Genomic DNA, 72089 nt, shown 5'->3' on the forward strand with positions numbered 1-72089 from the left:
CAGGTTAGCAGGAGGCAGGAAGGCACATCAGTTCAGCAGCCAGGACGGCAGCATGGAGTAAGGGCTAGTGGCAGTATGCCCCAATAATCTTTATAAAGATAGTTATGCTATGAATATGGCATAACTAAAGTATGTTTTATGCAAGATGGATTATGTAAGGTGTCATTAGAAATGTTACGATGTACTGGCTAGGATTATCCAATTTGTATGCATGTATCATTTCTGTATTTGAAGTTTGGAATATTGACTATGTATCAATTACAGAAGTGTTTGCACCTGGAAAATGCCTAACAAACAAAATACAACCTGCCTGGCTGACTGATCAATGGGCCATTAGGGGGAACAATAGAACTTTGAAAGTGCTAATGTCTCACCTTCCTGAGAAGTTTCCTGGGATAACTTTGGTTCAAGTCTGCTTTAACACTGCAGGGTCATGTGGTCATGTCACCTGGTACTAAACCCCATCTTGGACTACTTGTATTTTTCCCCACAAATAGGGAGTGGGGATAAGGCTGGGGAGTGAAGTAATCAAAGTCAGTCCATCCTTGCTTCTTAGGAGGAGATCCATGCCCAAGATGCCCGCTGTGAACACTGAAACTAGGCTCAGGTGAAAGGATTGGGCCCAGGCTGGAAAGGGGTCTCACCTGCGAATAAAATGCTTGAAGAAATATTAGGGTGAGGAAATTACTATCTGTAGCCAGTTTCTGTAGTGTATCAAGCTTAGTTTGCAGGTTTGTTTTTTTGCTAAGTAATCTGCTTTGATCTGTTTGCTATCCCTTTTTATCACTTAAAAATCTATCTTTATAGTTAATAAACTCATTTTGTTTACCTTAAACCCAGTTTGTGGAATCCATAACTGGGGGGGGAGGGGGGCAAGAATCTGTGCATATCTTCCTCCACATTGAGGGAGGGGGCAACCAATGAGCTTATGTTGCACAGTTCACTGTGCAGCGCAAGACACAGCACTCCTTGGGTTTGCACTCCTATGGTGGTGTGCACATGAGTGCTGGGCACTTCCCAAGCTGGGTGTACCCATGCAGGCCCAATCTCAGTGTCTGTGTCTTTCTGCAGCAGGATGTGGCCCTACCTGTGTGTTTTCCAGAGTAGGCTAGAGAGCTTGGCTTGTCAGGACAGGGTGAGGGGGCCCTCGCTGGTGGAACGGGCAGGTTCAGTGGAACCCCAGTACATCATGTGGCATCCCTGGATCCGGCGGGGGGGAAACAACCCGTCACAGGGCTGATGGGACTTCTCCTCCTCTGGCTACGGTTAGCTGAGACAAGGCAAAGCCAGACAGTCAATGATCAGCTCAGGGTCAGCAACTGCTGGAACCTGCCCCCAGAGATGGCAGCTAGATAACTGTGTATGGGATTATAAGGAAATGGAGTTTTTACAAAGGCCAGTCCTAGTCCAGGCACTGAGGGAATTTCTCTCCTGTGTGGAGGAGTCTCTGAGGTCCAATGTGGTGTTAGCTCTGAACAAAGCATGTTTCATGCTAAGAACATCTAAGAGGGCTCTTCTCTGTGTGGATTTGCTGATGCTTGATGCTGTGTGAGCACCAAATAAAGCTTCCTCCGCATTCAAGCTCTTTCTTCTGTGAATTATGTGATGAGAAATAATGTATGAGCTCAGACGGAATCTTTTCCTGCAGTTATTGAAGCTTTTCCCACAATCCAAACATTTATAAGGTTTTTCTCCCGTGTGGGTTCTCTGATGTACAATAAGGGCTGATAGCCTAATGAAAGTTTTCCCACACTCAATGCATTTATAAGGTCCCTCTCCATTCCTATTTGAATTTTTAAGTTTTGACATTTTTAAAATGTTGTTTCAACCTGATTGAACCCAAGGATCCCAGCTTTCCAGTTTGAAATGTCTTTTTGTTTCCAAGTTTTAGCTAATTAGACAGAAAAGTGCTTGAGGCTAAACAGAAAGGTGTGAGAGAATCCACAAGGTATAGTCAAATTTCCAAAATGTTAGGGTTTGCAAAGAAATTCTACACACCTACACACTCAGCACTCCATGAAAGGACTCCAGCTCCCTCCATATCCTTGACCAGCCCTTTCCCTATTTTTTTTTCCTTTTTACTGAAACAAACACAAACCAAGAGGCAGAAGACTGTGTCTTGAGGTACAAGAGCAACTCCTGCTGGCCAAGATAGACAAGCAGATTCTGAAGATCCAGAATGAAAATAAATCACTAAACTCTCTGAGGAGATTTCCTGTCTCAGGGAGCTGCAGGGAACTAGAGGGGAAGTATCAGAAGTCACTGAGTAAATTCCTGCAGATGAGACTGTTAGAAACATCCCAGATCTCAACCACAGGGAGAGGACAGTGTCTGAATTGTGGACACTGGAGTCTAGCAGTCAGAGATCACAGTGTAACTCAGTGTGTGCATGCCTGATATGTGAATGAGTATTGATCTTTGAAGGGTTACAGACACATAGATATTGGAAATGGAAATACCTCCATTCAGCAAGGCCTTTCCCACCACATTAGCAAAATCCTTTCCAGGATCCCCATGTGTGTGAGTGTCAGGTGGGACTGAGATTCCTTTACTTCATTTCATCCAGTTTTGCACATCATTGTCTCTTACCCTCATTTTTCGTCCATTTATTTTTCTGTCTCCTGTTAAATCCCCTTTACTCCCTATCACAGATCATTCCAACTTGTGTTTCCAGTTCTTGTCCCTGAGTTTATCCCTTCCCCTTGTGCTTCCCCCTTAGTTTTTCCCTTCTCAGGATTGCTTTGTTTTCATTCTTTTCATCAGTTCCCCACCACCATACTCCTTTCCCCAGGCTTCTCTGTTTACTTTTGTTTTACTTCATTATTGCCTGGGATTTTTTCCTTTCTTATCTCCCTGGTTTGGATCTTGCCCAAAATACCACGCAGCCAGCCAACCTTCAGTATCTAAAACTGAAGATTTTATTATGGATGAAAAGAAAAGAAGAATGTTATTAAATGTCAAAGAAGTCAGATACATACGTTAGACTTCAGAGTCCATAAATCAGATTCTTAGCAGTGAGTTTGCTGGCTAGTAAAGTCCCTCTGGAACGCATCCACAGCTTGGATGGGTCATTCGGTCCTGGGGCTGGTTTTGTTCAACATCTTTATTAATGATCCGGATGATGGGATGGATTGCACCCTCAGCAAGTTCGCAGATGACACTAAGATGAGGGGAGAGGTACATATGCTGGAGGGTAGGGTTAGGGTCCAGAGACAAATTGGAAGATTGGGCCAAAAGAAATCTGATGAGGTTCAACAAGGACAAGTGCAAGATTCTTCCTGCACTTAGGAAGGAAGAATCCCATGTGCCACTACAGGCTGGGGCCCGACTGACTAAGCAGCAGTTCTGCAGAAAAGGACCTGGGGATTAGAGTGGATGAGAAGCTGGATATGAGTCAGCAGTGTGCCCTTGTTGCCAAGAAGGCTAGCGGCATATTGGGCTGCATTAGTAGGAGCATTGCCAGCAGATCGAGGGAAGTGATTATTCCCCTCTATTCGGCACTGGTGAGGCCACATCTGGAGTACTGTGTCCAGTTTGGGGCCCCCCCACTACAGAAAGGATGTGGACAAATTGGAGAGAGTCCAGCGGAGGGCAACAAAAATGATCAGGGGGCTGGGGCACATGACTTACAAGGAGAGGCTGAGGGAAATGGGCTTGTTTAGTCTGCAGAAGAGAAGAGTGAGGGGGGATTTGATAGCAGCCATCAACTACCTGAAGGGGGGTTCCAAAGAGGATGGAGCTCAGCTGTTCTCAGTGATGGCAGATGACAGAACAAGGAGCAATGGTCTCAAGTTGCAGTGGGGGAGGTCTAGGTTGGATATTAGGAAACACTATTTCACTAGGAGGGTGGTGAAACACTGGAATGGGTTACCTAGGGAGGTGGTGGAATCTCCATCCTTAGAGGTTTTTAAGGCCCGGCTTGACAAAGCCCTGGCTGGGATGATTTAGTTGGTGTTGGTCCTGCTTTGAGCAGGGGTTTGGACTAGATGACCTCCTGATCTATAATTCTATGATTCAGTCCTTTTTTCAGAGCTTCAGTTCGTTGAGCAGTTATTCCAGAGGTATTGAGAAGCAGGATTGAAGACAAAATTGGGAAGATGCAACTGTCTTTAATATCCTTTCCCATGTGGCTTGTACATCCTTTGTCCCAAACATAGCCACAGCACATGGGCATAGAAAAGTCTTAGAGTTCCCTATTAATTGGCCTGCCCCTACATGTCCTGCTGACACATAAGGTGAAGCCTCTGGCTTCTTTCAATGGGTTCATTGTACAGCTGATCGCTCTTGATGGGGCTTTGAACAGGCTTGATGATTTAACTGGGAATTGGTCCTGCTTCGAGCAGGGGGTTGGACTAGATGACCTTCTGGGGTCCCTTCCAACCCTTATATTCTATGATTCTATGATTCTAGATAGTGCTGATGCAAATCTATCTAGGGGTGTCATCCAGAAACACAGCACAAATTTGAAATACAGATATATCACACACATTTGTAATTCACAGTACAATGATGATACAAATATATAAACAAGATTATCATACTTGGCAAATCATAACATTTTCATTGATACCTTATACGGCATATCTGGTAAGATTCATTTTAAATTTATAACACTGGTATCAATAATATCATAAAGTGTCAGAACATTCCTCCCCCACCCCCACCCCCCCAGCAGCTCCTCCTCACCATAGCATCCCTTCCCTGGTGGCCTGGAGGTCACACTTGCCAGTCCCTGGGTTTCCAGCTTCTCCCCAAACCTCCCAATTAATTAGTTCAGTGTCCCTGCCACCCCCCACATCTGCCTGTCCCCCAGCCCAACTGGTAATTAGAGCCCCAGCCCCCACGTCACTCCTGACCCTCCATCAGTTCTGATCCTGCAGCCCCCACGTCTGCCCCTCAGGGTCCCTCTGCTCCTCCTGCTGCTCCAGAGGTTCTTCAACCCCTCCCCCTTCCCATCCCTAGGGCTACACAGGGGGAGGAGGCAGGAGTGTCATAGAGATGAGGTATTAGTGGTTGGGTGGACAGATGTTCTCCAGGGTCAAAGAGATGAGCCAGGGGGTAGGTAGATGAGAGTCCTCCAGGATCACAGACACTAAGATGACTTAGGCTAGAGAAGCCCATATTTTATTCCCAGTGGGCTGTTCCCACCATGTCTCAGTGCCACAGTCTGACTTCCTGCACCAGAGAGGACAGTGACAAACAGGCTGCAAAATCCTTGGGTCAATGAGATTGTCTTCTCTACCTCAATCACCCCCTGCTCGCTATGGTTTGACAGGTCAGGCACCCCACAGAGCCTCCAGGGCACTAGAGACTGCAGGGTAGAAAGTCTGCAGGAAGACAGGAGACTTCCAGGGTCATAGAAAAAACAAAATGATCAGGGGGCTGGAGCACATGGCTTATGAGGAGAGGCTGAGGGAACTGGGATTGTTTGGTCTGCGGAAGAGAAGAATGAGGGGGGATTTGATAGCTGCTTTCAACTACCTGAAAGGGGGTTCCAAAGGGGCTGGATCTAGGCAGTTCTCAGTGGTAGAAGAGGACAGGACAAGGAGTAATGGTCTCAAGTTGCAGTGGGGGCAGTTTAGGTTGGATATTAGGAAAAACTTTTTCACTAGGAGGATGGTGAAACACTGGAATGCGTTGCCTAGGGAGGTGGTGGAATCTCCTTCCTTAGAAGTTTTTAAGGTCAGGCTTGACAAAGTGCTGGCTGGGATAATTTAATTGGGGATTGGTCCTGCTTTGAGCAGGGGGTTGGACTAGATGACCTCCTGAGGTCCCTTCCAACCCTGATATTCTATGATTCTAAGTGTGAGGCCAGAGATGCTAATTTCACATCCCCAGGGTATATCTCCTCCCCAACCCCTCTCAGGGACACAGTCTGAGCTGGGATCCCCCCACGCAGAGCCAGGGTCGGATTCTCTCCCCAGGGACCAAGGCCAGTGGGAAAGTGAACAGTGGGGACTCGTCACCAGCATCGAAAAATGTCACCTGCCCCCGTTTACAGTCCAGACAAACCCGGATCCTGCTGGGGACCCAGCTCACAGATAGAGGAGTGCGAGGGGAAGTGAGAGCCTGGAACTGATCCCAGCACTGCTCCACTGCCCAGATTCCCTTCTCAGGGGTAGGGCTGATCCCTCCTCACAGATTCTCTGGCCACTCCCACAGCCCAGTATCCCCTATTGCCCACCTCCACCCCCCAGCAATGTCTCCCCGAGGTGAATCCCTCAAACCCCAGCACACAAATGTCAGAGACAAATCTCTCAGGATTTTTGGGCAGATCCTGTCGTGTGTCTTCCCATCTCACACTTTTCCGATCCTCAGACAGGACGAGCTGGGGATGAGCCGTGTCTGGATCCAGAGTCACATTCACTGGGGAGAGAGAGAATCAGAGCGTTAGGGGCAAAGCTCAGCCATGGGGGAGGATGGGACCTTTTCTCAAACTCCCCAGCAGCCCTGTTCTGGCTGGGAGAGTCCTGGATCCCAGGGAGCTGCCTCTGCCCTAGGCACCTGAGACTGAGCAGAGGTATCACTGCAGTTCCTCAGCCTTGACAACAGGAGCCACTTTTGCATCTTCTTATTTGGCTATAGAGGCTGCAACTCCCTGTTCTGTAGCTGGGACTGCTTCATTCCCAGTGGCAGAGACACAGCAAAAAAGGTACAAAAAGCTTTGAATTAGGAGGGTTAGAGATGCAGTTACCAGCTTTGAACGCCAAAGGGAAGTTCCCTCCCAAAATTGTATCCCAGGAGAGGGAGCAGAGATGAAGATGCAGCACTGGGGAAGAGCCAATGATTCCAGGCCAGTGAGCAGGAAGCAGGAGGTGACATTGGGCAGCCCCTTTCCCAGTCCAGAGAGAAGGGAGGGCTGCAGGTGGCAGCACTAGAGAGACACCATCTCCCCAATCCACAAAGCAGATCCAATGGCAGAGCCCAGCCTTGTCCAAAGGAAAGGTAGAATGCTGGAGAAGATTCGGGGGCAGGGTCTCCCCCCAGGTGAAAGGGAGAGAATGTGACAGCCATGAGGAGAGAGATCTCTCCACTGATTACCCTGGATTGAATATTGGAAAGGCTTGTCAATGACAATATAAATTCTTAGATCACAATTAAGGGGCTCTGGAGCTGGGCAGGGAGAATGTGTCTGGTTACTGGTGTGGGGGAGAGTTGTTTTCATGGGAATTTTCTGTTAGTTGAAGAAAAATCTCCCTCAGAGCTCACCCTGGGTGTGTGATCCCAGAGATCCCCCCTTCCCTGCTCTAGCTCAGGTGGCAAAGAGTCTGGAGGGGAAAAGAGTCACAGATATTAGAGCACATGTTCTCTGATTTACGACGCCAGCCTGGGGAGCTGCTTCTCTGCCCCAAGTGCCTGAGCCCAAGCAGAGATGCCCTGGCAGTTCCTCCCCTCGGCTGCTGGGAGCTGCTGTGGGGCTGCAGAAACTGCCTCTCTCCCACTTTCCCAGCTGCATCTCCCTGCTGAGGCTGCTCCTCCGAGGGTTAGAGAGGAAGGTCTGAACCTGAAGTTGCAAGGAGGGGGGTGGGAGGAGGGAGGCAACGGATGTAAACCCAGGATGTAGCTGTACACTGAGACCATGCTTCTCTCCCTAGCCTGGGAGAAGAAAACTGCGTGGGGCATTGGGGAAGAACCACTGAAGACCAGAGTGTGGTTACCAGGAGGTGGCATTGGGAGGAGTAGCCCCTTCCCCAGCCCAGAGAGAAGGGAGGAGGTGGCAGCATCAGAGAGGGACAGTATCTCTAACACAGGAAGAAGGAACCAGCTCAAATGGGAGATCTCAGCCCAGCCCAGCTGAAGAGAAAGATGGGATGCTGGTGAAGAGCAATGGGAGAGAGCCTCTCACATGGGGGAATGCAGAGGAATGTGGCAACCCTCTCCAGGGCTGGATTAAATTTTTGTAGGCCTGGCACCAAACATATTTGTGGGCCCCCATTGGGGAAATAGGGAATTTGATGGGGTGTGGTCCGCAGAGCGAGGGGCCGGTTGGGGGTAATGGGGCACAGCGAGAGCATTCCCATTCAGCCCAGCACAAGGGCACTGTTTACAAACCCACAACTGCTAGACACACAATGGCCCGCCCAGCCCTGCGCTGCCAGGGTCCCCCTTCCACACTGCCCCCCTACCCAGTGCCCTGCCTTTATGCCCAGCACCTCCTCACCCAGAGACTTCCCCCACAGATCCCTATGCCCAATCCCCCCAGACCTGCTATGCCCAGCACCCCTGCCCAGAGACCCCTCCCGCTGAGCTCCCACCACAACTGCACAGCACCCTGCCCACCATACACCCTACCCAGATCCCCCACCCACAGATCTCCTAGAATCATAGAATATCAGAGTTGGAAGGCACCTCAGGAGGTCATCTAGTTCAACCCCCTGCTCAAAGCAGGACCAATCCCCAACTAAATCATCCCAGCCAGGGCCTTGTCAAGCGGGGCCTTAAAAACCTCTAAGGAAGAAGATTCCACCACCTCCTTAGGTAACCCATTCCAGTGCTTCACCACCCTCCTAGTGAAAAAGTTTTTCCTAATATCCAACCTAAACCTCCCCCACTGCAACTTGAAACCATTGCTCCTTGTTCTGTCATCTGCTACCACTGAGAATAGTCTAGATCCATCCTCTTTGGAACCCCCTTTCAGGTAGTTGAAAGCAGCTATCAAATCCCCCCTCATTCCTCTCTTCTGCAGACTAAACAATCCCAGTTCCCTCAGCCTCTGCTCATAAGTCATGTGCTCCAGCCCCCTAATCATTTCTGTTGCCCTCCGCTGGACTCTTTCCAATTTTTCCACATCCTTCTTGTGGTGTGGGGCCCAAAACTGGACACAGTACTCCAGATGAGGCCTCACCAATGCCTAAGAGAGGGGAATGATCACACCCCTCTATCTGCTGGCAATGCTCCTACTTATACAATGCTCCCTACTGTCCAGCACCCCCTTCACAGCCCCACCATCACAACTGTACAGCACCCCATATTCCTGAGGAAATTCTGCATCAAATTCTGAGCATAATACTTTAAAATTCTGCAATTTTTTTTTTTTACAATAAATGAATGTGGAAGCTCCACCATGGCAGTGGGGAGCACAGGCCACTGGCTGCATGGAGGTGGGAGATCACCCTGCAGCCTCCCCCGCACCCCTGGGACAGGGTGGCAGTGAGGCTGAACCTGACCCTGACACAGCAAAAGGGCCATGTCTGCCACAGAAACACTCTGGGACCCTGCCCCTTTCGTGACAGGCACACCAGATGTGGGCAGGGAGGCTCAGCCTGGCAGCAGGATCCAAGTGCAGAGGAACTTAGTGTGGGGGGATCCAGATGGGGGTAAGCGGGTTCTGTGTGGGGCGGTCTGGGTGCACGCAGCTCAAAGTGGGGGGATCTGGATGCACAGGGAAGTTCCAGGTGCAGGGGCAATGGGAGTCTGCGGGGGGACCAAGTGAAAGTGGTTGGAGCTAAGCGGGGGGTGAGGGAGAGCAGTCTGGGTGCAGGGGAGGTGGGGTTCATTTGGGTGGGGATCTAGGTGTAGGTGGTTGGGGCTCAGTGGGGAGGGTGTCTGGGGAGGCTCATCAGGGTGATACAGATGCAGGAGAGGTGGGGCTTGTCAGGGTGAGGGTTCGATGGGCCTGCTTAACAGGGGAGCCCCAGCTGCTGCCAAGGGGATCCACATGCTGGGCCCCTGCTTCCCCTATCCCCTTCTCTTCCCCATCCCATGCTCCTTCCCCACTGCTCCATCTCCTCCCCATCCCAACCCCTTCTGCTTCCCCATCCCCTTCTCTTCCGCATCCCATACCCTTCCCCACTGCTCCATCTCCTCCCGCTTTCTTCCCCACTGCCTCTTTTCCCCTGCCCCTGCTTCCCCTATCCCATGCCTTCCCCTATCCCATCCCCATCTCTTCCCCATCCCATGCCCCCTCTCCACCACTCCATCTCCTCCCCAGGCTTGCGGGGCAGGGGGTAAACCACCCCCCAGCATGAGCTGGTGGAGCGGGCTGGGGCCGGGTCGCTGCACTTCGTGCCACCCAGTGATTGCAGGGTGGGCCCGACCCCGCACTCACGGGGTGGCGGGAAGTGGAGTTACCCGGCCCCAGCCTGCTCTGCTCTCCTCCCCTGGCTCCCGGACTTTGGGGGAGGGGGGAACCGCCCCCCAGCACTCACCGGTGGCGTGGAGCGGGCTGGGACTGGGATGCTCCACTTGCTGCCGCCTGGTGAGTGCAGGGCATGCCCAACCTCTGCTGCAGTCCCCCAGGAGGTTACTCGGGGGAAGGGGTGGAGTGGGGGCAGGACTTGGGTGGAGCAGGGGCGGGGCTGGGGCCGAGCAGGGGTGGGAGGAGGCGGGGCAGGGGCGGAGCAGGGGCAGCTTTCCTGGCTGGCTCAGCTGGCTGGGGGATCAGGATGGGCAGGGCCCCATCTGACTCTGGGCCCGGCATCATGGTAATCCCAGTACTGACCCTCTCAACTAAATATTTCAAAGGCACTTGGCCATGTATGGAAATGCCAGCGTGAGCATTAAGGACGTTAATTGGTCAGTGAGAGTGTTTCTGTTCATCGATGGGTGCATGGATTCAGTGCTAATGTTGGTGTCAGGATTGTTTGTGTGACAAAATGGGGAATAAATGGCCAGCCCTCTGTGGAGAAAGAGGTGGTTAGGGACTATTTAGAAAAGCTGGACGTGCACAAGTCCATGAGGCCGGACGAGTTGCATCCGAGAGTGCTTAAGGAACTGGCGTCTGTCATTGCAGAGCCATTGGCCATTATCTTTGAAAACTCGTGGCGAACCGGGGAAGTCCCGGATGACTGGAAAAAGGCTAATGTAGTGCCAATCTTTAAAAAAGGGAAGAAGGAGGATCCTGGGAACTACAGGCCAGTCAGCCTCACTTCAGTCCCCGGAAAAATCATGGAGCAGGTCTTCAAAGAATCAATCCTGAAGCACTTACATGAGAGGAAAGTGATCAGGAACAGTCAGCATGGATTCACCAAGGGAAGGTCATGCCTGACTAATCTAATCGCCTTCTATTCACCAAGGGAAGGTCATGCCTGACTAATCTAATCGCCTTCTAGACTGTTCTCAATGGTAGCAGATGACAGAACGAGGAGTAATGGTCTCAAGTTGCAGTGGGGGAGGTTTAGATTGGATATTAGGAAAAACTTTTTCACTAAGAAGGTGGTGAAACACTGGAATGCGTTACCTGGGGAGGTGGTAGAATCTCCTTCCTTAGAGGTTTTTAAGGTCAGGCTTGACAAAGCCCTGGCTGGGATGATTTAACTGGGAATTGGTCCTGCTTCGAGCAGGGGGTTGGACTAGATGACCTTCAGGGGTCCCTTCCAACCCTGATATTCTATGATTCTATGATTCCCTTCATCCACAGAACCAGTAATCTCATCATTGTCTACTGAACTGGGAGGAGTGGTAGATACGCTGGAGGACAGGGATAGGATACAGAGGGACCTAGACAAATTGGAGGATTGGGCCAAAAGAAATCTGATGAGGTTCAATAAGGATAAGTGCAGGGTCCTGCACTTAGGACGGAAGAACCCAATGCACAACTACAGACTAGGGACCGAATGGCTAGGCAGCAGTTCTGCGGAAAAGGACCTAGGGGTGACAGTGGACAGAAGCTGGATATGAGTCAGCAGTGTGCCCTTGTTGCCAAGAAGGCCAATGGCATTTTGGGATGTATAAGTAGGGGCATAGCCAGCAGATCGAGGGACGTGATCGTCCCCCTCTATTTGACATTGGTGAGGCCTCATCTGGAGTACTGTGTCCAGTTTTGGGCCCCACACTACAAGAAGGATGTGGATAAATTGGAGAGAGTCCAGCGAAGGGCAACAAAAATGATTAGGGGTCTGGAACACATGACTTATGAGGAGAGGCTGAGGGAACTGGGATTGTTTAGTCTGCAGAAGAGAAGAATGAGGGGGGATTTGATAGCTGCTTTCAACTACCTGAGAGGTGGTTCCAGAGAGGATGGTTCTAGACTATTCTCTGTGGTGGAAGAGGACAGGACAAGGAGTAATGGTCTCAAGTTGCAGTGGGGGAGGTTTAGGTTGGATATTAGGAAAAACTTTTTCACTAGGAGGGTGGTAAAACACTGGAATGCGTTGCCTAGGGAGGTGGTGGAATCTCCTTCCTTAGAAGTTTTTAAGGTCAGGCTTGACAAAGCCCTGGCTGGGATGATTTAATTGGGGATGGGTCCTGCTTTTGAGCAGGGGGTTGGACTAGATGACCTCCTGAGGTCCCTTCCAACTCTGATATTCTATGATTCTATGATTCTATGACTTCATCTTGGGATCTCCTCAGTATTTCATGTTTGTGTTTTTAATGTTTAGGGTTGTGTGTCATGGTCAGTGCTGATTTGGTTTGTACCTTTAGTTATTTGTTTATAAAACTGTTTTCATACATTTTTTCTTTTAAATGAAAGTTTGGTAAGTTTAGCTACAAGTTTATGTTTTCATAGGATTTTTCTCTTCATTGAATGGTAATCTCCAAAATCTCACCTGGTCTGTATGATCCTAGGGATTTCCCTTTTCTTGTCTCTACTTCAGAGGGCAGCGTGTCTGGAGCAGGAAAGGATAAAAGAGATGAGATTTCATGCTATCATATTTATAGCGACATCCTCACTCTTAACTGTCATATCTCTGTTTTAATTATCAAAGAGAAACAGTCTGAGACAGAGACACACCCAGATCTGTGTTTAAAAAGGTAATCTGAAACATTCTGTTTTCTCTTTCATTCAGCTATCTCAAATCAACAGAACCAACATCCATTAAGCTCAAAGCCACCCAAGGAGATATGATGTGGAAGACAGATTTCCTGTTCCCTCATCCTCCAGACCCCAGTTGGTTTGTCTCATTCTCCTTTTGCATTTTGTCATAAATTAGACTGAGATCTTCCAAAGGTTTTAGCATGAATGTAAGTTTACACACTTTGGTCTGTTTGAGATCTGGGATGCTGAGACTTTGCAGGATTAGGGCCTTGATTTCTAAGCTTTTCGTGTCTATTTACTCAGTATCTGTACAGAGCTCAGCACAGTGGGGCTCTCGTCCTTCATAGACTGAAATACAAATAACAAAATTATTTACAGATGTGGAAATTGAGGCAGGGAGAGGATTGGCTCAATGGGCCTGATCCACCCTGCACTGGTAAAGAGACAGAAGGGAACCAATTTGTGGTTCTCCTATTCTTGGCTTCAGGGACTAGCGCAGACCTTGGTATAGGCTATGGAAGTCCTGAGGTCTAGCTACAGTTGCTATTTCACTGGCCTTTATATGGCTTTGACAGCAGCAGCGTATCAGAGGCACACATTTAGCCTGGCCACACCCCTCTATCCCTACTCCACCCCTCTCTCCTCTGCCCTGCCCTCAACAACTCCACTTTCCCCGTTCTCCCAGGAACACTGCTCTGCCTGTGTAACCCACACCTGCTTGGTGTGGTGCTCTGTCTCCCTGTAGTGGCCCCTAGACCATCTAGAGATTGCTGAATCTGCTACAGTCATGTGGCTTTTAGCTCATCCAACAGAGGCTCATACACTAAGCTTGAGAAATCCTAGGTCTGATCCCGACGACTAGGGTCTGTCAACATTACACCTGCAGCTGCTGTGGAGTAGGCACAAGAGGCTCCTGTGCTGGAGAGATTCTCCAAGGTGTACACCTTCCCTACAACCCCTTTGACCCTCACGACCTGCCAGAGCACAGTGACAGACTGGATCCACATTTCAAAAGTGCCTTTAATTTAGGGTCTAAATTCCAGGTGCCAATCTTTAGGCACCTGGAGTCTGGTTCTCAGTGGCATTGGGCACCTGCAGATCCCACTGACTCCAGCTGCAGCTGTGGATGCTAAACAGAGCAGGAGCACATGCCCTGCAGTTCTCTAGTTGGGAGAGAGAAACTGAGGTATCCTAAATTTTGCTGTATTTTTACATTAATGATTGTACCAAAACTGATAGAGTGAATCAATGTGAGAAATCCTCATGCCTGGGCTTCTGCAACAACATCTGCTTAGTTTGTCTACTTTCCACTTTTTATTACATAGATATGTAACCTAATTATGACCAAAGGGTCAGAGACCATCTCCTCCCACAGCCTCAGAGACACACCCTCGTTTCCCCTCCTAGATCCCTTCTTGGTACCTTTGAACTTCCTCACGGTCTCCGTTAGAGCAATATTTTTCTGGGCGAAATCCTTGAGTCTCTTTTCCAGCTCAGGAGAAATCTCCACTGGCTGCTGGAACTTCCCCTTCTCACACCTGGAGAGAGAAAGAATGTCACATTATTACATTTCATTTACTAACTCACTGTAATTCCTTGCTAGGGGAAATTGCCGCTCTAAGGTGCCTGGAATTAAAATTCCTCCACTTCCCCCAGCCTCAGAGCAAGTGTAGAATAGGGCATGGCAGTACAGCCTTCCCCGCAAAGGCCCCATTCATATTCTTCAACTCTGGCCTGGACAGAGCAGATCTGAGGATAAAAGAGGAATCAAGTTTTGATGGCCAGTTCTCTCCTTGGTCTCCATGCACTAATACAGGTATGTTCCCATCTCTCTTGTATGCATAGTGTTACGGGATCTTTCTTCAGGAACAAGACTGAGACCTCCCCCCAGACCAGCTCATTCCACACAGGTCTCCAAAGAGTCCTTAGGTGGTAAAGACTCTTGATCACTGCTGACCGGTGCATGATTTTACCCAGTGCCCTGGGGGTGAAAGAACCATATTCCACCCCCAGAATCCTGAGGCAGCCTGTCCCCCTCTGATGTAGCATCTCTAGAAAATATTTCAGATACATTTTTCCCACTGAATAGATCATTCTAGAGGCTTGTATAACAGGATTTGAATCTCAGGATTAAGTTAATCAGAGAGATTTGTGTCCAAATGTGACCCTGCACCACACATTTTGCTGTAGAGCCCTGGGGAGATGTGGTGTTAATATGGTCTCCAAGCCCTTTCCCAACATCGTAAAGCATAAGGGGGAGTGATTGAGAACCACATACCTGCTCAAGGTGCTTTTGAAATCCTAGAGGGGAGAGAGCCAGAAAAACAATCTCAGTACCACCTGTCACATTCTGGGGAAGCCAGTGAAGGGATTTTGCACATATGGGGAAAAGAGGCACTGCCCTGGCTTCAGGGCCGTGCATTGGCTGAGCTAATGTCATCTCTAACATAAAGGAGTCTGTAACTCTTCAAAGAGCAACAATAATTCACATTTCAGGAATGCACACACTGAATTACACTGTGATCTCTGACAGCTGGACTCCTGTGCTCGTGATTCAGGAGCTGTCCTGTCCCTGTGTTGGGATCTGGGATGTTTCTAACACGGTCTCACCTGCAGAAATTCACTGGCTGGCTTCTGACACTTCCCCTCCATCTCACTAATCAGCTCACCGAGACGGGAAATCTCCTCAGAGAATTTAGTGATATTTTCATTCTGTATCCACAATCTCCTTGTCCAGCTTCTCCAGCTGGGCCAACAGGAGTCGCTCTTGTTCCTCCAGGAACTGCCGCAGCTGCTGAAATTCAGACACAATCTTCTGCCTCTTGGTTTGCGTCTGTACCTGTTTAAAAAAAAAGGAAAAGGCAGGCATGGGACATAATCTAGGATCCTTTCACAGAGTGCTGAGTGTGCTGGTGAGAGAATTTTTTTGCAAACTCAAAGACGTCTGATACTTGACTATTCCCTGGGGTTTCTAGGGAAAGGATTTTCTAACACCTTCCTATTTGGCCCCGATATCTCTAAATGGAATGTTTCCATGTCTGACATTGTCAGAACACTGTGTTATCAGAGGCCCGTGCCTATCATGATCCAGAGCAGCAGAGGGCAGAACTCAGCACTACATTGACAGATATGCTGGAGAGAAAAAAGAATTAAACAATGTGAGAAAAAACTGCAGACTTGGGCAGACGACTCTGCTTGAGACATAGTCAGTTCACCTTGGGAGGCGTTTTGTGAAAGCCACAAGGGCTAGAAATTAACTCATTAATTGGAATGGGAGCTTAGATTCTGCAGAATATGATGTTGTCCTGCTCAAGAGAGAGGGTTTCTCAGGCCCTGTCTATGTATGTGTGCGCAAAGACATGAATCAAACACAGCAATCTGTGATCATGAAGAAACAGAAAGAAGCCCACATTCCCCGAGGCCACAGAGGACTCTGTCTCCAAACAGACCTCCCACTGCAAGTCCCTGCAGGTTAATAACAATGGACGCCTACCAGATACTCCTGGAATTTCTCCTCTCCAGTCACTTTAAATCCCAAGAGCTTTTCTCTCTCTTTCCTTAGTGTCTTCAAATGGGCCTGGATCTTTTCCTGAAGAAATATAAATGATATGGTTGTTTATATTTTGAGGGCTGAGAGTGTTTGCGAAGGGGTGGGTTGAGTTGTTTTTCCACCCGAGATGCTGTAGATGACTGTTGGCCCTACGAGGTATATGACAGCAGGAACACCAAGGAAATAAAACTAATTGAGACTGCGAGTGTTTTATATTCAGTCTTTGGAATTATTTGTCCTCTTTTCCCCTTGAGTTAAACCAGCAGGAAACTGGAGTCACATGGTGGTGAATCAATAAACCCATTTTTGAGATGTTTCAGAGTAGCATCCGATGAAGTGAGCTGTAGCTCACAAAAAGCTTATGCTCAAATAAATTTGTTAGTCTCTAAGGTGCCACAGGTACTCCTTTTATTTTTGAGATGGTTTAACTTATAAAGTGATAAAAATCCCAGAAGGCACCAGGGCTAGAAATATGGGCTGGGCTACTCAAAGGAGCCCAACTTCCATTGAACTTCAGCCCTGAACTTCTGGGGATGGCAGTGGTTGGACAGAACTGGTCTAAGCACTAGGACAAACTGCATTAGCCATGCTGATTTGTGTTAGGAATAGTTGGGGTTTGACCAAGTGCGGTCCTAAACACTCTCATTTGTAATGCCTTCTGGGTAGGTAGCCTACAAAGCAAAGTGCCCAGAAGCAGTGAATTTTGGGAGATTTTAAAAGGCTGACTGGTGGGACTAATGGAACCACATTGGTTGGTCTTCCCACATACACAATAAAACAGCTCAGACTGACACTGGTCAGCATTACCCTGTCATCATTTCTGCTGAAATTCAGTCTAATCCCAATGGTATTTGGCTATACCAGGGGTAGGCAACCTATGGCACGTGAGCTGATTTTCAGTGGCACTCACACTGCCCGGGTCCTGGCCACCGGTCTGGAGGGCTCTGCATTTTCATTTAATTTTAAATGAAGCTTCTTAAACATTTTAAAAGCCTTATTTACTTTACATACAACAATAGTTTAGTTATATATTATCGACTTATAGAAAGAGACCACCTAAAAACGTTAAAATGTATTACTGGCACGCAAAACCTTAAATTAGAGTGAATAAATGAAGACTCGGCACACCACTTCTGAAAGGTTGCCGACCCCTGGGCTATACGCTATCTGGAGATACATAACCTAATTATGACCAAAGGGCCAGTATTATTACCTGGTAATATGCTATCTGGAGCCCTTTTGTGTGTGGACTCAAGGTCCACACAGTATTTAGCTCAGTGAACCCCACTAGTGCAGGCTGGCACCTGGGTTTAACCACTCAGGGAGCAGGAATTCAGAATCCTAGTGGGAAACCTCAGTATCCTGATGAACTTGGGACCTTTCTCAAGGGTTCTTTTCTGGCCTTTCTTAATTACAGTCTAGTGGTTAGGGCACTGGTCTGGGACTTAGGAGATGTGGGGTATCTTCCTGGGTCTGCTGCTGGGTGACCCTGGGCAAGTCACTGCCCATTTCTGTGCTTCTGTTTCCCCTTCCCACCCTTTGTCTGTCTTGTCTATTTAGTCTGAAAACCCCACAGGGAAACCCTCACTGTGTTTTGTAAAAAGAAAAGGAGTACTTGTGGCACCTTAGAGACTAACCAACTTATTTGAGCATAAGCTTTCGTGAGCTACAGCTCACTTCGGATGCATCCGATGAAGTGAGCTGGTTAGTCTCTAAGGTGCCACAAGTACTCCTTTTCTTTTTGCGAATACAGACTAACACGGCTGTTACTCTGAAAACTGTGTTTTGTGATGCCAGATCTTTTTTGAGGTCTATAGTGGATACTGTGGTGCAAACCCATGAGAATCAGGGCATGCGATCTAGTAGCTTCCGGCAGCTCACGGAAGCTACTAGATCGCATGCCCTGATTCTCATGGGTGACTTTAATTTTCCTGATATCTGCTGGGAGAGCAATACAGTGGTGCATAGACAATCCAGGAAGTTTTTGGAAAGCGTAGGGGACAATTTCCTGGCGCAAGTGCTAGAGGAGCCAACTAGGGGGGGCGCTTTTCTTGACCTGCTGCTCACAAACCGGGTAGAATTAGTGGGGGAAGCAAAAGTGGATGGGAATCTGGGAGGCAGTGACCATGAGTTGGTTGAGTTCAGGATCCTGACACAGGGAAGAAAGGTAAGCAGCACGATACGGACCCTGGACTTCAGGAAAGCAGACTTCGACTCCCTCAGGGAACGGATGGCCAGGATCCCCTGGGGGACTAACTTGAAGGGGAAAGGAGTCCAGGAGAGCTGGCTGTATTTCAAGGAATCCCTGTTGAGGTTACAGGGACAAACCATCCCGATGAGTCGAAAGAATAGTAAATATGGCAGGCGACCAGCTTGGCTTAATGGTGAAATCTTAGCAGATCTTAAACATAAAAAAGAAGCTTACAAGAAGTGGAAAGTTGGACATATGACCAGGGAAGAGTATAAAAATATTGCTCGGGCATGTAGGAATGTTATCAGGAGGGCCAAATCGCACCTGGAGCTGCAGCTAGCCAGAGATGTCAAGAGTAACAAGAAGGGTTTCTTCAGGTATGTTGGCAACAAGAAGAAAGCCAAGGAATGTGTGGGCCCCTTACTGAATGAGGGAGGCAAACTAGTGACAGAGGATGTGGAAAATGCTAATGTACTCAATGCTTTTTTTGCCTCTGTTTTCACTAACAAGGTCAGCTCCCAGACTGCTACGCTGGGCATCACAAAATGGGGAAGAGATGGCCAGCCCTCTGTGGAGATAGAGGTGGTTAGGGACTATTTAGAAAAGCTGGACGTGCACAAGTCCATGGGGCCGGACGAGTTGCATCCGAGAGTGCTGAAGGAATTGGCGGCTGTGATTGCAGAGCCATTGGCCATTATCTTTGAAAACTCGTGGCGAACCGGGGAAGTCCCGGATGACTGGAAAAAGGCTAATGTAGTGCCAATCTTTAAAAAAGGGAAGAAGGAGGATCCTGGGAACTACAGGCCAGTCAGCCTCACCTCAGTCCCTGGAAAAATCATGGAGCAGGTCCTCAAAGAATCAATCCTGAAGCACTTGCATGAGAGGAAAGTGATCAGGAACAGCCAGCATGGATTCACCAAGGGAAGGTCATGCCTGACTAATCTAATCGCCTTTTATGATGAGATTACTGGTTCTGTGGATGAAGGGAAAGCAGTGGATGTATTGTTTCTTGACTTTAGCAAAGCTTTTGACACGGTCTCCCACAGTATTCTTGTCAGCAAGTTAAGGAAGTATGGGCTGGATGAATGCACTACAAGGTGGGTAGAAAGCTGGCTAGATTGTCGGGCTCAACGGGTAGTGATCAATGGCTCCATATCTAGTTGGCAGCCGGTATCAAGTGGAGTACCCCAAGGGTCGGTCCTGGGGCCGGTTTTGTTCAATATCTTCATAAATGATCTGGAGGATGGTGTGGATTGCCCTCTCAGCAAATTTGCGGATGATACTAAACTGGGAGGAGTGGTAGATACGCTGGAGGGGAGGGATAGGATACAGAAAGACCTAGACAAATTGGAGGATTGGGCCAAAAGAAATCTGATGAGGTTCAATAAGGATAAGTGCAGGGTCCTGGACTTAGGACGGAAGAACCCAATGCACAGCTACAGACTAGGGACCGAATGGCTAGGCAGCAGTTCTGCGGAAAAGGACCTAGGGGTGACAGTGGACGAGAAGCTGGATATGAGTCAGCAGTGTGCCCTTGTTGCCAAGAAGGCCAATGGCATTTTGGGATGTATAGGTAGGGGCATAGCGAGCAGATCGAGGGACGTGATCGTTCCCCTCTATTCGACATTGGTGAGGCCTCATCTGGAGTACTGTGTCCAGTTTTGGGCCCCACACTTCAAGAAGGATGTGGATAAATTGGAGAGAGTCCAGCGAAGGGCAACAAAAATGATTAGGGGTCTGGAACACATGAGTTATGAGGAGAGGCTGAGGGAGCTGGGATTGTTTAGCCTGCAGAAGAGAAGAATGAGGGGGGATTTGATAGCTGCTTTCAACTACCTGAAAGGGGGTTCCAAAGAGGATGGCTCTAGACTGTTCTCAATGGTAGCAGATGACAGAACAAGGAGTAATGGTCTCAAGTTGCAGTGGGGGAGGTTTAGATTGGATATTAGGAAAAACTTTTTCACTAAGAGGGTGGTGAAACACTGGAATGCGTTACCTAGGGAGGTGGTAGAATCTCCTTCCTTAGAGGTTTTTAAGGTCAGGCTTGACAAAGCCCTGGCTGGGATGATTTAACTGGGAATTGGTCCTGCTTTGAGCAGGGGGTTGGACTAGATGACCTTCTGGGGTCCCTTCGAACCCTGATATTCTATAATTCTATGATTCTATGATTCTATTATTAACAATAATAAATATTGTGATACTGTGACACTGAGCCCGCGAGGCTTAAACAACCAGCAGGCTAACTGACCCAAATTCAACCTTTAAAGAGATACTAGAAAAGTATAGAAATGGTAATCAGGGCCATTTCTTGTGGATAGTTCTCAAAGCCATGTTAGCAGACTAGAGTGTTTGAAATGCAAGTCTGTATTTTTAGAGAATTAGAAGTAAATGCTAACTATATTTATCTGTTCTTCCCTTTGTCTGTTAGAAGCTTCACAATATGATTTTATTAGCTGGTAGGTACGAAACTTCTTTTCCTGTCTGTTTCTATGATCTATTGAGTCAGAGATCAAAGGGATGAGGCCTTGGGATGGAGTGCAGGCAGGGCCATGGCCCAAGCATCTGCGCTTGCAAAGGCAGCAGGTCAGTGGCTATTTGGGGAGGCTTAGCCTCCCCTGGCCTATTATAGCCGCCGCCCATGCATTTAGATGAAAACTGGGTGTAATGACATCATTGTCTTTATTTCTCTTTAAAGTTTGTAGCAAACTACCTTTGAATAGTTAATAGCCTTATGCTAATCAATGCAACTAATTACCTGTGTATACATAGGAAATGGGAGGTTTTCCATCGAAGGAGAATGTACATTACTTATTCTTCACCCAAGGAATCCCTGCTGGGTTAACTGCTATCAAGAGACTGTGGTAGCCTGCCAGACATCTATAAAATACTCTAGGGCCCCAATTCTTTCATCTCAAGTCTGCTTGGACTTTACCATGGGAAGTTTTGAGTTGCAAGACTGAGCTACAGCTAAAGCCTGGATTACCCTGCTATTTCTCATGGAAGAATTTAAACACTCTACACAGGGATTTCCTACTGAACGATAACCTTTGGAACTGATTCTGAAAGAACTTTTTATAAGTCAACAGCTCACCACCTCTACTATGAAACTGACCTAAGAACATCTGCATGCATAATGATCTTTAATCACAACACTCTCTCTCTTTTCTTTTTCAATTAATCTTAGATTAGTTAATAAGAATTGGCTATAAGCGTGTATTTGGGTAAGATCTGAAATATTCATTGACCTGGTGGGTGACGTGTCTGATTCCTTTGGATTGGTAGAACTTTCTTATACGATGAATAAGATCTTCAGTGATCCTCATCATATTTGACTTAGGTATCTGGGTGGGAGCCCTAGGCTGGATTGCTTTAAGGGAACTGTATTTTTGGCTTCACAGACACACATCAGTAATAACAACAGCTTGTAACATCCCATTCTCCACTCTGAAGGCAACACTCTCACATAGATTGCAACTCATGTGATTTAAACCTCACTGGTCATTTAACAGTTCCAGTTGGGCTGTAAGATTCCTTATCTCACCAGTGGGAATTGGTTTCAAAATTGCTTCAAAGCTTCCCAGAGAAATGTTTCCCACATCTGTGATCTTTAGTGCCTTTGTTTTTGAATCTTTTGCCACCTTGCCCTGTACGTTTCTTTTCATATAATTTTTTCATACAGTGAAGGCTTTACAGAGCTGAATGATGCAGTTACATCAATAGCTGTGGAAGAGAGAAATTAAATGTGATCACCAAGTTGTGATGAAATTAACCTGTAATTACAATTCTATTAGAATGAATTAGACTGGCAGTGATTACCTATCTTGTACTCCTGGGCAGCCTCCTCTATGGGAACCACAGTGTGAGCTTTGTGCATCCGGGATTTGTCACACACCAAAGAGATAGAGGTTTGATCCTCTTCACAGAACAGTTTGAGAGGCTCCTGGTGTTCCACACACACCCTCTCCCCTCCTGCATCCTTCATTACCTGTAAACTCAGTTGTTTGGCTATTTTTAGGACATTTGCCAACTGCCTGTTTGGCCTGAGGTTTCTCTGGTGAACAGTTTCTCTGCACTGAGGACAGGAGAAGTTTGCATGCAATCCCTCCCAGCACTGAGTGATGCAGGCTCAACAGAAATTGTGTCCGCAGTCTATAATCACTGGGTCTTTAAAATACTCCAGACAGATGGGACAAGTAGCTTCATACTGGAGACTTCCCACGGGGTTTTCTGAAGCCATGGCTCCCTCTCCACAGTGTAACAGGGTTAGTATCACTTTTATGAGCTCAGAAATATGCCCTGCCTGCAACAATAACTGGGTGTTTCCCTTCCTGGAACTGATTCATGCTGTTTGCTGAGCTGGAAGGAGCCAGTTATTGACATTCCAGCCGTCGAGGCTTTTGTGAAAAATGTACTAGTAAGGCTCTGATCCTGCAACCAACCCCTCTGCTGATGGGTCTCTGGAGCTTTACTTGGGCATCAGTGCCCAACTGTGATGCTGAGCTTGCAGGAGCAGGGTTTGTTTGTCTAAGGAGTGATACTAAAGTCACAAGCTAAAATCTGGGTTAAACTGGAATCAGTGTTTCACAGGCCTGATTCTCATTTACACTAAGGCCTGGTCTACTTTTGAAAATTAGGTTGTCATAATTACATCACTCAGGGGTGTGGAAAATGGTGTAGTTAAACCAATCTAAGTCCCCCTGTAGACAGCGCTAGGTCAATGGAAGAATTTTTCCCATCAACCTAGCTAGCGCCTCTTGGGGAGTTGGATTACCTACACTGATGGGAGAATCCCTCCTGTTGGCATAAGTAGCGTGTACAGTGAAATGCTGCAGCAGCACTGCTGTGCCACTATAGTATTTTAAGTGTAGACAAGCCCTACGGCTACTTTCGCAGTGTAAAGGGGCCTTAGTGCCAGCAGTGTTGCCAGCTCTCATGATTTTATGATTTGTCTCATGATATTTCATGGGTTTCTTAAAGCCCCAGCTCCTGGACTGATGTGATGTGGTAAGACTCTCGGCTTTTGTTTTCTAAAGTAAAGAAATTTCTACACCTCATGACTGGAGAGAAAAACTTGAAAATGTGACCGAAGTGCAGCCCAAAGGTCTGAAAAAAACAGAAGGCAAATAAAAAGAATCCAATGTTTATTATTAACTATTATTTTGGTTTTTAAATTTCATTATTTTTAAGGCCATCTCATCATTTTTTGTTGGCCTGACTCATGATTTTTAAATACTTTGACTATAGTGTGCCAGTGAGAATTTAGACCTTAAATCTCTATCATTTACCCATGGAAAGCACCTTAAAGGAGTGTCACCATTTGTCTAAAATAGCACAGTCAAGAGAAAGGGAAATAGACTGAGAGGGCAAGGTATGAGAATGCACATGGAGGCAGTCTATGGGCCAGCCCCCTTGAACTGGGGGTAAACTGAAAAGATAAAGGAGAATGTGCATTTTTATATTTAGCTCCTTAGAGCCTTAGCTGAAGAAGACAGGCTAGAAAACATAAACTCATCAATGCCAATACAGGATTGTGCAGCCTTTTATTTTATTTAAAGTGATTTTTTTAATGTGGTATTACACATGGGTTAGGCTCTCGTGGCTACAGTTTCAAGCTCAACAGAGTGAAAGTCACCTCTGCTACTTGCTTCAGATTTAGAGTCTCTAGGTACACATAAAGACCAAGGATAGCGATCACACAGACATTTACACATACAAGGCCTTGTCTGTTTTACAAGTTTTATTAAAGTTACAATTAAAATTACCCAAGCATATAGAGATTCTATACAGACCTATGCACAAGTCACAAATATAGTTATACTCACATCCTCCTAGATAGTGTTACAGTCTGATAGGTCTCTCATGGATTGATCATCACTAGAGGGATGGTTCCTGCTGGAGTTTCCCAAAGGGAGCTCAATTTTCCTCATTTGGGCACCCCCTTTTTATAATGTGATTCTGACTATACCTCATTAGCATTTACGCACATAGTGCACCCTGCAGTTACGGCATGTATTAGAAAGACTACTGATTATCTTGTAAGCAAATAATTACTCTTACTGTGAATTTTTCACAGTATCACCCATTGGTACACCTTTTCCCATAATCTTGTGACATCAGGTCATTCTTTGGTCACTTACTTATGTCAAGCATTTCTTAAGCCTCTGGCCTAGAATTACTAAACTGACATCTTACAGGCCTCAGGCTGTAGGCCTTGCGTTTCAGCCCTGCTTACTTAGATACTTAATACATACTTATCCCTTCTGATTACTGATCAGTCTTATACTTCTATAATCTCAACATCTTAAATCTGTTCAGCATACAATGATTATATATGACATGTTAGTTAATTGTAACGTCACACAATAAATGAACAATAAACTAAATCATTGGCTACATCTCCTCCTCCTTCCCCCCTTTTACATGGTGAGTATTATACCTTATAAAAAGAAACGTGTCACATACGTATTATATGACAGTACACAGCCATCATTAGTATACTAATACACAGCAAACATCATTGGTATAATGTTCAAAATCTTATATGCAACTTAAATCTATGCTTAAAACTTCTATGTAATTTAAATCTATGTGTAACTTTATTATTCTATACTCATTACGGATTATTTCTTTTTCTAGGGATCATTTTTACAGGGTAGATCGATCATTTCTCTTGACTTTGGTACATAATTTCCCCCCCCCCATATAATATATCAAAAATAGTACCTATAGTGAGGATATTATGGACAGAAATTCATTTTTTCCATTCAGTTTTCATCCCTCTAGGAGCAGTGCCATAAATATAAAGGGAAGGGTAAACACCTTTAAAATCCCTCCTGGCCAGAGGAAAAACCCTTTCACCTGAAAAGGGTTAAGAAGCTAGGATAACCTCGCTGGCACCTGACCAAAATGACCAATGAGGAGATAAGATACTTTCAAAGCTGGAGGGGGGAGAAACAAAGGCTCTCTCTCGGTCTGTGTAATGCTTTGGCTGGGAACAGAACAGGAATGGAGTCTTAGAATTTAGTAAGTAATCTAGCTAGATATGCGTTAGATTATGATTTCTTTAAATGGCTGAGGAAATAAGCTGTGCTGAATGGAATGGATATTCCTGTCTTTATCTCTTATTGTAACTTAAGGTTTTGCCTAGAGGGATTCTCTGTTTTCAATCTAATTACCCTGTAATGTATTTACCATCCTGATTTTACAGAGATGATTCTTTTTACTTTTTCTTCTATTAAAATTCTTCTTTTAAGAAACTGAATGCTTTTTCATTGTTCTTAAGACCCAAGGGTTTGGGTCTGTGGTCACCTCTGCAAATTGGTGAGGATTTTTATCAAACCTTCCCCAGGAAAGTGGGGATTAAGCTTTGGGAGGATTTGGGGGGGAAAGACGTTTCCAAATGAACTCTTTCCCAGTACCCAGTGTTAGACGTTTGGTGGTGGCAGCGAAAGTCCAAGGGCAAAAGGTAAAATAGTTTGTACCTTGGGAAAGTTTTAACCTAAGCTGGTAAAAGTAAGCTTAGGAGGTTTTCATGCAGGTCCCCACATCTGTACTCTAGTGTTCAGAGTGGGGAAGGAATCTTGACAAGCAGCAAATACCTTATGTGAGTGGCTACCATCCAAAATTGTATACAGTGCTTGGTCTGGCTTATTCATGTTATTATTAAATGTGAACATTTTTTTCTAATAATTGTTTTAACTATAAAGTTAATGTCAGTATATATGCATGAAACACTGGAGTACTTTGTTTAATAAGATCCTGAGAATTTAGATGGCTAAGAATAATAGTTTCATTTTCAAAAATAGGTACCAGAGATATCGTTGTGTGCCCAATGATTGTAGGAACTTGTGGTTTAAAACAAAAATTTGGATTTATGACCACACATCTACATTGGCCATAACAGAATTATTTGTAATGAGTGACCACACAGTATTGTCCTTTTCCATCATGGGCCCCCCATTCTGTAGGAGATCTCTGTTTGGTTAGTTACACTGGGCATGATACCAGTGTTGCATTGCCATTGGTACCTTTTTAGCTAGACACAAAGTGGAGTTATTACCTCAAACACATCACACCTACAGCTCCATTGGTGCCTCTTTTGAGAGCAACAAGCCATCTGTGGGACCTTTCATGTTTGGCATTGTAATGATACACCACCAACGGAAGTACTTGCATTTGTTCCCTGTAGATCATAGAATCATAGAATATTAGGGTTGGAAGAGACCTCAGGAGGTCACCCAGTCCAATCCCCTGCTCAAAGCAGGACCAACACCAACTAAATAATCCCAGCCAGGGCTTTGTCAAGCCAGGCCTTAAAAACCTCTAAGGATGGAGATTCCACCACCTATCGTTTTCTGGTGACCCATGGAATGGACAGCAACTAATTGATTAAATACACCCTTATTTGGATCGAACATGAGTAATGATAATGTGAACGAGACATATAAAGATTGTGAAATGTCCCAAGTTTTTCTTAAATAACGTGTCATGATTTGGATGTTGTGTTACAGATCCCAAGTTTCTAATTACAACAAATGATATTTTTTTTACATTTAGTTTGCCATTTGATTTTCTCTCCTCCATGTTTTTGAATACAATGTGGGCAATACCAATTGAAAATTTGTTGATCTCTGATTAATTCTGGTACGTCTTTCAGTTTTAAGCATTATAAGGTATTATTAATAGTGTTTATTACATATTCACCATATACTGAACAAATAATTTCTTTTCCAAAATAGTGATTTTTTCTGATTATTATTATATTACATCAATTGATTAAACTTATTTTGAGTTTCATTAAACAATTTGGTTATTTCATGCATATTATACACCACAAATGATTTTTCAGTTGCTAAACCATAAATTCCCTTTAACATTGGGTTAATTTGTTAACGTCTTCCTGAATCACATAATTAATATGCTTTTTGATTCTTTCAATATTAACCTTATTCCAAATTGACATTCCTGTGCCAAATAAACCTGTGATACTCTTCAAAACTCCAAAAGGATTAATTCCTTGTTTTCTTCTAGAAACATAAATGTTAGTTTGTATCTTGATACCTAAATTGGTAATATTCTGTACTCGTTGATAAGCGGTAACCTTATCTGCGAAGAGTACTGAAAAAAAAGATTCAACCTTAGTATTCTTACAGTAACTGAATTTACTTATTTGCCAGGTAGCTACATTGAACACAACAAGGATATGAATAAATTGTACTTAATACCTCTGGTATAGGTGTAGCAGTGAGACCACTAGCCAGGATGTCTTGTGGAACTGGACGTTCCATAGGATCCTGTGAATCATAGTTCTTTTCCACTACTATTGCCTATACCTTTACTTTAAAATATTTATTAATAATAACTTGTATACTATCCAAAGACTTAATTTGGTTACAAGGTTCATATTTTCCTTCATTTTCATAACCTAGGTTATATATGGTCAATGCTCCGCCTTTTTTTTTTTTTACTGAGCTTTGACACTTGGTTTTGTTTTTCATTATTCATATGGGATTCCCCTACTTATTGGTGAAGATTTACCTTCACTTGTAATATATGTTTTATCCTTCTCTCCCCCCACCCCGCAGATTTCTTAACTAAAGGAGAAATGTTTCTCCTTTCTAATCCACAAAAGGCATTTGCTCATTTTCTTTTATGTCATATTCAAGAACAAGTTTCTTACCTATTACTCTTGATAAAACTTGTTATGAATAGTTGGAAGAAGTGTTAGCCTAAAATTTTTGGAAAATAATGCAAATACCTTCCTCCACATCTCTGGACCTCCAGTGGAAAATTTTTCCACAATACAAATGTTCACTTATCCTTTAGTACAAACTAATTCCAATTTATACAGACTTCACATATGACTCTATAACTTATGTATTGCCAAAGTTGTACTATTAGTCAACTAGATAAATAACATTTTATCCCAAGTCTTATGTATAAATTGTCCTTGTGCTGGCTGATAATTCCATTCAAAGAAAATTTCAGTTGAAAGGTGTGGTATTCCTTTTAGTCCTTGATCTTGTTTATTATTTGTTATTGCACCCAGATCACTGTTATCATTGCATTTGGACTTTTAATAGGCAAGTTTGAGTTTAGTTTCAACATAATATTCTGATTCACCTTGATTATTCTTGTTTCTTGTTGCACTGGAACAGTCTGTTTTTTGGTTTGAAGTGTTAAGGCATCAATGTTAAGGCATGCATTTTTTTCTTTTCCCCTGCTATTGGGCTGGCTCTCTCTGATCCTGCTTCCTCTTTTGTAGTCAATGTTTCTGGTTCCTCTGCCTGTGGAGAAATATTTTTCTGGTATCTCTTTATTGACCTTTTCTTTTTCTATCTATCTATCTTTCTTTTGTGTGTGTGTGTTATTCTGATTCTCTATACAGATGAGTCTATCTATAATATAGTGTGGCCTGTTCATTGGTTACATAAATTGTGTTCTGGTACAGCATATAATAGGAGCATAACCTGATCTCCAATTTAATTAAGTATTTTCTTTTTGGCTTTTATCAAAATAGGCTTTTGCCTTCTGTTTGGATTTTTCCACTTTAATAGCTACCTGCATTATGCAAGGCACTGCATTTAGCCGTATGGAGTGGAAATCTATCAACTGCATGAAAAAACTTGTACAGATACAGACAGACATCATCTTCCTTTCCAAATGCAAACAGATGGACATCGTACCAAAAGGACTGAAGGTAAAAAATCCATTACAATCTACATACCACACAGACTATGCTGACAGCTTGTGCCTCACGCTCTCAAAGAAACTGCAGAATCACCTGATCAAGATCCTCTACAGCAAACAGGGAAAGATTAAGAATGAGCTCTCAAAAATGGATACTCTCATAAAGAACCAACCTTCCACACAAACTTCCTCGTGGCTGGATTTTACTAAAACTAGACAAGCCATTTACAACGCACACTTTGCTTCTCTACAAAAGAAAAAGGACACTAAACTTTCTAAACTACTACATGCTACAAGGGGCCACAGCAATGGTTCCCTCACCCCACCTAGCAATATTGTTAACCTATCCAACTATACTCTCAGCCCAGCAGAAGCAGCTGTTTTATCTCGGGGCCTCTCCTTCTGCCCCTCCACCCCCACGAACATGATACAGTTCTGTGGTGACCTAGAATCCTATTTTCGACGTCTCCGTCTCAAGGAATATTTCCAAAATACCTCTGAACAACATACTAATCCACAGAGGTCTCCCTGCCAACACTGCAGAAAGAGGGATTCTAGATGGACTCCTCCTGAAAGTCGAAACAGCAGACTGGACTTCTACATAGAGTGCTTCCGCCGACGTGCACGGGCTGAAATTGTGGAAAAGCAGCATCACTTGCCCCATAACCTCAGCCATGCGGAACGCAATGCCATCCACAGCCTCAGAAACAACTCTGACATCATAATCAAAAAGGCTGACAAAGGAGGTGCTGTTGTCATCATGAATAGGTCGGAATATGAACAAGAGGCTGCTCGGCAGCTCTCCAACACGAGTTTCTACAAGCCATTACCCTATGATCCCACTGAGAGTTACCAAAAGCAACTACAGCATTTGCTCAAGAAACTTCCTGAAAAAGCACAAGATCAAATCCGCACAGACACACCCCTGGAACCCCGACCTGGGATATTCTATCTACTACCCAAGATCCATAAACCTGGAAATCCTGGGCGCCCCATCATCTCAGGCATTGGCACCCTGACAGCAGGATTGTCTGGCTATGTAGACTCCCTCCTCAGGCCCTACGCTACCAGCACTCCCAGCTACCTTCGAGACACCACTGACTTCCTGAGGAAACTTCAATCCATCAGTGATCTTCCTGATAACACCATCCTGGCTACTATGGATGTAGAAGCCCTCTACACCAACATTCCACACAAAGATGGACTACAAGCCGTCAAGAACACTATCCCCGATAATGTCACGGCTAACCTGGTGGCTGAACTTTGTGACTTTGTCCTTACCCATAACTATTTCACATTTGGGGACAATGTATACCTTCAGATCAGCGGCACTGCTATGGGTACCCGCATGGCCCCACAGTATGCCAACATTTTTATGGCTGATTTAGAACAACGCTTCCTCAGCTCTCGTCCCCTAAAGCCCCTACTCTACTTGCGCTATATTGATGACATCTTCATCATCTGGACCCATGGAAAAGAAGCCCTTGAGGAATTCCACCATGATTTCAACAATTTCCATCCCACCACCAACCTCAGCCTGGTCCAGTCCACACAAGAGATCCACTTCCTGGACACTACAGTGCTAATAAACAATGGCCACATAAACACCACCGTATACCGGAAACCTACTGACCGCTATTCCTATCTGCATGCCTCCAGCTTTCACCCTGACCACACCACACGATCCATCGTCTACAGCCAAGCTCTGCGATACAACCGCATTTGTTCCAACCCCTCAGACAGAGACAAACACCTACAAGATCTCTGTCAAGCTTTCTTACAACTACAATACCCACCTGCAGAAGTAAAGAAACAGATTGATAGAGCCAGAAGAGTTCCCAGAAGTTACCTACTACAGGACAGGCCTAACAAAGAAAATAACAGAACGCCACTAGCGGTCACCTTCAGCCCCCAACTAAAACCCCTCCAACGCATTATTAAGGATCTACAACCTATCCTAAAGGATGACCCAACACTCTCACAAGTCTTGGGAGACAGGCCAGTCCTTGCCTACAGACAGCCCCGCAACCTGAAGCAAATACTCACCAACAACCACATACCACACAACAGAACCACTAACCCAGGAACTTATCCTTGCAACAAAGCCCGTTGCCAATTGTGCCCACATATCTATTCAGGGGACACCATCACAGGGCCTAATAACATCAGCCACACTATCAGAGGCTCGTTCACCTGCACATCCACCAATGTGATATATGCCATCATGTGCCAGCAATGCCCCTCTGCCATGTACATTGGTCAAACTGGACAGTCTCTACGTAAAAGAATAAATGGACACAAATCAGATGTCAAGAATTATAACATTCATAAACCAGTCGGAGAACACTTCAATCTCTCTGGTCACGCAATCACAGACATGAAGGTCGCTATCTTAAAACAAAAAAACTTCAAATCCAGACTCCAGCGAGAAACTGCTGAATTGGAATTCATTTGCAAATTGGATACTATTAATTTAGGCTTAAATAGAGACTGGGAGTGGCTAAGTCATTATGCAAGGTAGCCTGTTTCCTCTTGTTTTTTCCTACCCCCCCCCCCCAGATGTTCTGGTTTAACTTGGATTTAAACTTGGAGAGTGGTCAGTTTAGATGAGCTATTACCAGCAGGAGAGTGAGTTTGTGTGTGTATGGGGGTGGGGGGATGTGAGAAAACCTGGATCTATGCAGGAAATAGCCCGACTTGATTATGTAAAGAGTTGTCACTTTGGATGGGCTAGCACCAGCAGGAGAGTGAATTTGTGTGGGGGGTGGAGGGTGAGAAAACCTGGATTTGTGCTGGAAATGGCCCACCTGTTGATCACTTTAGATAAGCTATTATCAGCAGGACAGTGGGGTGGGAGGAGGTATTGTTTCATATTCTCTGTGTGTATATAAAGTCTGCTGCAGTTTCCACGGTACACATCCGATGAAGTGAGCTGTAGCTCACGAAAGCTCATGCTCAAATAAATTGGTTAGTCTCTAAGGTGCCACAAGTACTCCTTTTCTTTTTGCAAATACAGACTAACACGGCTGTTCCTCTGAAACCTGCAAGTGAATGTGATTCAAATTTTTTTGTAATGCTTGCAGAGAGGTTTCCGGTTTAACTCCCTCTAGCTTTGTGCCACTGGCATACCACAAAAGATGCTCTGGCATTCACATAATTCACCAAATCATCACCTCAAAGGTTATAGGATCTGTTGAAGCTGCTGGAGTTGCCCTGAGTGTCATTTAAATTATTGGAATCAGGGTGTTCCAATTGCATCCATTGGCATTTACCAGTTTCTGCAGTATTAGTTTGATGGTGAAATTTGTTTATTCTTCCATTCCTGAAAATTGAGGCCTTTAGGGAATACACAATTTTGTTGCACTTCCAAGAACTGTAAACATCTTTGGAACATTTGTCCAGTAAAATGTATTCCTCTGTCTGACTCTACCCTAGCGAGGCGTTTCCAATGACAGAAGACTTGCTCCACCAAGATCTTTGTTGTGGCTAAAGCAGCACTTGCCTTAAGGGAAAATAACTTCTAGGATGACCAGACAGAAAATGTGAAAAACTGGGACGGGGGTGGGGGGTAATAGGAGCCTATATAAGCAAAAGACCCCAAAATCAGGACTGTCCCTATAAAATCAGGGCATCTGGTCACCCTAATAACTTCACCCATTGAGAATTGATCAATAACAACAAGAAGGTATTGGTGCCACCTGGAACTGGGATACTACTGAGCCCCCCTGACCCACCAGCCTGGGCTCCCTTTATAATGTGACCAGCCTGCCAAGCCCTCTCCCAGGCTCCAGCCTGCACTTTCACCAGCACACATACAGGTAGGGACACACCCAGTTGCAGTTACATGCAGACGCTATGATCAGCTCTGCATGGGGAGGCTCCAGCTAGGGAACTTCCCAGCTACTCAGGCACACCCCCCCTCTGGAGTGTAAACCCAAGATTATACTGTCATGCACAGGGAACTCTACAGGGTAAGCTCATGAAATTTGTCCCCTCCTTCAATGTGGAGAAGAATACACAACAGCTTTCTGCCCCGAGTTATGACTCCCACACACTGGTTTTAGACAAAGCAAAAACAAGTTTATTAACTACAAAAGGTAGATTTTAAATTATTATAAGGGATAGTAAAAGCAGAATACCCAGCAAATAAACAAAAAAATGTGATCTAAGCTTAATATACTAAAGAGATTGGATATGAATAGCAGATCCTCACCTAAGTGATGATACAAGCAGGCTGAAGATTCTTAGGGGGCCAGCTGCACTTGCTTTAAACTTAAAATCCCCAGGTGTTCCATTCACAGGCTAAAAATCCCTCTAGTCTGGGTCCAGCACTCCCCCCAGTTCAGTTCAGTCTTTGTTCCTCAGGTGTTTCCAGGAGTCTCTTTGGGTGGGGAGTCAGTGAAGAACCATGATGATGACACTCCCCCGCCTTAAATAACTTGTGCATATGGCGGCAACCCTTTGTTTCAAAGCTTGGTTCCCACTCCAGTCAGTGGGAAAACACTGATATCCCAAGATGGAGACCAGCACCAGGTGACCTGGTCACATGTCCCTGTAGCGTTACAGCAGCCATCAGTTGGAGGCTGTTGGCAGCATCCTCAGGAAGGATCCCAGGTGGGAGATAAGATTCTTCTAAGGTCTGTTGTTCTCGCTAATGGCTCATTAACCTGAATGGGCCCTTCCCAGCCGGCCATCTATACTGAGAACCTTTTGCCTAGTGGGTGTTACCCAGGTGTAACTACATGTGAGATACAGATTCATAGTCAATATTCATAACTTCAGATACAAAAATGATACATGCAAATAGGATAATAATATTCAGTAAATCATAACCTTTTCAATGATCTCTCACATGGCCTATCTTGCGTAAAATACATCATAATTATGCCAAAATCATATCATAATAATATCACTGTGAAGAATATGGGATGCAATGTCACACATAGTAGTTGGACTCATGTATGAAAAAGCAATATGCGTCTATGATTTTTATTTTGGGAGGTATTAATGTGAAAAACTGGGTCAAGTTTTTTCCTTGATCAACATCTGGGCACACATGAGGGTTCCCAGAATACAACAGGGCACCTGGTAATGGAAATTGTGTCTGGTCTGAGGTCACTCGGCTCAGCACTGGTGGCTACAGTTTCAAGCTCAACAGAGTGAAAGTCACCTCTGCTACTTGCTTCAGATTTAGAGTCTCTAGGAACACATAAAGACCAAGGGTAGCGACCAAACATACCTTCACAGGTACAAGGCCTTGCCTGTTTTACAATTAGGGTTATGATTACCCAAGCATATAAAAATCCTATAAAGACCTATGCACAAGTTACAGATATAGTTATACTCACAGCCTTAAAAATAGAGTTAGGGTCTAATGGATGCTTTGTCAGCTGATCATCAGTAAAGGGATAGTTCCTGCTGGAATTTTCCCATAGGGCACTCAGTTTTCCCAATGTGGGCACCCTCTTTTTATAATGTGATTCTGACTATACCTCATTAGCATTTACGCACATAGTGCACCCTGCAGTTACGGCATGTATTAGAAAGACTACTGATTATCTTGTAAGCAAATAATTACTCTTACTGTTCTTTGAAGAGTTACAGACACATTGATATTGGCGATGGAATTAGCCCATTAGCTCAGCAGGGTCTTTTCTCCCATATTAGCAAAATCCTTCCCAGGGATCCTGTGCATGTGTCAGCTGGGAATGAAATTCCTTTCACATTCTCTTTCCTTCTCCCTTTTATTTCATTTCAGCCAGTTTTGCACATCATTGTCTCTAGCACTCATTTTCCATCCATTTATTTCTCTGTTTCCCCCTAAATCTCCTTTATTCCCTATCACAGATCATTCCAACTTGGGTTCACAGTTCTCTCCCTTGAGTTTATCCCTTCCCCTCCCACTTCCTCCTGAGGTCTTCCCTTCTCAGGATTGCTTTGTTTTCACTCTTTTCATATCAGTTCCGCACCCCTTCCCGCATTCCCCAGTCTTCTCTCTTTACTCTTGTTTTATTTTATTTTTGCCTGTTTTTTCCCCTTTCATTTCTTCTCTCCCTTCTGGTTAAACTTGCCTTGTACCTGCCTCTCCCCTCCCCACAGCCAGCCCACCATAATCCAAATGACATCCTCCCCTCCCCTCACACCCCTCCCAGTAGCTCCTCCTCACTACAGCATCCGTTCCCGCTGGCCTGGAGGTCACACTTGCCAGTCCTTGGGTCTCCCTCTTCCAGGCTCCCTGCTGGTGCAGAGCCTCCAGCTTCTCCCCAAACCTCCCAAATCCCAATTTATTAATTCTGTGTCCCTGCCACCCTCACATCTGCCTGTCCCCCAGCCCAATTGGTAATTAGAGCCCCAGGCCCCACATCACTTCTTCCTTGATCCTCCAGTAGTTCTGGTCCTGGAGCCCACACCTCTGCCCACCAGGGCACCTCTGTTCCTCCTGCCTGCAGCTCCAGTGGTTTTCCACACCTCCTCCTCCCATCCCTGGGACTGCAGGGTACTCAATCTGAAGGAAGACAGGAGACTTCTAGGGTCAGATAGACAAGGGTGTGTGAGGCTAGAGAGGCTGATTTCAGGGACCCCAGTGGGACATTCCCCCCTCCCCTCCATGTCTCAGTGACACAGTCTGAGCCCAACTCCTCTATCCCACACCCACAACCAGGGGTGGATTCTCTCCAAGGGACAGAGGCTGGAGGGAAACTGAAGATCAGGGCCTCATTTCCAGCATTGAAAAATGTTACCTGCCCCCATTCATAGTCCAGACAAACCTGGATCCTGCTGGGGACCCAGCACCAGGGCAAGTGGGTCAGAGGGGAGGTGAGAGTCCAGAAATGACCCAAACACTGCTGCACAGCCCAGATGACCCCTCTGGGTTAAAGCTGATCCATCCCTTCCTCCTCACAGACTCTCTGGCCACCTCCACAGCCCAGAGTTGCCTATCCCCCACTTCCACTTCCAAGCAATGTCTCCCCGAGGTGAATCCCTCACAGCCCAGCACACAGGCCCAAGATTCAAATCTCTTGGGATTGTTGGGCACTTGCTGCTGTCTGTCTTCCCATCTCACACTTTTCTGAGCCTCAGACAGGATGAGTTGGTGATGAGCCATGTCTGGATCCAGAGTCACATTCACTGGGGAGAGGGAATCAGAGTGGTAGAAGCAGAGCTCAGCCTGTTACCTAGGGTTCTTTCAACTCAAACATCTTGGTAACTTTTCTCTGTGGGAGATGGTGTCAGGAAATAAATCAATGGAGACATGGCCATCTGATCAATAGATGGCTGACACAACAGGAAAACACAAGAGTGCGTTCACTTAAAGCTAAACTTTACTTAGTCTCAAGCACTTACACATGTCTGCAACAGGTTAGTAAAACACCCCAACCCTCAGTAATTACCAACATTGGGTGTGGCTCTCGAGTGGCACAGCGGCAGTCTTCCGATGGCCAATCTTCCGTCTGCCAGTGAGGCCACAAGATGTATCCAGAGGGAGAGTCTCTGAAGTGTCCAACTACCCCAGATTTTCTTTTATTCATTAGTATTACAATAACACGTCACTCAGAGCAAACTTGTTCAGCAAGCAATTTCAGAGGTTAAGCAAGAGGTTTCCTTCTGATCATCAATTAGCCAGATGTGTTTTTTCAGAGTTTGCATGCCCTGAGGCCCTGACAGACACATCCCTGAGGGCACATATAGACAAGCTTCCTGTTTTTCTAAATGCATAGCTCAGTAATTTCAACAGAGATCTCATCAGGAAGGATGCAGGGTCAAGCTGCAATTTCTGTGGTCACCCAAACTCCCTCCCCTCCTGACTCAGTCATGCTATGGCTGCTGCATAGGTCCATTAACGGCCTGCTGGCTTGGCTACTTTTAGCAATAAACAGTAGTGGTTCAAGCACTTTACTGGTCAGCCAAGATCTCCCTTTACATAGCTGCAAGATTGTCTGAATTCAACTTTGTATCCAGCTGCTCAAATGCCAGACACCTGTGAAACTAAGAGGGGTGAGGACAGCCAGGAGATGTGGACTCTCCCTTAGGGTTCCCTATATGGTTTATAGTGTTCCTCCCCACTGTTCAAAGATAGAGATAAATAGGCTCCATTTGTCTTTTGTTATGTTAGAGCTGAAAACACTTGTGGTGGGACAGCATTTCTGCCTAGCTTGCATCACTAAGAGCTGATAATCACTAAGAGTTGGGTGGACGTTCAAGAGACTTACTGGCAGAGGGGCAGGGGGCAAAAGGTGACCAACGAGTGGAGTGGAACGAGTGGCTGGCAAGGCAGCCAGCAGTGAGGAATGAGAGGCTAGCAGGGTGGCCAGCCAGAGCAAGCGCTCAGATGGTGGAACAAGCAAGGTGCCTTCTTCTCCTGGTGGAAGGTGAATTCACGCTAATGCATCTCGGAACCCTGGGTCCTCGCTGACCAAGGACAACCACTGTGAGTGGGGTGTGGTGAGGGAGCAGAGAGGGGCACAGTAAAGAAACTTTGGTTGTAGAACTCAAGAACATGAGGCAGAAGACTCTGCCCTATGGACTCTGGGGTGACTATGCTGCTCACAGTTTTATGTTTATGCATCCTGCTTGTGGCATTTTCCCTAAATAATGTTGGGTGGCCTCACTCCTTTAATTAACAGTTTCTTTTCTACACTCAAACTCTGTGCTTGCAAATGAGAAAGAATTGCCTCTCAGCGGTGCCCAGCAGTAGTGTGTAATTTTCCCAAGTTACTGGATGGGGGCTCGAGCCAGTGTTGTATTGTTGAAAAGGAACCCCTAGATATTGAACCCAGTCCTGGTTGCTGCCGACTCCACCTGGAAGAAGGGTTACACTAAATATTCAAACATTACATTTGTAGCTGTAACAGCTCATGTCCTCTACAGATCAGCACAGCAGGACCTGTAGCACACACTCACCAATGGGTAACATAGGTACCAGACAGACCCGGGTCTCAAGAAGCCTAAGGGCAGATAGAGAAGAAGTACTAGGAGACAACAGCTGTGATTCTCACCCTCCTTCCCATGCTGCTTCTTAATATCTCCATAATATCCTTGGGCAGCATTTCCAACTCAGCAAGTGCCCCAACCCCCATTGTTCCTTTCTCTGGTGTTTTGGTTTTCTGGAGCTCCTTCTTCCAACCCTGATTCTTCTCTGAGCACTCTGGGTGCTAGAAATTACAGAGACTGAGGGATTCATCTCATTGCTTTTTTCTCCTCCCTCTGCCATCCCACAACAGCTGGGCAAATATATTGGGGGAACGGTGGGGGAGAAGAAGGGAATGAAGGAAACTCCAGAGACACTCTCTGGTAGGGACAGTGAAATAAAATAACTCTTCAGATATGAACCCTGCTCTGGTCCCCCTGCTCCCAGACTGATCTCCTGGCTCTGAGACCCCAGCTAGAATATCTCTCTGTGTGTTTCTAGATGAAGAACTGATATTTTCTCTTTCATACCTGCAGCATCCTGTGACAGTACTAAGCACTCTCTTTGCTCTTTCATGCCCAGATCCTTTCAGTTCTAGGGTCTGCTCTGCCCTGCCTCTTTCTGGGTAGAACCTGCTTGGCCTGGAGAGCTGGTGCAAACTGGAACAGATATTGGAACCCCATGTGTATTGTTGGGGGTCCATCGTTTTCAATGAATGTTTGAGCATGACTGTGTTCTACTGCATGCAGGAGCAGACTACCACAGCTCCTCCAGGAACTAAAAACCATGGGTGGGTGATTAAGGCAAATCAGCCAGGTTGTAACGCTCCAAAGACTTACCACTTTCTGGGGATGCTCACTTGTACTAGTTCAAACTGGGCTCTCCAGAGACCAGGAAACAAAGAAAGGACATTTGGATAAAGAACCTGAGGTTACACTGACTCAGGCCTTATTTCTGATCCAGCTAATGGACAGGACCAGCTCTCTAAGGGAGCCTCAACCTTGCAGAAGGGTCCAAAAGACTTGGGCCTATAAAACTGATGGGTGACCTGTAATAAACTGTTAACAAGTGTGTAGATTCTTTTATTGTGTTCAGATGCTCACTCAGTAATGCTTTACCTTGAGAATAAATGTGCTGGCTTAGAAGGAGCTGGGTGGTAACACGTAACTGCTGGCCATGAACTGGCCATAGCCCTGGGGGAGAAAGCAAAGTACAGGCGCTGGCCTGCTTAGGCAGCTTGGCTTGTTGGGGCTATTGCAGTATAACCCAGGGAGCTGGCAGCCTTAAAACACCCAGACTGGAGTGGGTGAGATGCGGGTCTCTGACCAAGAGAGGAGATGGATGGGCACAAGAACCATTTAAGTAGGTGTCCTGGAGGGACTGCAGAGGGGTGAATAAGGGAGCAGTTACCCTGAAACCTGTGACATAAACTACCCCATTCATCTTCAGCTCTCTCTCAGAGGTATAGGGAGGGGAAGAGAATGGTAGAGTGCTGAAAGTGCTAAGCCGATAACTCGGAGATAAATGGAACAAAATCATCCTCTGCTAACTTGTTTCCCAAAGTAACAAAATTCATTGGTTGAATCTGGGTAAATTGAGACTAGAAATAAGGTGAAAGTTTTTTCCAGTAAGGGTCATTAACCATTGGAATAATTTACCAAGAATTGCAGTGGATTCTCCATCACACACAATTTCTAAATCAAGACTGGACTTTTTTTGGAAGATCCACTCTGGGAATTCTTTGGGGCAGTTCTCGGGCCTGTGCTAACCAGGATGTCAGACTAGGTGGTGATGATCATCCCTTTTGGCCTTGGAATCTATGAAGAAGCTTGTCAGCAGGGACACCGCACCCCTGAGCACCATGGGAGAGGGTTCTGAGATTCTGTGGCCTGCGTTGTGCGGGAGGTCAGACTACTCTCATGTTAGCATACAAATCATTGAAACAGGTGATATTTGTTATTATATTCTCAGAGACCTGTCAATATCATTCTTCCCTCCAATGTGCTGTAATATCTTGGGATTCAGCCCCAGACCCTGCAGTAGAACCTGGCCCTTTCCCACTGTTCAGGGAAGTAACTTTACAACAAGACATTTAAAGATATAAACATGTAGGGCTCAGTCCCACAAGCTACCTAGCACCCACAATTCATAACAAAGAGACTCAGGACCCAGTCCCTCCCTGGGCCTGGCCCAAATTGCAAAATAACTGGCAGTTCTTGCAAATCTGAGCTGGGGATGTTATGAAGACAGCTCCATGCTACTGAGGCATTTAAAAAAAAAATAGCAGACAGCGAATCAGTCAACACATGTGGAGGAATAAAAGTGAATGTGTCTTTAAATACCGTTTACGTCTAATCTAGGTCCACACACACTAACATGCCTTAACCCAAGTCCTGTGATTGAGTAACAAGAGGGCAGAGTTAAGGTGATGCAAGCTAGGCAGAAATGCTGTCCCACCACAAGTGTTTTCAGCTCTAACATAACAAAAGACAATAAACATGATCTGGTTACTTGTCACTACTCAGCACTGCATGATGGCCACTCCCTTCTACTGCCTTGCAAAATGAATGTATGAAATATAAATAATATGGTTACCTATCATTACCCCACACTGAGGCCAGGAAGAGAACCCCAGTGTCCTGATCTCTAATATGCTAAGCTGTCTAGTAGGCCCTTGTGTAACCCACTGTCAATGTGTCTGTCAAATCCCTCTCCAGTGGTTGGGCCTCACACATAATAGCAATTCTTCCTGGAGTTCCAGTGGTGGAGATGAGCGTGGGGAACCAGAGAGGTAATAATAGAAACCCTGTTGCTGTGGGAGTGGGGATTTGATATATATTTTAGTTTTCTTTTCAAATAGTTTATTTAATTCACACAATCATTAAAACCATTATGGGCTGTTGGTTGTGGTGTGATGAGCCATAAAACCCAAGTGCCCCACATTGGAAATATCTGCCACATTTTGTTTGCTTGTGTCACACACTGGCAGGTTTGGTGGTTGAGAGATGAAGTGACCAAACCAGCATTCTCCAGAGCATAGCTCAACAACTCCTGACATATACTTTATATAAAGCTCATGGCACAGAATGCAGGCTGGATAGCAACATATTACAGTAAGGCTCAGGCTATCATCAGATTGGCACACACACACACCCTCATTGCTTTTGGGGTGACACAACCAATTGGGGCTGAGGGGGAATCTCATGACTTCCTTCAAAATTACAACTGGGAAATTAAAAGGAAATAAACAAGGAAAAATATGCTTAATTTTTCTTATGTAAATGTCAGGCTTAAAAGGAGCTGAGAGGGAATTTTCACAACCAGTCTAACTTTCAGCATCATTTTATAAATCTCATATCCCTCCTGTGTTCTCTTTTCTTCACCCTTTCCTTCCACTTTATCCAGTTTTACACATTGTTTTTTATAGCACATGTTTTCCATCTATTTCTCTGTGTCTCCTTAGCTCTACTCTATTCACATTCACAGATCATTCCACCTCAGGTTCCTGTTCTCTCCTTTGAGTTTTTCCTTTCCCCTCTCTGTGTCCTCTGAGCATTTTCCCTTTTCAGGATTGTTTTGCTTTCACTCTTCATTTCAGTTGCCGCCACTTTCCTCAGGCTTCTCTCTTTACTCTTTTTCACTTTATTTTTTTTCACTTTCATTTCTTCTCTCCTTTCTGGTTAAACCTGCCCTGTACTTCCCTCTCCCCTCCAAAGAGCCAGCTCACATTCATCCAGATGACATCTCACCACCCCCACTCGTTCCCACAGCAGCATCCCTTCCCTGGTGGCCTGGAGATCACACTCCCCAGTCCCTGGGTCTCCCTCTCCCAGGTTCTCCCTGCTGATGCAGTCTCCAGCTACTCCCCAAACCCAAATTAATTCATGTTGTGTCCCTGCCATCCCACATCTGCCTGTCCCCCAGCCCAGATATTAATTAAGGCACCAGTTCCCACATCACTTCTCACCCTGAAACTCCATCAGTTTTGACCATGCAGTCCCCATATTTACCCCTGCCCCTCCCAGTATATCTACTCCTTCTGCAGCTCCAAGAGTTTTTCACACACACCCTTCCCATCTCTTGTGCTCCTAGCAGTGAGGGGGGAGATGAGGTACTGGGGTTTGGGAGGACAGGAGTCCTCCACAGTCAGAGAGATGAGTGAGGGGTTAGTTAGATGACAGTCCTCCAAAGTCATAGACACTAGGATGACTATGGCTAGAGAAGCCTATTTTTTCATTTCCATTGGCCTAGTTCTCCCATGTTTCCATGACACTCTGTGACCCAGGATCCCCAGAATCCTCCTGGACCATAGAGAAGAGTGAGAAACAGATTGGACAATCCCTGAGGTGATGAGATTGGCTTCACACTGATCCCTGTGGTTTGACAGTCCAGACCTGAGAGCCCATGGAATCATAGAATCATAGAATCATAGAATATCAGGGTTGGAAGGGACCCCAGAAGGTCATCTAGTCCAACCCCCTGCTCGAAGCAGGACCAATTCCCAGTTAAATCATCCCAGCCAGGGCTTTGTCAAGCCTGACCTTAAAAACCTCTAAGGAAGGAGATTCTACCACCTCCCTAGGTAACGCATTCCAGTGTTTCACCACCCTCATAGTGAAAAAGTTTTTCCTAATATCCAATCTAAACTCCCACACTGCAACTTGAGACCATTACTCCTCGTTCTGTCATCTGATACCATTGAGAACAGTCTAGAGCCATCCTCTTTGGAACCCCCTTTCAGGTAGTTGAAAGCAGCTATCAAATCCCCCCTCATTCTTCTCTTCTGCAGACTAAACAATCCCAGCTCCCTCAGCCTCTCCTCATAAGTCATGTGTTCTAGACCCCTAATCATTTTTGTTGCCCTTCGCTGGACTCTCTCCAATTTCTCCACATCCTTCTTGTAGTGTGGGGCCCAAAACTGGACACAGTACTCCAGATGAGGCCTCACCAATGTCGAATAGAGGGGAACGATCACGTCCCTCGATCTGCTCGCTATGCCCCTACTTATACATCCCAAAATGCCATTGGCCTTCTTGGCAACAAGGGCACACTGCTGACTCATATCCAGCTTCTCGTCTACTATCACCCCTAGGTCCTAGGAGCATCCAGGATCCTTAAGACTGCATTGCAGAAAGTCTTGAGGAGGAGAGAAGTCCTCCAGGGTTATGGTGACTAGGGTGTGTGAGGCTAGAGAGAATGATTTCAGGGTCCCCATTGGCTATTCTCCCTGTATTTCTGAAATATTCTGAGTTGGGATCGCCACACCCAGAGCCAGGGATGGATTCTCTCCCCAGTGAAGGAGGCTGGTGGGAAAGTGAAGATCAGGGCCTCCTTATCAACATCAAAAAATGTCACCTGCCCCTGTTCATAGTCCAGAAAAACCTGGATCCTCTTGGGGACCCAGCTCAGGGGCAGTGGGGTCTCCATAGAGGTGAGAGCTTTGAACTGATCCCCCAACTGCCCCACAGCCCAGATCCCCCCCCTCAGGGTTATGTCTGATCCCTCCCTTTCTCCTCACAGATTCTCTGGCAGCCCCCACAGCCCAGTGTCCCTCATTCCCCACCTCCACCTCCCAGGAATGTCTCCCTGAGGTAAATCCCTCACAGCCCAGCACACACTGCTCAGTGTCAAATCTCTTAGGATTGTCTGGTAGATCTTGCCATGTGTCTCCCCATCTCACACTCTTCTGATCACCAGACAGGACTAGGACGGGATGAGCCGTGTCTGGATCCAGAGTCACATTCACTGACGAAAGAGAGAGAATCAGATTGTTAGGGGCAGAGCTCAGCCCTGGTCCATTTCTCACACTTCCTTGGCAGCCCTGTTCTAGCTGGGATCCTGGATCCCAGAGAGCTGCATCTGTGCTGAGCACATGAGCTTCAGCAGAAATGTTATTGCAGTTCTTCATCCGGGATAGCGGGAACCACTTCTGTACTTTCTAATTTGGCTATAGAGGCTGCAGCTCCCTGTTCCGTAGCTGGGGCTGCTTCATTCCCAGCAGCAGAGACACAGCAAAGAAGGCACCAGAAGCTTTTTATTAGGAAGGTGAATAGGTGGCAGATACCAACTCTGAACCCCAGAGGGAAGCTTCCTCTCCTCAGTGCATCCTCCACTCCCAGGCCAGGCAGCAGACGTGAAGATGCAGCACTGGGGAAGAGCCAGTGGTTCAAGGCCAGGAAGTAGGAGGTGCCATTGGGAGGGGCAGTCCCTTCCCAGCTCAGACAGGGCTGCGGGTGACAGCACTAGAGAGACACCATCTCCCCAACCCACAAAGCAGCTGAGCCCAGCCCTGCCCAAAGGAAAGGTAGGATGCTGGAGAAGAGCTGAGTCTCCCCCCAGCTGAAAAGGGAAGGATGTGACAGCCAGGAGAGATCTCTCCACTGACTGCCTTGAATTAGAAAGGCTTGTCGATGTCAATTCAAATGACCAGGTCACAATTAAGGTGGTTCGGGAGCGGGAGAATGTGTCTGGTTAGTGGTATGGAGGAGAGTTGTGTCCATGGCAATTTTCTGTTAGTTGAAGGAAAATCTCCCCCAGAGCTCCCCCTTAGTGTGTGATCCCAGATATTCCCCTTTCCTGCTCTAGCTCAGGTGGCAAAAAGTCTGGAGGGGAATGGGGTCACAGAGATGAGAACACATGGTCTCTGATTTACATCACCAGACTGTGGAGCTGCTTCTCTGCCCTGAGTGCCTGAGACCAGGCAGAAATGCCCTGGCAGTTCATCTCCCTGGCTGCTGTGAGCTGCTGTGGGGGCTGCAGAAACTGCCTTTCTCCCCCTTTCCTTGCTGCATCTCCCTGCTGGGGCTTGTCCTCTGAAAGTTAGAGAGGAAGGTCAGAACCTGAAGGTACAGAGGTAACAGATATAAACCCAGGGGTAGCTGTATACTGAGCCCACCCTTCTCTCCCTGGCCTGGGAGAAAAGAAGGAGATGGGGCACTGGGGAAGAAGCGCTCAAGATCAAAGAGTGGTAACTAGAATGTGGCATTAAGAGAAGTAGCCCCTTCTCCAGTCCCAAGAGAAAGGAGGAGGTGGTAGCATGACAGGGGGACCCTCTCTAACAGAGAAAGAAGCAAGCAATTGAAATCAGAGATCTCAGCACAGCACAGCTGAGGAGAAGGGCGGGATGCAGGTGAAGAGCAATGGGAGAGAGCCCCGTACACAGGGCAAAGGAGAGGAATGTCACAACCCTCTGAATTGAATATTTCAAAGGCATCTGGATGTGTATGGAAACATCAGGGTAAGTGTGTGTTGGTCAGTGAGAATGTTTCTGGTCATCAGTGGGTGCACGGACAGACGCACCATTGAAATTGGTATCAGTATTGTTTGTGTGACTTTAGCTTGGGATCTCCTTAGTATTTCATGTTTGCATGTTATTTTTAGAACCATGTGTCATGGTCAGTGTTGGTTTGGTTTGTAACTGTAGCTACATTGTCATGAAAATATTTTCATGTGTTTTTTCTCTTAATGGAATGATATCTCCCCCTGAAATCTCACCTGGTCTGAAGGATCCTAGCAATTTCCCTCTTTCTGTCTCCAGTTTGCAGCACAGAGTGTCTGGAGAAGGAAAATATATAGGAGATGAGATTTCAGGCTTTCATATCCATAACGGCAGCCCCACTTTTAACTGACAAAACCATGTTTTAATTATGTGAGAAAAACAGTTGGAGAGAGACCAGCAGTATATGGGGCTGCTAAACAGCTCTGGAGCACATGCCCTGCAGTTCTGTACTTGAGAGAGAGAAACTGAGGTACTCCAAATTTTGCTATATTTTTACCTTAATGATTTTACCAAAGCTCATAGAGTGAATCAGGGTAAGACACCCTTGTTGATGGGCCCCTGCTATATCTGCTCAGTTCAGCTATTTCCCCTTTTTATTAAAACCAATTGGTCAGAGACCATCTCCTCCCACAATTGAAGAGCCACATACTGATTTCCCCTCCTAGATCCCTTCTGGGTACCTTTGAACTTTCTCAGAATCTCCGTTACAGCAATAATTTTCTGGGAGAAATCACTGAGTCTCTTTTCCAGCTCAAGAGAAATCTCCACTGGCTGCTGGAACTTCCCCTTCTTACACCTGGAGAGACAGAATTTCACATTATTACATTTTATTCACTAACTCATTATAATTCATTGCTACTGGGGAAGCTAATGCTTTATGGGGCCTGGAGTTAGAATTGCCCCACTTCTCCCAGCCTCAGGGCAAGTGCAGCATAGGCCATGTCTGTGCAACCTTCCCCCAAAGGTCCCATTTATGTTCTTCACTCTGGCCTGGACAGAGCAGATCTGCAGATAAAAAGGGAATTGAGTCTCCATGACCAATTCACTCCTTTGTCTCCATGTGCTAATCTTGGTATGTTCCCATGTTTCTTGCGTGCATAGCGTTATGGGATCTTTCTTTCAGAAACTAGCCTAAGACCTCAGAGACTCCCTCCGACCCCTCGATACCAGCTCATTTCACACAGGTCTTTAACAGTCCCCAGGGGGAAAAGATGCTTGGTCACTGCTGACAAGGGCATGATTGTAACTAGTGCCCTAGAGGTGAAAGGCCCATTTTGCATTCCCAGAACTGTGAGGCAACCAGTCCCCCAGTGATGTCACATCTTCAGGAAATACTTTAGGTCAGTCTTTCCCACTGAATAGATAATTCCAGAGTCCTTTATAAAAGGGCGAGAACCTCAGGGTTAAGTTCACCACCGAGATTTGTTTCTAAAATGTACCCTGTCTCACACATTTTGCTGTAGAGCCCAGGGGAAATGTGGAGGCAACATGCTCCCCAAGCCCTTTCATAGGATAATGAAACATGAGGGAGAGAGAAAGAGCCATGTACCTGCTCAAGGTGCTTCTGAAATCCTAGATGGGAGAGAGACAGAAAAACAACCTTAGTCCCACTTGCCATGATTGCCACACACTAGGGATCCCAGGGAAGGGATTTTTCAGCTGAGGAAAAGAGGCACTGCCTTGGCTCCAGAGTCATGGATCTGCTGACTTAATGTCATCCCTAATATAAATGAGTCTAAAGAAAAGGAGTACTTGTGGCACCTTAGAGACTAGCCAATTTATTTGAGCATAAGCTTTCGTGAGCTACAGCTCACTTGATGAAGTGAGCTGTAGCTCATGAAAGCTTATGCTCAAATAAATTGGCTAGTCTCTAAGGTGCCACAAGTACTCCTTTTCTTTTTGCGAATACAGACTAACACGGCTGCTACTCTGAAACCTGTCACAAATGAGTCTGTAATTCTTCAAAGAGAAACAATAATTCACATTTCAGGAATGTACACACTGAGTTACACTGTGATCTCTGAGTGCTGGACTCCAGTGCCCATGATTCAGGAGCTGTCCTGATCCTGTGCGGGGATCTGGGATTTTTCTAACTTAGTCTCACCTGCAGGAATTCACTTGCTGGCTCCTGACACTTCCCCTCCAGCTCACTGATCTGGTTACTGAGACAGGAAATCTTCTCAGAGAGTTTAGTGACATTGTCATTCTGTATCTTCACAATCTCCTTTTCCAGGTTTTCTAGCGCGGCCAGCAGGACTTGCTCTTGTTTCTGCAGGAACTGCTGCAGTTGCTGAAATTCAGATACAATCTTCTGCCTCTCGGTTTGTGTCTGTATCTGGTTGCAGTGTTTTTAAGGAAAGGAAAGGTAAGGGTTAGAGAGAGAGTCTATGGTCCTTTCTTGGAGTTCTGAGTGTGCAGGAGAAAGAATTTCTTTGCAAACTCTAAGATGTCTAACACTTGCCTATACTCTGTGGATACCAAGGGAAGGATTTTCTAACACCATCCCATTTGGCCCTAATATCTCTTTATGGGATGTTTCCAAGTCTGACATGGTTAGCACACTGTGTTATCAGAGGCCTGTGCCTATCCTGATCCAGAGCAGCAGCAGGCAGGACTCAGCACTACATTGACAGAGATGCCAAGAGAGAAAAAGAAATAAACAACCCAAGAAATCCCTGCAGACATGGGCAGTGAGCACTGTACAGGATACAGTCCGCTCACCTTGGGAGTTTTGTGAAAGCTACAGCGGCTAGAAATTAACTCATTAATTGGAATGAGTTAGATTGTTTTAGATTCTGCAGAATATGATGTGGAAGAGGGTTTCTCAGGGCCTTTGTGTGTGTATGTGTGTGTACAGACACACAACTCTAACACAACCACCCATGGTCATGGAGAAACAGAAAGAAGTCCACATTCCCCAAGGCCACAGAGGAAACTGCCTACAAGCAGACCTCCCACTGCAAGTCCCTGCAGGTTAGTCACAATGGGAACTGTCATAAATATAAAAGGGAAGGGTAAACACCTTTAAATCCCTCCTGGCCAGACAAAAAACCCTTTCACCTGTAAAGAAGTAAGAAGCTAGGATAACCTTGCTGGCACCTGACCAAAATGACCAATGAGGAGACAAGATACTTTCAAAGCTGGGGGGGAGGGGAGAAAAAAAGGTTCTCTCTGTCTGTGTGGTGTTTGTTGCCGGGACCAGAGCAGGAATGCAGGTCAGAACTCCTGTAAAGGGTTAATAAGTAATCTAGTTAGATATGCGTTAGATTCTGTTTTGTTTAAATGGCTGATAAAATAAGTTGTGCTGAATGGAATGTATATTCCTGTTTTTGTGTCTTTTTGTAACTTAAGGTTTTGCCTAGAGGGATTCTCTATGTTTTGAATCTGACTATCCTGTAAGGTATTTACCATCCTGATTTTACAGAGGTGATTCTTTTACTTTTTCTTCAATTAAAATTCTTCTTTTAAGAACCTGATTGCTTTTTCCTTGTTTTTTCCTTGTTCTTAAGATCCAAGGGTTTGGGTCTGTGTTCACCTCTGCAAATTGGTGAGGATTTTTATCAAGCCTTCCCCAGGAAAGGGCGGTGTAGGGTTTGGGAGGATTTTGGGGGGGGGAAAGACGTTTCCAAGTGGGCTCTTTCCCTGTTATATATTTGTTAGACGCTTGGTGATGGCAGCAATAAAGTCCAAGGGCAAAAGGTAAAATAGTTTGTACCTTGGGGAAGTTTTAACCTAAGCTGGTAAGAATAAGCTTAGGGGGCTTTTCATGCAGGTCCCCACATCTGTACCCTAGAGTTCAGAGTGGGGAAGGAACCTTGACAGGAACCTACCAGATACTTCTGACTTTTCCCCTCTCCAGTCACTTTAAATCCCAGCAGCTTTTCTCTCTCTTCCCTCAGAGTCTCCAAATGGGCCTGGATCTTTTCCTGAAGAGACAAAACAATTTGGGTGGGTCTGAGGTTGAGAGTGTTTGTTGAGGAGGGTGTTTGTCTACCCGAAACCTAAGAGTTGTCCCGACTAGGGTTATGACATCAGAGACACAAGGAAATGAAATCTCATTAATGGAGACAGGAGAGTTGTACATTCAGACTTTGAAATTATTTGTCCTGTCTTTTCATTGAGTTAAACCAACAGAAAAATGGACTCACATGGTGGTATATAAATAAGAATAAGATTTTGCTGAAAAAGTGATACAAATCCCAGACAAATATAGGGGTTAGAAACATGTGCTGGGATTCTCAAAGGATCCCAACTCCCATTGAATTTCAACCCTGAACCCTGGGGATTCTACAGGTTGGACATAACTGGACTTAATGTAAGGGGACTGTTGGCCCCTTACTAAAACTCAGTGTTGGTTTTTTGGTTGCCTGGCTTCCATCACCAAAAGAAAGGGGAAGGGTCGATGGGAAATCAGGACCCTGAGACTGACAGTCCCCAGGGGAAATGGGGAGAGGCCAATGCTCTAGGTCAGCCTGACTGACAGGGCGGACAGGCTAATCAGGGAGTCAGGAGGCCAGGGAGGTTCCCGTCCTCCAAGCAAGCTGGAATTGCCTGGGTCAGACAGAGGGGCTGGGCTAAGTAAAGAGCAGGGGCCCGAGCTGAGCTCGGGGCAGAGTCATGCCAGCCAGAGAAGCAGCCCAGGGAGCAGGTCAGTGCTGAGGGCAGAGGCACAGAAGCAGCCCAGAGAGCAGACCTGTGCTGGGAGAACTGAAGCAACCAGAGCCAGAGGGGCCAGAAAAAGCAGCCCATGGGGCTGGAGCAGTGGTGAGCGGGAGCCGGTTTGCAAGAACTGGTTGTTAAATTTAGAAGCCCTTTTAGAACCGGTTGTCCCTTGCGGAACAACCGGTTCTAAAAGGGCTTCTAAATTTAACCGGCCAAAATATGGCGCCTTAGGCGCCGACTCCATCGGTGCTTCAGGGCTGGAGCACCCAAGGGGAAAATTTGGTGGGTGCAGAGCACCCACCAGCAACTCCCCATCCCACCCCCGGCCCCAGCTCACCTCCGCTCCGCCTCCTCCCCTGAATGTGCCGCCCCGCTCTGCTTCTCCGCTCCCCCCCCCCTCGGGCTTCCCACGAAGCAGCTGTTCGTGCGGGAAGCCGGGGCAGGCTGAGAAGCAGGCGGCGGCTTCCTGCTCAGGCCAAGGGAGGTGGAGGTGAGCTGGGGCTGGGGGGCACGAGGAGGGCCACCTGCACTGCAGCAGGTAACTGGGGGGGGCGCAGGGGAACCGCTCCCCGCCCCACCTCACCTCTGCCACCCTCAGCCTGAGTGTGAAGCCGCCGCCTGCTTCTCAGCCCTCCCAGGCTTCCCGTCGAACAGCTGATTCGCGGGAAGGTGGGGGGGGGGCGGAGAAGCAGAGTGGGGCAGTGGAGGAGGTGGAGGCGGAGCAGAGGTGAGCTGGGGCTGGGCGTGGGGCGGGGAGCTGCCTCTGCACCCACCAAATTTTCCCCGTGGGTGCTCCAGCCCCAGAGCACCCGTGGAGTTGGTGCCTAAGGCACCACTTTTGATGTGATCAGTGGGAGGCATGGCCACTCCCCCTGCTCACCCCCTAGCTATGCTCCCCTGCCCCTAGGAGCCAGAGGGACCTGCCAGATGCTTCCTGGGAGCTGTCCCAGGTAAGCACCCCTGGGACTCCCCGCCTCATCCCCTGGCAGGTGCCTCTCGCTCTTAGAAGTGTGGTGGGCACCCACTACGGTGGCCCACGAGATCCTCCAGCCCAGTTCTGGGGGCATTCAGGGGACAGGGGAGGGGGTTGGATGGGGCAGGAGTCCTGGGAGGTGGGGGTGGGCAACGAGCCCCTCATGGGGTGAGGAGGGAACCCGTTGTTAAGATTTTGGCAGCTCATCACTGGGCTGGAGGCAGAGTAGCATCAGTGCTGAGACAGAGTGGAGCTGGAGCTGGAGCTGGAGCTGGGGCTGGAGCAGTCTGGAGCCGGGTGCGGTGAGCAGACAGATAGATAAAATGAGGGGGAACCCTGGGCCACAGGCCCGGCACAGGGAGACCCCACCATCCAAGGGAACTTGCAGGCCAGACTTTAAGTGGAGGAGGGGCTGATGCTGGGAAGAAGGGTTCTGCCACCTAGAGCCTGAGGGCATGTGGCCACTGCCAGAGCAAGTGTCCGACCCGCAGCATCCCTGCAGCACAGCCAGAGCCTGGGCAGGAGGCCTGGGACGTGTGAGGAACAGACTGTGAACTGCTCTGACATTCCAGAGATTGCTGGTTGTGATGTCCCTGTGCAACAGAAAGGGGTGATGTCCTTTCCTTTAACCTTTCCCATTTTTCCTTATTTTTTGTAATTGATGTTTAATAAATTGTATTTGCTTTGAACTGTATGTAATGATCAGTGGGTTAGGGAAGTGTCCAGAGCACAGAGAGCACCCCGGAGTGGGGACAGCCTAGCTTCTGCCCTAAGTGATCATGACAAGGTTGTGGATTGAGCCCCCCAGGAATCCTGGGCCCAGCCTTGTTGGGGTTACAAGGACTCTGCCACACAGGACAGTGGAAGGGGAGCCCTTGAGGTCAGTCAGGCCTCTGGGTAAAGGAATGCGGAGTGAGGACTCAGATCCTTTCGCTAGCCCACTTCACTGGGGTAATATATAAGCCAAAAAAGTTCCCCACAATAGCAGGCCTATTCCCCTGCTTACGTAAGCACAAGGGCAAACCCTCTTTGACAGGCTGGCTTGTGTTAAGAATTGTTGGGGTTCGATCAAATGCTGCCCTGAACATTTACATTTGCAGTTCTCTCTGGCTAGCTACCCAAGAGTCCCTAGAAAGGTTCAAAGAAGCAGTGGATTCTGGGAGATTTCAAAAGGCTACATTATGTGACTCCTGGAACCACTCTGGCTGGTCCTTGCCCACACACACAATAAAACAGTTCAGACTGGCACAGGACAGCATGGCCCAGGAGTTAGTTTTGCTACAATCCAGTCTAATCCCAATGGTATTTGGCATGGACCTGCACTCTCTAGAGCCCTTTTGTGGGTGGACTCAAGGTGCTCAGGGTCCACACAGTGTTTAGCGCAGTGACCTCTTCTAGTGCAGACCATCAGCGGAGTTAAACCCTCATGGAGCAGCACGGGAGTTCAGAATCCCAGTGGGAAACCTCATCTCCCTGCTGGGCCTGGGACCTTTATCAAAGAGTTTTTCACTCCCAATGGCCACAGTTCATCTGTGGCAAGTGCTGGTGGGCCATAAAAATGGTCTAGTGCAGTGGCTCTCAACCCTTCCAGCCTACTATACCCCTTTCAGGTGTATGATTTGTCTTGCGCACCCCCAAGTTTCACCTCACTACTTGCTTATAAAATCAGACATAAAAATACAAAAGTGTCACTGCACACTATTACTGAAAGTTTGTTTACTTCCTAATTTTTATCATATAATTATAAAATAAATCAATTGGAATATAAATGTTGTACTTATATTTCAGTGTATAGTATATAGAGCAGCATAAACAAGTCATTGTCTGAAATTTTAATTTGTACTGACTTTGCTAGTGCTTTTTATGTAGCCTGTTGTAAAACTAGGCAAATATCCAGATGAGTTGATGTACTCCTTGAATGATCTCTGCATACCGACAGGGCTATACATACCCCTGGTTGAGAGCTACTGGTCTAGTGATTAGGGCTCTGAGTCTTGGGAGAGGTGGGTTCTATTTCCACATCTGATACTGACCTGCTGAGTGACCTTGGGCAAGTCACTGCCCCGTCAGTGCCTCTGTTTCCCCTCCCACCCTTTTTCTGTCTTGTCTAGTTAGATTGTAAACTGCTCAGAGCAGGGATTGTCCCTCCCTGGGTTTTGTGCAGGGCCCAGTACAATGGAAGTCAGATCTTGTTTGGGGTCTTTAGGAGCTACTTTTATGTAAATAACAGTAATAAACACTGTGATACAAATCAGAAACAATAACAACAGTTTGTAACCCCCCCCTTTTCCATTCTGAAGGCAACAATCTCTCAGAGATTGGCCTGCAACTCATGTGATTTAAACCTCACTGATCATTCAACAGCTTCAGTTGAGTTAGAACTAGATTTGAAATAGCTTCAGCTCCCCAGAGAAATGTTTCCTACAACTGTAATCTTTAATATTTTCATTTTTGCCTCTTTTGCCATATTGCCCTGTACATTTCTTTCAATGCCATTTTTCATACAATTAAGGTGTGACAGAGTTGAATGATGTGGTTACATCAGTAGCTGTAGTAGGGAAAAATCAAGTATAACCAGCAAGTTGTGGTGAAATAACTTATAATTAAAATTCTATTTTGAATTAAATAGACTGGACAGAGGTGCCCTATCTTGTTCTCTGGGCAGGCCTCTATGGGTACCATGATGTGAGCCTGGGATGTGTCACGTATCACACCCATGGGGGTTTAATCCTTTTCACAGAACAGCTGAGAAACTCTAGGTGCTCCCCACGTCCCTTCTCCCTTCCTGCTCCCTTTGCTGCCTGTAAACTCAGCCGTTTGGCTATTCGTAGGACATTAGCCAGCTGCCTGTTCACCTGAGGTTTCTCTGCTGACCAGTTTCTCTGCACTGAGGACAACACAGACTGTATCTGATGCCTCCCAGCACTGTGTGGGAGCTCACGGGTAACATTACAGCTCCTGAGGCTTTTCAGAAAAGTGCCCCGGTAGGACTTTGTTCCCACAATCAGTCCCTGTGCTGGTGTTGAGGGGTGCAGGGCTCCCCACAGCAGCCCGGTCTCCCTGGGCGGCTCTTACTATGGTCTGGCTCCAGCTTCTGGCCTGGCCAGGTAGTGGGGCCTTGGGGGAAAGAGGAGGCACAATGGGCTCCAGGAAAAGGACCATCGGGAAGAGGCTGGCACAGCTAGCAGGGGCTGTGATTCATGGCAGGGGAGCTGCTGACCTTATCACCCTGCCACCAAGGGCTACTACACCCATGTTAAAAAGGGGAGTGCAGTGCAGTTAAAAAGGGGATGGGCATGGCCCTTCTTGGGGGAGGGGGGGAGAACACAATCTAAAGGGGAGGACACGTGACCACCCCTGATTCTCCTCTGTTCAGCCTGGATCCATCACGCTCTCCTCCCCCACACACGTTAACTGCAGGGGGAGTGTCCTTCCTTCTCCTGCTGTGCCACCCCCCTGGCACTTTCAGCCACCCTCCGTGGTAGCTGGGCCGGGCGGGGAGTGGGAGGGAGTGGCTTCTCACATGGCTGAGAGTGTCCTCTCCGGGTCTCTGACCCCGTGAAGTGCAGCAGCTGCCTGAGATAGCGAGGCTAGCTGTGGGGGGTGGGGGGGGGGGGGAAGTGGAGGGGTGTTAGCCCCTGGGCCTGGGCAGGGCAGGCTGCTGTGAGAAGCCGCTGGTCCCACCCCTTCCGCTCCCTGCCCAGGCCTAGCTGCCAGGTACAGGGGATGAGCATGCCAGGGGCGGGGGCAGTGGGAGGACAGAGCCCCTCTCCCCTCTCCCCCCCCCCCCCCCCCCCCCGAGCAGGCCAGTCTGGGGCAGGGGACACTTGACCTGGCATGCCCGCCAAAAAACATTGCCTCTGGCCCTCTCACTTTTGACAATGAGAGGTCCATGGGCCTCTTGGCCCCCCCAGTTCCAGCACCCCTGCCTGTGATGTTGAACCTGCAGGGGCAGGGACTGTGTGTCTAAGGAGTGATATTAAATTTAAATGCTAAAAAGGTGGTTAATCTGCAATCAGTGTTTTAAATCCCTGATTCTCATTTACACTAATGCTGCTCTTGGCATAAATCCCAAATTTCAAAGGGGGGGGGGGTATTGCTACTGTCTGCCTCTGCCAAAGGAGTGTTTTTATTTATTTATTTGGGGGAAATGCAATCTGAGCACAGCCAAAAATTCAGAAGGTGCCAAACTGTGTTTGAAAAGTAAATAAATTACTCATTCAAATGCTTGCTATGGAGGTGTGTGGAGGGGAGTTGTTAGGGAGAAGAGGAGTGAGGGATGGGGATAAATGGGAATAGGTAGTAGGGGCGGGGTAACTCATTGTTGCCTGTTCAATGTAAAATGTCTACAGCCCCGGCACAGAGCGAGCAAAAGAGTCGCGCTTCTCCCAGCTGGCTTCCTACCTCCCCTTGGTGTGTGTTTATCTGGATAGATTGTTAGCTCTTTCCTGGAAGCAGAGTGGGAGTTAGAGCAGCCTCTGAAGCCAGCGATCTAGCCAGGCCCCTGGAGGAGCAAGTGCCACTGAAGGTGGAAAGGTGTCCTACAGCCATCTCTGCCCTCCTTCTCTGATCCTGTGCTGTGCTCAGCTCTGCAGGGATGGAGAGTAAATGACTCTGGTCTATTTAAAGCACCGTGTGAACAGAACCTATGTTTCAGACAGGGAGAGCAAATGGGACATGCTGCTCCCTCCCAGTTTGCCTTCCACCTTCTCTTTGTCTCTACTCAGTTTAATAGATTACAAGCCCTTTGGGGTCAGGGGCTGCCAGCAAAGATTTGTGTATCATGTCTATTTTCTTGCTAAGCCCACTGATCTCTTTCCCTCCTGCCACACACAGGTTGGGGAGAGGTGGACCCCAGAACAGTAGTTCTAGAAGTGAACATGCTATTGAGATCCATGGGACAGTTCCCTCTTCTCAGAGCTTTTGTCTCAGGCTCTCTACAGACTGAGGCGCATGTCACTGTATCAGTTATGCTTGGGCCACATTTTCAAAGTTTTCTTTTCAATCATATGGGCTAGAAAGTTACTATTTGGTTGCTGATTTTTTTGTAATGAAACCTGAGGGTCACTTTTAATCAGGTTTCAGAGTAACAGCCGTGTTAGTCTGTATTCGCAAAAAGAAAAGGAGTACTTGTGGCACCTTAGAGACTAACCAATTAGTCTCTAAGGTGCCACAAGTACTCCTTTACTTTTAATCAGGTGACTCCAGAGATGGGTCTCTAGATAAGAGGTCTGAAGTCCACTCCTGCACTTTCGTTCCATACAACAGTGAGGGCTGCTGTGCTCACCATGAATGTGAATGCCCTGCTGGCAGTGCCTGGCCTGTAAGGTGTGTGGTGGGAGCAGCCAGAGTCTTTCAGAATTGCCGGGGGGTGCTTGATCCCCGCTCAGCCCCAGGCCGTGCCCCCCCACAACTGGCCTCTTCCTGCCCCTGCTCTCCCCTGCCTCTTCTTGGCCCCTCCCCCGAGCACACCCGCCCTTGCTCCTCGCCCTCTCCCCAGCGTTTACTGCATGCCACTGAACAGCTGATCACAGTGGGCAGGAGGTGCTGTAGGGAGGGGGAGGAACTGATTGACAGGGTCCACCAGCGGGTGGGATGTGCTGGGGAATCAAGAACTGATCTGGGGGGGGCTGCTGGGGGGTGCTGAGCACCCACTATTAATTTCTTGTGAGCGTTGCAGCCCCAGAGCACCCACAGAGTCAGTGCCTGTGGGAGAAGCCCACTCCCTCCATTCCTGGCCTGGCAACAGCACAGACACATCCAGCTTCAATCCTGTGTGTGAAGAAAGTACCTCACACAGAGCTCTAGTGACCACATCTCCCTAGTGAGTGGTGCGGGGTTGACAGGTTGGGGCAGCATCGGTGGCTAAGGCTCCCTGCACCTCTCAAGAGGGAGGGGGTCATGCAGTGGAGAGATTTAGGTAGAGCAAGAGACAGAGAAAATCTGGGAAAGTGGGATAGTCTGTGGATGTGAGAGGCTTAGTCAGAAAAGGGAAGGATTGAATTAACCAGGATCCAGACTGTTTCCTACCTTGTATTTCTGGGCAGCCTCCTCCATGAGAATCATTGTGTGAGTCCCATGCTCTGGGGATCTCTCACAAACCACACACAAGGTTTCCCCATCCTCTTCACAGAACAGATCCAGGGTTTTATTTTGTGTCTCACACAATTTCTCTGTTCCTGGTTTTAAATCCATTTGTTTAATTTTGTCGACTATATTTGCTAGCTGCCAGTTGGGCCGGAGAGTCCCTTTCCGGATGAGGGCTCTGCAGTTGGGGCAGCACACAGGGCCATAGTCCCCCTCTGCCCATGTCTCGCAGTACTGAGTGATGCAGACTCGGCAGAAGTTGTGTCCACACTGTATGGACACTGGGTCTGTCAGATACTTCAGGCAGATGGGACATTTGATTTCATCTTGAATTTCCTCTACAGGTGTCACTGAGGCCATGGCTGCTCAGCTCTCTTGGCTTCTGTTCTGTCTGCCTCCTGCTTTGCATCAGAAATGGTTTTGCTGGTAATGGGAGGTCCCTGTTACACCTTGTATCAGCTGCCCACAGGAGCAGAGTGATGTGAAGGAAAAGGAGAGGCTGGGAGGAGGAGTCGGAGGAACATATAAAAAGAAGGAAGAAGGAATTATGTCACACAAGGAATGGGGGTAGTGGGATGGGAAGAAGCAGAAAGGGAATGAACGGAAAAGTGAGGAAGGAAAACAAACAAGAATACAAAATCTTAAACTAAGGCTTTGTCTACACAGTAAGCACCCAGGGGTAGGGAGGGACTGTACCTGTCTGATTAGCCCAAGCCACCACCTTTACTGGCACAATGCACTGCTATTGTTAGCGTGCTAGCTTGAGGAGAACCAGCATGTGTATGTCTACCCGAGCTGGGAATCGCCCCCCCCACACACACACCTGTACTGTGTAGACATACCCTCAATCAAACCAGGACATTCTTCATTCATAATAAGGGTGTCAACAGACACTTGCACTGAAATAAGAATAGGTGGGAACTGAACCCAGTTGAGTTATTTTAGTGAATTTTTTTGTCTTGGTGAACCACCCCCCTGGGACCAGCAGGGCTACAGGAGCTCCCGGGGTTAAGGTCACAGGCAGCTTGTGTTCTCGTGTTAAGGCAAAAAAACCTCAGCAACTCATTAATCAGGAGCAACCCTTGAACTGAAGGGTGATTTTATGGTGAATTGTCTAAGCTTTATTACTTTACAATCTAAAGTTTACAATCCAGGCCATTCAAAACTCCAGAGAAGACCTAGAAAGAAGATTTGAGTTTTGAACTTTGTAAAATTCCATATACAGAAGGGAAATTAACAATCCTTCACCTCTCCCCACTTTCAGCTGCCTCTGTGTCTTCCCATCTTTTTTTCTCCATGGACCAATATTGAGCTCATGATCACTCTGTGGACTAGATTTGCTGGGGGCGAACATGAGTCAGGGATCCTGAGTTTGGTTTGCCTGGCTGCAGGCAGAGGAGTGTCAGCTCGGGGAGAAGAGGAGTGTTAAGTGCAGAAAGCTGGATATGCTGAAGTCTATAACTTGCAACAGTCTATTCTCCTGCACGGGTTCTTTGCCTGTGGTCCCCTGCAAATGTTTCATTTGCTGCCATAGGTCTAGATTCTGGCTTGAATTATACTGTTGCTACTTTGACCTGAGCTGTTAGCCAGTATTTGGGGCCTTGCTACGTTGTTTCAATTGGGAGGAGAAATTACAAATCAGGTTTCCTTTGGTGCAATCTTTTTTATTTACAAAGAATGTCCACAAAGTTCTGTTTCCTGAACACAATAGAAACAAACAGCAGCAAACAGTTTCCTTACTCAGAAATCCAAGTCTGCATTTCCAGGGTACCCTGTGCCTGAAGCAAGCTCTGTCTCTCAGTTTCCTCCCAAGATGACCACACTCACTAGTGCTCTCTTGGCTTTCTGTTTCTCACACACACAGAGCTGCCAGCCCACCTCTATGTTTTCAGTTAGTTCCAGGCAAAGCCCTCTTAAGTCTGCTCTACTCTCAAAACTTAGACCAACCCAGTTATATCACTCACTGCTGCAACACATTCCATGTCCTGAGTGCCATGGCTAAATCGACCTCTCCCCAGTTAGATGAGTTAACTACAGTGGTAGAAAAACTCCTCCTAATGATTCCAGAAGCATCTGCACGAGAGCATAAAGGCTGTAGTATAGATATACCCTTATTCTTCCTGAGGACTGGTCTACACCTAAAATATAGGTTGACCTAGCTAAATTGCTCAGGGCTGTGAAAAATTTCACATCCTGTGTGATATATTTAGGTCACTCTAACCCTCCAAGAAGACACAGCTAGGTCAATGGCAGAATTCTGCTGCCAGCCTAGCTATCGCCTCTTGGAGAGGTGGCTTAACTACTTCAATAGAAAGGAGTACTTGTGGCACCTTAGAGACTAACCAATTTATTTGAGCATAAGCTTTCGTGAGCTACAGCTCACTTCATCGGATGCATGCTGTGGAAAGAGTAGAAGATCTTTTTATATACACACAAAGCATGAAAAAATACCTCCTCCCACCCCACTCTCCTGCTGGTAATAGCTTATTTAAAGTGATCACTCTCCTTACAATGTGTATGATAATCAAGTTGGGCCATTTCCAGCACAAATCCAGGTTTTCTCACCCCCCCCCCCCCCCACACACACACAAACCCACTCTCCTGCTGGTAATAGCAGTGTGTGTGTGGGGGGGGGGGGGGAGTGAGAAAACCTGGATTTGTGCTGGAAATGGCCCAACTTGATTATCATACAAGATACTTTCAAAAGCTGGGAGGAGGGAGAGAAACAAAGGGTCTGTGTCTGTCTGTATGCTGGGTCTTTGCCGGGGATAGACCAGGAATGGAGTCTTAGAACTTTTAGTAAGTAATCTAGCTAGGTATGTGTTAGATTATGATTTCTTTAAATGGCTGAGAAAAGAATTGTGCTGAATAGAATAACTATTTCTGTCTGTGTATCTTTTTTGTAACTTAAGGTTTTGCCTAGAGGGGTTCTCTATGTTTTTGAATCTAATTACCCTGTAAGATATCTACCATCCTGATTTTACAGGGGGGATTTCTTTATTTCTATTTACTTCTATTTTTTTATTAAAAGTCTTCTTGTAAGAAAACTGAATGCTTTTTCATTGTTCTCAGATCCAAGGGTTTGGGTCTGTGGTCACCTATGCAAATTGGTGAGGCTTTTTATCCAACATTTCCTAGGAAAGGGGGGGTGCAAGTGTTGGGAGGATTGTTCATTGTTCTTAAGATCCAAGGGTCTGGGTCTGTAGTCACCTAGGCAAATTGGTGAGGCTTTTTACCAAACCTTGTCCAGGAAGTGGGGTGCAAGGTTTTGGGAAGTATTTTGGGGGGAAGGATGCGTCCAAACAGCTCTTCCCCAGTAACCAGTATTAGTTTGGTGCTGGTAGCGGCCAGTCCAAGGACAACGGGTGGAATATTTTGTACCTTGGGGAAGTTTTGACCTAAGCTGGTAAAGATAAGCTTCGGAGGTTTTTCATGCAGGTCCCCACATCTGTACCCTAGAGTTCAGAGTGGGGGAGGAACCTTGACAGAGAGTCAGTGAGTCTGACCACCACTGGTATATTGCTTTTAGGCAAGATTGAAAACTAGGAAGAGGAGGAGGAATTTGTACTTTCAAAATGGAAAGTTTAAACTATATAGCAGTAGAGAATGAAGAAGTAAGCCTAGAATCATAGAATATCAGGGTTGGAAGGGACCCCAGAAGGTCATCTAGTCCAACCCCCTGCTCGAAGCAGGACCAATTCCCAGTTAAATCATCCCAGCCAGGGCTTTGTCAAGCCTGACCTTAAAAACCTCTAAGGAAGGAGATTCTACCACCTCCCTAGGTAACGCATTCCAGTGTTTCACCACCCTCTTAGTGAAAAAGTTTTCCCTAATATCCAATCTAAACCTCCCCCACTGCAACTTGAGACCATTACTCCTCGTTCTGTCATCTGCTACCATTGAGAACAGTCTAGAGCCATCCTCTTTGGAACCCCCTTTCAGGTAGTTGAAAGCAGCTATCAAATCCCCCCTCATTCTCCTCTTCCGCAAACTAAACAATCCCAGCTCCCTCAGCCTCTCCTCATAACTCATGTGTTCCAGACCCCTAATCATTTTTGTTGCCCTTCGCTGGACTCTCTCCAATTTCTCCACATCCTTCTTGTAGTGTGGGGCCCAAAACTGGACACAGTACTCCAGATGAGGCCTCACCAATGTCGAATAGAGGGGAACGGTCACGTCCCTCGATCTGCTCGCTATGCCCCTACCTATACATCCCAAAATGCCATTGGCCTTCTTGGCAACAAGGGCACACTGCTGACTCATATCCAGCTTCTCGTCCACTGTCACCCCTAGGTCCTTCTCCGCAGAACTGCTGCCTAGCCATTCGGCCCCTAGTCTGTAGCGGTGCATTGGATTCTTCCGTCCTAAGTGCAGGACCCTGCACTTATCCTTATTGAACCTCATCAGATTTCTTTTGGCCCAATCCTCCAATTTGTCTAGGTCCTTCTGTATCCTATCCCTCCCCTCCAGCGTATCTACCACTCCTCCCAGTTTAGTATCATCCGCAAATTTGCTGAGAGTGCAATCCACACCATCCTCCAGATCATTTATGAAGATATTGAACAAAACCAGCCCCAGGACTGACCCCTGGGGCACTCCACTTGACACCGGCTGCCAATTAGACATGGAGCCATTGATCAATACCCGTTGAGCCCGACAATCTAGCCAGCTTTCTACCCACCTTATAGTGCATTCATCCAGCCCATACTTCCTTAACTTGCTGACAAGAATACTGTGGGAGACCGTGTCAAAAGCTTTGCTAAAGTCAAGAAACAATACATCCACTGCTTTCCCTTCATCCACAGAACCAGTAATCTCATCATAAAAGGCGATTAGATTAGTCAGGCATGACCTTCCCTTGATGAATCCATGCTGGCTGTTCCTGATCACTTTCCTCTCATGCAAGTGCTTCAGGATTGATTCTTTGAGGACCTGCTCCATGATTTTTCCAGGGACTGAGGTGAGGCTGACTGGCCTGTAGTTCCCAGGATCCTCCTTCTTCCCTTTTTTAAAGATTGGCACTACATTAGCCTTTTTCCAGTCATCCGGGACTTCCCCCGTTCGCTACGAGTTTTCAAAGATAGTGGCCAATGGCTCTGCAATCACAGCCGCCAATTCCTTCAGCACTCTCGGATGCAACTCGTCGGGCCCCATGGACTTGTGCATGTCCAGCTTTTCTAAATAGTCCCTAACCACCTCTATCTCCACAGAGGGCTGGCCATCTCTTCCCCATTTTGTGATGCCCAGCGCAGCAGTCTGGGAGCTGACCTTGTTAGTGAAGACAGAGGCAAAAAAAGCATTGAGTACATTAGCTTTTTCCACATCCTCTGTCACTAGGTTGCCTCCCTCATTCAGTAAGGGGCCCACACTTTCCTTGGCTTTCTTCTTGTTGCCAACATACCTGAAGAAACTCTTCTTGTTACTCTTGACATCTCTGGCTAGCTGCAGCTCCAGGTGCGATTTGGCCCTCCTGATATCATTCCTACATGCCCGAGCAATATTTTTATACTCTTCCCTGGTCATATGTCCAACCTTCCACTTCTTGTAAGCTTCTTTTTTATGTTTAAGATCCGCTAGGATTTCACCATTAAGCCAAGCTGGTCGCCTGCCATATTTACTATTCTTTCGACTCATCGGGATGGTTTGTCCCTGTAACCTCAACAGGGATTCCTTGAAATACAGCCAGCTCTCCTGGACTCCTTTCCCCTTCATGTTAGTCCCCCAGGGGATCCTGGCCATCCGTTCCCTGAGGGAGACAAGAATATAATCCAGGGCAAGTGGAGGGTCCGGGGCTCCCCACAGCATCCTGAGCTCCCTGGGTGACTCTTACAACAGCACTGCTCTGGCTTCCTGCTGGCCAGGGGCCAGGCCCATGGGGGGAAGAGGAGAGCGGGGTGGGGTCACGGGGTGGGGTGAGACCTTGTGTCCCCCCACTTCTACTGAGGTTCAAACACTGTTGTGTGCAATGGATTGTTCCTTCCCAAGTGGAGTCCTTTGCATTTGTCCTTATTGAATGTCATCCTGTTTACTTCAGACCATTTCTCTAGTTTATCCAGATAATTTTGAATTTTAATTCTGTCCTCCAAAGCACTTGCAACCCCTCCCAGTTTGGTATCAGCCACAAATTTTGTAAGTGTACTCTCTATGCCATTATCTAAATTATTTATGAATATATTGGACAGAAGACTGATCCCTGCAGGACCCCACTTGATATGACCTTCCAGCTTGACTGTGAACCATTGATTACTCTTCTCTGGAAATGGTTTTCCAACCCGTTTTGCACCCACCTGATAGTAGCTCCATCTATGCTATTTTCCCCTAGTTTGTTTATGAGAAGGTCATGTGAGGCAATATCAAAAGCCTTATTAAAGTCAAGATGTACCACATCTACCGCTTCCTCCCATCCATAAAAATCTTGTTACCCTGTCAAAGAAAGCTATTAGGTTGATTTGACATGATTTGTTGACTGTTGAAATGCACGTTAACTGTTACTTATCACCTTATTATCTTCCAGGTGTTTCCAAACTTATCATTTGATTGTTTGTTCCGTTATCTTTCTGGGTACTGAAGTTAAGCTTATAGACTTTAAGGTCAGAAGGGACCATCATCTAGTCACTGACCTCCTGCATATTGCAGGCCACAGAGCCTCACCCATCCACTCCAGAGATAGACCCCTAACCTCTGGCTGAGTTACTGAAGTCCTCAAATCATGTTTTAAAGAGTTCAAGTTACAGAGAATTCATCCTTTACACTAGTTTAAACCTGCAAGTGACCCATGCTCCGTGCTACAGAGGAAGGCAACCCCCCCCCCCCCAGGTTCTATGCCAATCTGATGCAGGGGGAAATTCCTTCCCAACCCCAAATACGGTGATCAGTTAGACCCTGAGCAGGTGGGCAAGACCCCCAGGCAGATACCTGGGAAACAATTTTCTGTAGTAACTCAGAGCCCTCCCTGACTAGTGATCTGTCTCTGGCCATTGGGGATTTTTGCTACTCGTAGTCACCAATGTGGATCACATGCCATTGTAGGCAGTGCCATCATACTATCCCCTCCATAAACTTATCAAGCTTAGTCTTAACACCAGTTAGGTTTTTTAAACCCCTCCCCCCCCCCCCGGTTCCCTTTGGGAGGATGTTCCAGAACTTCACTTCTCTGATGGTTAGAAACCATCTAATTTTGATCTTAACTTGTTGATGGCCATTTTATATCCATTTGTTCTTGTGTCCACATTGGCGCTTAACTTAAATAACTCCTCTCCCTCCCTTGTATTTATCTCTCTGATGTATTTATAAAGAGCAATCATATCTCCCCTATGCCTTCTTATGGTTAGGCTAAACAAGCCAAGCTCTTTGAGTCTCCTCTCATAAAGTAGGTTTTCCATTCCTCGGATCATCCTAGTAGTCCTTCTCTGCACCTGTTCCAGTTTGAATTCATCTTTCTTAAACATGGGAGACCAGAATTGCACACAGTATTCCAGATGAGGTCACACCAGTGTCTCGTATAATGGTATTAACACTTCTCTGTCTCTACTGGGTACTGTTAGGACTTCATTAACCTTTTTCATGGCTGTATCACATTGATAGCTCAATGTCATCTTGTGATCAACCAATATACCCAGGTCTTTCTCCTCCTCTGTCTCTTCCAACTGATAAGTCCCCAGCTTATAGCAAAATTTCTTGTTGTTAGTCCCTAACTAGTCTGTAATTCCCTGTATTGTCCTTATTCCCCTTAGTATTGATTGGCACTATATTTGTCCTCTTTCCATCCTCTGGAATTTCTCCCATCTTCCATGAGTTTTTGAAGATAATCACTAATGGCTCAGCTATCTCCTCAGTCAGCTCCTTGAGTATTCTAGGATGTATTTCATCAGGCCCTGCCAACTTGAAGACATCTAACTTGTCTATATAATTTTTAACTTTTTCTTTAGCTATTTTAGCCTCAGATCCTACCTCATTTTCACTGGTGTTCACTATGTTAGATATATGATTACTACTGACCTTTTTGGTGAAAACTGAAAGAAAAAAGGCATGTAGCACTTCTGCCATTTCCACATTTTATGTTATTGTCTTTCCCTCCACATTTAGTAATGGGCCTACTCTCTCCTTCATCTTCCTCTTGATTTTAATGTATTTGTAATGGGGTAAGGTAACACCCATCTTTTCATGTGCCGTAATATATATACCTGCCTACTGTATAGGGGTCTGGAACACATGAGTTATGAGGAGAGGCTGAGGGAGCTGGGATTGTTTAGCCTGCAGAAGAGAAGAATGAGGGGGGATTTGATAGCTGTTTTCAACTACCTGAAAGGGGGTTCCAAAGAGGATGGCTCTAGACTGTTCTCAATGGTATCAGATGACAGAACGAGGAGTAATGGTCTCAAGCTGCAGTGGATATTAGGAAAAACTTTTTCACTATGAGGGTGGTGAAACACTGGAATGCATTACCTAGGGAGGTGGTAGAATCTCCTTCCTTAGAGGTTTTTAAGGTCAGGCTTGACAAAGCCCTGGCTGGGATGATTTAACTGGGAATTGGTCCTGCTTTGAGCAGGGGGTTGGACTAGATGACCTTCTGGGGTCCCTTCCAACCCTTATATTCTATGATTCTATGATTCTATTTATCACTCCATGCATCTGATGAAGTGGGTTTTAGCCCACACAAGCTTATGCCCAAATACATTTTATTAGAATATAGATATTCAGGCCTGCCTGTAAAGGCCTATACTTTTAGAATGTAGGTGTATTTTTATCACTTAGCCTATTATAGAGGTATAAAACAAAGAATCAAAATCACAGTCTGCCTGTGTATGGGCCTTCTCTCACTAGGATAATCTGAGGCCTTGTTCTTAGTCTAAGGCCTTTGGCTAAGCAGCAGGGGCAGCCATAAGCTGGGAAGCGGACGGTCACATCCTTACATTCCAAACCAGTCACACTGAAATAAGGTGGTATTGGGCTGTTAGGAAGACAGTCCTGTCCTGATAGTGCCCGTTATCACCAGATAAAGAAACAGCTCTTAAGATAGCATCCTGTCTGGCACGGAAACACTTATCAATGGTTGTGGTTGTGAAACCCTCATTTCTGTATTGTTTTATCTTTATGGCCTCCACTTTTCTATTGTTAATCTGTCTTGTTCTCTAATTGTTTCTGTCTGCTGTATAATTAATTTTGCTAGGTGTAAGTTTTAGGGTAGTGGGATATAATTGGTTAGAGAATTATGTTACAATATGTTAGGATTGGTTAGTTAAATTTCAGTAAAATGATTGGTTAAGATATAGCTGAGAATATTACTTTATAAACTGGGGTCAAACAGGAAGTGGAAGGGGAAATTGGAATCATGTTTGCAAAGGTGCAGGGGGAATGGGAATGGGGAACAGGGGCACAGGCAAGGCTCTGCAGCGTCAGAGCTGGGAAGGGGGTCATGGGGTAAATGCTCTGTGGCATCAGAGCTGGGAACAGAACACTGTGGAACAGACACTATCGGCATATAGAGATAAGCCCAACTGGTGTGAAGGGCTTCGCAATATGCTTGCTTGGAAACTACCCCAATAAACATTGCATTGTCTGCACTTCGGACTTCTGATCTTTTGCTGCTTGTTGTGACAAGAACCAGGGAAGTGAGAGGGTTGAGAGAAAGCCCTCTAACAAATTTGTTAGTCTCTAAGGTGTCACAAGGACTCCTCGTTGTTTTTGCTAATACAGACTAACACGGCTACCCCTCTGAAACATGTTATTTCATGGTCACTTTCAGACAAGCTGCCTTCTACTTTCAAATTCTCAACCAGTTCCTCCCTATTTGTCAAAATATAAATACAGATCAAAGGGGAACCCATCACCTACTGCATGAGTCAGTATGAACTTTTCAGCCATTCCAGGAACTCAGGGTCTCCCTTCCCCAGAGTTACTTTTCCAGTTTCACTCTAAGGTGTCCATGTATTTATCCAAGTCTCTGGAGTTCCTCAGCCCTCACAGATTTTAACTCTGATGGATTTTAATCAGCTGGTGAATGTGCCCCCTCCCGCAGCCAGTGAGTGTGATGGGGCCAGCAATAGAGAGACTCAGAGTGGGAACCCCTCAGGCCTTATCATTAGTAGCTAATGGGACCAGCTGGACAATGCCTAGAGAGCTTATAGCAGCAGCAGCAGCAGGTCCCTGGGGCAGGAGGTGCTGGGGAGAGCTTGAAAACCATGCCCAGAAGAGAAAGCAGACAGTGTCTGGGCAGTTGCTGAGCTGAAAACTCCAACCGAGAAAATAAAAAGGGCAAAGCTGAGGAGGAGCCTGGGGAACTGGATGAGAATTGAAGCTGGTGCCTCCTCCTGACCCTTTCCCATTTGGCCCCAGACTCCTGAAGACCCTGGATCTCTCTGGTGCCTGTCCTTGTCTTACGTTATTAGGTCTGTCCTCTGGGCACAATTTCTACAGCTCTAGTCAAGTCCTTGGCCTGGATCTACAAAGGACTTAAGTAACATATCACATGCTCAGAGCACAGACTTAAGTGCCTAGGGTTTGTTTACCCTGGAACTTCATCACCAAGTAATATTAGGTGGTTACAGGCTTAGGTGGCAGCTGAACAGGATTTTGTGGATTACATTGGAACCTAAAAGTGGAATTAGGTGCCTAAACCCCAGATTTAGGCACCTGAGTACCTTTGTGGATCTGGACTCTTGTTCCTTGAAGAACATCTGAGCCAATGCACCTGCTATTTATTTAATTTCTGATTATTTCAGCTGTGTAGTGGGAACTGGTTACATTGCTTTGAATTAGCTTCTCCAGCCCCTGATGATCCCAGGCAACTGGATGTTGCATTCTAGTGATTTAAATAAGGAGCAGACAATGTTGTTGGGGCAATGAGGGGTTATTTTGTGGTTGCATGTGATAGAATATTTTTCCTGATTTTTATTTTATTTTTTATGGTTTATTTAATTCATGCCATAGGTAAAGCCATTATAATCTGTACACTCTAGTCTGACATGCAACGCAGTTCAGGTGTTCCACATTGTAAACATCTGTCACACATTTTGATTGCTGGTGTCACACAGTGGCAGGTTTGAAGGTTCAGAGCAACAAACCAGGTCTCTCTACAGCACAGCTGAACAATGCCTGATATGAACATTTATATAAAGCATGTAATCCAGAGCACAGGCTGGATAGTGATAGTGAGATCCAGGCTTTCACCATAGTAACATATGCACATATTCCTCATTGGTGCTGGGGTAACACAACCAAGTTTGGAAGCAAATCCCATAGCTGCCTTCAAAAAATCACAGCTGGACATATAAAAGGGAAACAAGAAAGGAGAACTTTCTGCATGTTTCATTTACATTAAGTAAATGTCAGGCTTTAAAGTAGTTGAGAGGGACATTTAGTAACCGAACTTAGGGGAAAAATGTCCACAAATTGGAAACATTGTTCTTTTGACAGACATTCAGATGGCATGAACTAATATTCATGAACTAATCATAGAAATCTAGGGCTGGAAGAGACCGCAAGAAGTCATCAAAGTCCAGCCCCACTGCACTGCGGCAGGTCCAAATAAACCTAGACCATCCCTGACAGGTGTTTGTCCAACCTGTTCTTAAAAACCTCCAATGATGGGGATTCCACAATCTCTCATGGAAGCCCATTCCAGAATTTAACTACCCTTGTCATTAGTTTCCTCTGAGATCTAACCTAAATTCCCTTGCCACAGATTAAGCTCATTACTTCTTGTTCTGTCTTCAGTGGATATGGAAAAGAATTCATCTCCAACCTCTTTATAACAGCCCTTAACACATAAGAAGATTGTTGTTAGGTCTCCTCACAATCTTCTTTCCTCAGGACTGAACATGACCAGTTTTTTAACCTTTCCTCATAGGTCAAGTTTTTGAAACCTTTTATAATTTTTGGTTTCAGAGTAGCAGCCGTGTTAGTCTATATTCGCAAAAAGAAAAGGAGTACTTGTGGCACCTTAGAGACTAACCAATTTATTTGAGCATAAGCTTTCGTGAGCTACAGCTCACTTCATCGGATGCATGCACTTCATCGGAAGTGAGCTGTAGCTCACAAAAGCTTATGCTCAAACAAATTGGTTAGTCTCTAAGGTGCCACAAGTACTCCTTTTCTTTTTGTGAATACAGACTAACACGGCTGTTACTCTGAAACCTGTCTTGGAGTAGTCTTTCAACCAGATTGCACCCACCTTATGGTAATTTCCTCTAGACTTTATTTCCCTTCTTTGCTTATGAGAATGTGATGTTGGACTGTGTCAAAAGCCTTACTAAAATCAAGATATATTGTGTCTACTGCTTCCTTGTTATCTACTAAGTCCGTAACCCTGTCAAAAAGGAAATTAGGTTGGTTTGTCATGATTTATTCTTGTCAAATCCATGCAGGCTATTCCTTATAACCCTATTGTCCTCTAGGTGCTTACAAATTAATTGTTTAATAATTAATTCCAGTATCTTTCCAGATATTAAAGTTAGGCTCACTGGTTGAGGTTGATAACTGCTCTATAACATCTGTATAGATGTAATGTGTAGAATTAAAGAGTTCCAGCCTCCTTTTTAGTAACATTTTATAAATCATTTTGCTCACTCTCTTTTCTTCTTCCTTTCCTTTCACTCTATACATATTTGCTAATATTTTTTCTAGCCCTTATTTCCCATCCCAACTTATTTCTCTGTATCCCCTACTCTCCTCTAGTTCCTCTTTCGGATTATTTCCCCTTTGTAGTCTCTGTTCTCTCCCCTGATTTTATCCCTTCCCCTCTCGCTGCTCTCTGGCTGTTTCCCCTCTCAAACATGTTTTCCTTTCACTGTTTTCATTTTTAATTTTCACCATTTCTTCAGAACTCTCTGTTTATTGTTGTTTTACTTTGATTCAATTTTTTCTTCTTCTGTTCTCTCTCTGGTTAAACCCACCATGTCTCAAGCCCAAAACTTTAAAAAATCAAGAGTCAGACTGCAAAAAAAAAAAAAAAAATCTTCATTGATTCAAAATTATGAGGAGTTGTTTTTTTAACAAAGTTTGCATTATACATATGTAACCTTCTGCCAGGTGGAGTCAGCAGCAACAAAGGCCAGGTTCAATACCCAGGGGTTTCTTTTCAACAATATAACACAGAACTGGCTCAAGCCCACACAGTAATCTGCGAAAATTACACACCACCCCTGGGTGCCTCTTTAGGCAATACTTTCCCTCTTGCAAGCACAGAGTCTGAGTGTAGAAAAAAATCTTTTTAATAAAAAGGAGGAAAGTAAGCCAGCATTTACTTGAGAAAATGCTGCGAGTAGGTTTCATAAGTATAAAACCATGAACAAAACACCCACCCCAGAGTATGTTGGGCAGTGTCCTTTGCCTCAGGTTCTTAAGTCCAACAACCAAAGGCTTCTTTAACATGCATCCCAATCACAATTGTTGTCCTTGGTTAGTGAAGACTCAGAGTTCAGAGGTGAATTCACATGGATTCACCTCCCACACAGTGGTAGTGGAGGGGTAAGAAGGCACCTTGCTTGCTCCTCTGGCCACTCCCTGGCTGCTCTGCTTGCTGTACTGGCCACTCCACTCACTCCGTCCCCTCCCCTTGCTCTGCCGGACTTTCATTGCTCCACCTGCCACTCCGGGATGTCTTGAGGTCTCGCCACTTAGCATAGCTTTCAGTGATTCAGCTATTATTGGGAGAGCCTTACTGCTAGTGCAGGCTGGGCAGTCTCAGTTGTCATGGGGACCACACCGGAGGATGGCCGGGGGCCAGTGACCCCATCCTCTGATGCGCTGTGAGAGGAGCTATGCATTTTTCTCTGGGACATTTGTGGGTCCCGGAATAAGGTGCAGCTTGCTCTCTAGCGCTGGGGGGATTTCCTGCTGGAAATAATAATGACACATCCATTCCCAGATTTGGAGTGATTTGTCAAGTCAAAGTGTCTTCCAGGGCATCCCCAGGAGGCAGCCCCAGGGGATCTCTGGCTTCAGTTTAGTGTCTCTGGCCCTTTGGAGTTCAAACAGCCAAAAAGATGAAAAATCTTCACATCAACGACTTTTATTTTCATCTGCCAGCATTCAAAGTGATGGTTTAAGACCTTCTCCATGTACTTCTCCATGGGTGAAACAGGGCCATTAACCAATCCTTTGTATTGTGATGTTCCTTGATGGCCCATCTGATTTTGACAGTCCTTCTGGATGTGGGTGGGGGTGGACAATTCCTATGCCTGAATTCACAAGTTCAGAGCAAACATTTTCTAAATTATAAAGCAAAACTTACATATTTTCTGACAGCCTGGAATACAGATGTTGCAAGTGAGATTGATGCATGCAGCAATTTATAAGCATTTCATAGAGTCCAAACACTAAATACATTCTTACAAGACTAATGTGTATTCTGAGCAAAACTAACACGCAGGTGAATTGGTTTAGTCTCCACCTAGGAGTTTCTCAGTTCCTAGCTAATGCCTGCAGCCTGGTCAAGAGCTGGATCTGGCCTTCCACTGTCACATCAACCATGGTGTCAGCTAGGCTAAAAGAGTCCCCCATAGCACCAGTCTGTATGTAACTCTCCTTTACAACTCTTTGGGTTCAACATCCAATCAGAACATGCTGACCACTTCCTGGCTAATCCCCTGTGCCTGGGACACTTTGGCTGCCTTATTTTTCAGGCTCCTGTTCCTTTCAGAGCCTGAGCAAACCACTGGCTCTATGTCCCTGCGCGTTCCCCTCCTCTCTGTGCTGAGCCCTCTGGCTGCAGGGACCCTGCCCAGTCTTTGCTGCTCCTCCACAAGTTCTGCACAGACTTGTAGACCTTCTGCAGTGTCTGTAAATCACATCCTGCTCCACATGCAGTTACTTACTTTCTGCTCCTTTGGCCACCTTCCTGCTCTGCATGTGAGTCCTCGACTTCTCTGCAGGCTGTTTTCTTCTTTGCTACCAGCTCACCATGTGGCTTCACCAGGCTGCCCGGCTTCCACCCTGCCTCACCAGCCTGTCCTGCTGTGTGGCTGCCTTCCCAGAAAGAGAGGTCATTTCCTGGGTCAGGCTCTTCGAAAGAGTTCCTGCACCAATAACGTCAATGGGAGCTTTGCCACTGA

The 72089-nt window shown here is 46.3% G+C and overlaps 2 pseudogenes; both read right to left on the reverse strand.

Annotated features, from left to right (window-relative positions):
* Nucleotides 1-5862: 5862 nt before the first annotated feature.
* On the reverse strand, nucleotides 5863-22675 carry LOC125621800 (zinc finger protein RFP-like; annotated as a pseudogene).
* A 20562-nt stretch (nucleotides 22676-43237) lies between these two features.
* LOC125621508 (tripartite motif-containing protein 10-like) lies at nucleotides 43238-58396 on the reverse strand (annotated as a pseudogene).
* Between the last annotated feature and the right edge of the window lie 13693 nt (nucleotides 58397-72089).

The sequence above is a fragment of the Caretta caretta genome, chromosome 14 (assembly GCF_965140235.1).
Source record: "Caretta caretta isolate rCarCar2 chromosome 14, rCarCar1.hap1, whole genome shotgun sequence".
In the NCBI taxonomy this organism is placed as follows: Eukaryota; Metazoa; Chordata; order Testudines; family Cheloniidae; genus Caretta; species Caretta caretta.